General features: G+C 41.0%; 1 protein-coding gene across 4 annotated transcripts; it reads right to left on the bottom strand.

Moving 5' to 3' along the window:
- Nucleotides 1-18080: 18080 nt before the first annotated feature.
- RHOH (ras homolog family member H) lies at nt 18081-66292 on the bottom strand. 4 transcript variants are annotated; one of them, XM_010858824.1, is made up of 3 exons: nt 65909-66292; nt 19808-19934; nt 18081-19508 (listed from the first exon to the last, which is right to left on the bottom strand). In XM_010858824.1, exon 3 carries the CDS (start codon nt 19287-19289, stop codon nt 18714-18716), a length of 576 nt encoding a protein of 191 aa, XP_010857126.1. In that variant the 5' UTR covers nt 19290-19508; nt 19808-19934; nt 65909-66292; the 3' UTR covers nt 18081-18713. The 4 variants fall into 4 exon arrangements, with proteins under 4 accessions (XP_010857126.1, XP_010857125.1, XP_010857128.1 ...); XM_010858823.1 differs by lacking the exon at nt 65909-66292 and adding an exon at nt 59052-60225; XM_010858826.1 differs by lacking the exon at nt 65909-66292 and adding an exon at nt 48620-50418.
- Between the last annotated feature and the right edge of the window lie 5797 nt (nt 66293-72089).

The following is a 72089-nucleotide window of genomic DNA, read 5'->3' as shown; positions in this document are numbered from 1 at the left end:
TCAGTTAAAATTTTAAGAAAATTATCAAGTATACTCTAATTCTAAAGTATGGAAAATACAGATCATTATGCTATCCCATCATAAAAAGTGTAAGTATTTTAGGCTATTACTCAAAGTGAATAATCACAATATGTTATTTTATTGGTATTTATCATAAATGTAATTGAATATTGATATGTTTCATTGGGAGACATAAGAAAAAGCTATTACATAAGCAAAATTTTTATTCTCTTAAAACCAGCAATCTGAATGTTTACACTAGGACTCATTCTTTCATTCCTACTCCCAAACCACATTCGTTCCTTCTTGTTGTTAAAAACCAAACAGAACAAAGCAAAATGTCAACACTTCTAGCTCTCGATCAGACTGTAACAGGGAAATAAAAGGTTCATCCTCACCAGTGACAATATGCTATGTTCAGCCCACCAGGCGTGTTGCCCGGTGGACTGAACACAGCATAATCCTTGTTCTCTGGGTTCCAAGTTGTCTGATGAAACATTCACACCCAGGGTGTCACAGTCACAGTCAGCTTTCAGCAGGTCCTCCTCTGGTTGCACGTGGAAAGGAAGATCTCCCTCCCCCTGGATGCCACTGAGGAGTAGAAGCCACTCCATCCATCAGACATTCCTCTAAAGGAGGGTTTGGGTGCATGTGCAATGCGGGAGACCTGGATTCGATCCCTGGGTTGGGAAGATCCCCTGGAGAAGGGAAAGGCTCTCCGCTCCAGTATTCTGGCCTGGAGAATTTCATGGACTGCATAGTCCATGGGGTCGCAAAGAGTCGGACACTACTGAGCGACCTTCACTTTCACTTTCACAATGGAGGAAGGGAGCTACTGACTAAAGACAGCTTAATTGATGAGCTGGTGGAACTCAGTTTTCTTCCTGAATCTTGTAGTTTGAGTATGGACTCTGGTTTTCCATGGTGTAAAATGGATGATTCTCTCTGCCCTTTCTTATTTCATAGGTGATAATGATGGTGATGATGCTGGTAAGAGCAGCCAATGAGAGCCTGCTATGTGCCAGACCCTATGCTAAGCTTTTAATCTTCATTTATCTCACTTCATCCCTGCAAAAACCCATGAGAATGGTATTGGTATTATCCCCAATTTTATATTTGAGAAAACAGGAATTTGGAGAAGCTACATAATTTGCCTTTGTTCACACAGCTAACAAATGGCCATGAAAGAACTTAAACTCAGATCCATCTGATAATGCTAAAACCTGGCCTTTGACCTTCCTACCATATGCTCTTGATGTAAATTTATGAAGCATCCTAGGGAAGCATGTTAAATATCCAAAAAGGCTAGAAGAGACATATTAGAAGACTAGTGAAAGGACATTTTATGTTATTATTTTGGGGAGGTAGTATAGGTTCCAAAACAAACTTCATTTCTGAAACACTCTTTCCTACTTGTTGGGAAGAAAAACCAAAAAAAGTTTTGCTTTTTTAAAACATTACTCTTAACTCATAAAACTTACAGTCATGCTATATCAGCTCAGAGCACCAGAAGGGACTTTCAAGGTTACAGGAACCAGTCACCTCCTTTCATAATAGAAGACACTGCAGCTGGCACAACAGACGGTCATGACCACACAACGCTTTAGTCCAAGCTTAATTTTGCGAAGCCTTGGTTAATTCTCTCCTGGCCCCTTCCACAGAGCTTTAGTCTCTGTTCAGATGATTCTTGGAAGCACTGAAAAAGTCACCTGCCCTCTCCCCATCTCTGTCTCCCTCCCTCTGCTCCCCTGCTCCATCCCCCCTCCATCCACCACCAACCACATCCTCAGTCCCTCGGTCAGGTCATCTGCCAAGCTGTTTGTACTTGCTGGGCGGCCTGCTTTTAGTGCTCCACACACAGGTGCAGGAAGGGCTGCAGGTGAGAGCTTTGATTCGGTGGCGAGAGGCTCCCCCAGACCTCAGCTATTCTCAGCTCACCACATTCCAGGTAGTCTCATCACTCTGCCGCAGACAGCGGGTCTCCGCCACCCTCTGGCCACCAACAATTACAGCTGAGATGTCTGCAGACCTGCATCTCCAAACTTTGCAAGGATTCATGCAGCAGCAAAGGAATGAAATATAACCATACAAAATACAGAGATCTGTAGAAATACAGCTGATGAAGGCCCATTCTTTGACATTTCAGTGAGATCCAATCAAAAAATTCAGTTTGACCCAATTGAACACATTCTAATCAAGCTTTTGCCAGTGCTTTTCAGATGAAAGGGCTGTTGATAAGGTTACTATTATGTTAATAAATCCAACAGCCAGTTCTCAGTTCTCTTCCAGTTGAAACCCAGTAGCATCTGACACAGTTGAAGAATGGGTAAGTGACCAGGTAATATTGTCACTTGGCTGAGTGGTTACCAATGCCCCAGTGACAAAGTTTTAGTTAACATCAAAATGGGCCAGTATTCTTTGTAGTTGTTGAACATTTGTTTGTGCTGAAGTGGTGTGGACATGCCCCTCTGTGAAATAAGTTCAGTTCTTTTTATTAGTCTTTAGGAAGTACCACATCTTTCAAGTCACATAAATCTCTCAACAGAAATCTGTTAAAGTCTAAGAGGAGGTAATATTAAAACTACCACTCACACACCTGCCATTTGGTGAGAGTCCGCTATGCATCAGGGATTACATAGTCCAGTAGTTAAGATCACAGACTTCCTGGAACCTTCTGAACCCTCACCACCTAGGTTCAAATTCTGGCTCTGAGGCTAACCGGCTTAGGCAACAAGAGAAATATACAACATGTAAGACTACCTCGAGCAGTTGCCTAAGTTGTTCACTGCACAAAAGTACTCAGCCAACAAGTGAGTGGTAGCTACAGTTATACCCACAGTCCTTTCGCCAAGCCCTGTGTCCAGTGTGAGGTTATGTCCACCTGAAGGAGGGGGCTCTGCTTGCAGAAGTGGGGGCCTTTATATACACAAAGGTGTCAGATGGCCCAGCAGTTTGCAGCAACCCTGAAATTGGGTTCTCAAGGCGGCAATTCTGAAACTGGGGCCTCTGTGGTCAATTAATTTCACCGTGGGATAGGTTACATTTAGAGCCTCAGTGCTGAGAATACCACCTGCCGCACAGCACTCAACAACGTTTGCTGAGTGAATTAACAATTCAGTTAAACAATGAGAATCATCTTCATGAAAAAGCTGGAAAAGTAATGAACAATAATCACTGTAGAAACCTCAAAAAAAAGTCAAAATTATTTTATAATAACACTAAGGACTGACAGACCTATTTCTCTCATTCTCTGCAAGTGTTCAGAGTTCATCCATGTGGTTCAGATTTTACCTTGCAACTCACCTTTAAGAAATCATAACATCAATTTTTGGAGCACTTTCAAAGAAGAAACATCCACAATGATCTAAAAAGCCTATTAAAGTGCATCTCTTTGTTCATGTGAAGCTGAAGCTCTGAAGTTTCTTCATATATCGCATCCAAAACGACACATTGCAAATTGTGCCAGACTGAATGCAGAAGCAGACTGAGACCCAGTGTCATTTATGAAGCTAGACATTAAAGCAAACTGCAAAAATGCAAAACAATGGTATGCTTCTCATTAAAATTGGCGTTTAGGGAAATATTTTTGAATCAAGAACATGTCATTTATGTTAATGGTGAATGGATTTATCATTACTTTCAGTTCAGTTCAGTCGCTCAGTCATGTCCGACTCTTTGCGACCCCATGAATCGCAGCACGCCAGGCCTCCCTGTCCATCACCAACACCCAGAGTTCACTCAGACTCACATCCATCAAGTCAGTGATGCCATCCAGCCATCTCACCCTCTGTCGTCCCCTTCTCCTCCTGCCCCCAATCCCTCCCAGCATCAGAGTCTTTTCCAATGAGTCAACTCTTCGTATGAGGTGGCCAAAGTACTGGAGTTTCAGCTTTGGCATCATTCCTTCCAAAGAAATCCCAAAGAAATTTGAAGAAATTTCCAGAGAAATCTGAAGAAATTTCCAAAGAAATCTGAAGGGCTGATCTCCTTCAGAATGGACTGGTTGGATCTCCTTGCAGTCCAAGGGACTCTCAAGAGTCTTCTCCAACACCGCAGTTCAAAAGCATCAATTCTTCGGCACTCAGCTTTCTTCACAGTCCAACTCTCACATCCATACATGATTACTTTAAGTGAATATATAAATATTTTGTCATTTATCCATTGTAATTTTAGTTTGGTTAACAGTAATAACTACAATTTACATCAACAAAAACTCTTTAGATTTTTCAGTGATTTTTAAGAGTGTAAAGTGGTCCTGAGACTAAAAAAGAAAGTTTGAGAATTGCAGATTTAAAACAAACTAGGTTATCAGAATCATCTAGGGAACTTGGTAAAAATATAGAATCTGGGCCCCACCCATCTAGATTCTAATTCAGTAGGGCTAGAACAGAGCTCTGAGAATTTGTATTTTATAAGAACTCTCCTAGTAATTCTGATTATCAGTCACTGGTAAAAACAACAAACATATTGAAGGTTTGAGAAAATACAGCCCCAGTGGAGGCGTGCACTACAATTGTCAGAGAAGGCTTCAGTTATCCAACAAACGTTTACCAAGCACATCCTAACTTCCAGGCAATATTGAGATCGCTGGCCAGACACAAACCACGTCCTGAAGAAACTCACTGACCAATGGGAGAGGTGAAGAGGGAAGGCAAGAGTTCCTGTACACAGTCATGGGGTCTGTGATGGAGGAAATGGGGTGCTGTGGGAACGCAGAAGCAGGGCACGCCACATCAGAGGGCTGGCCTTAAATGATGGGAAGGTTCTGACAAGCTGAGGGGAAAGTGGTAACAAGGACTTAAGTTAAGATAAAAACCCAGAGGCTGATGGTCATGATATTCATGCAGCAGGCAGTACATTGGCCAATCCAGCTGAATTGGAGGACTAGTTAGAGAACAGAGCAAGATAAGGTCAGGGAGGTTGGGTGGGCCAGACAACGGAGGAATTTGACACCAATGAGCTGCTTGGAGTTATAATGAAATATACAGAGATATAATGAAAGATACAATTTAGGATTGTAACTCTGGTGACACATGGAGGATGAGGGGATGAAGAACGGGATTGCCTACTAGTTGGCAATTAGAATAATGTGGTTCTGGGGGCCATCCATGCCAGGTAAGACATTCAGCAGCAGTGTTCACGCTCAAGGTCTAAAAGAAATTAGATAATCTCCTGAAAATCAGACAGTGTGATAAAATAAATTTAATAAACCCTCCCTGAACTTTCTACATCCTTTTCATTTGGATTCTGTGAATCATTTGATAGCAGCAGCTCTTGAAATTTTAGGATCATAGACTCCTTTGAGAATCTGATGAAAGCTTTAGACACTCTCTCCACGGTGGGGGAGGTGGGGAATGAATTTAAGCAAAAAGTTATGTGTGACTAGACAGGATTTTCTCCAATCTCATGTTCCTTTACCCTCTTATCTTTTTCTTCTTCTCCTTTCTGAAAGAGGTGCTGTTTGGTAAGAAGGGAAAAAAAGATTCTTTCAGCAGAATAAGGCACCAGAGTTTTCCCGTAAGAGGTAGTATTAGTAGCAGAAATGTTGGGGGTAGAAAGTTCACTTTGAAGTCCAGGAAGCCTCTTCCTGGGGAGCCAAAAGAAGCAATATAAAGGGAAAACAGAGATGGAGCCCAGGTTTGGTGAAAGAGGAAGGGGAGAACTCAATTATACAGGGTTTGACTGATGCCTCATGGAGGAAGTAAAGACTGTACAGGATGAGTAGAGGGACTGCCTAGAAGTAAGGCTTTCTTTCGGGAAATGCGCTGTATCTTTACACCCAGCAAACATGGTAGCCGTAACCCAGGGCAGGTTTTACACCTTAAGTCAGTTTCTTGTAAGCCTCATCTTTCACAGCATTTGGGAACCGTTGTCCCCCAGTCAGAGCTGCTGGTCACAGTCGAGTAGGCTGTTCACCAAACAAAACTCTAGGCAGAGGGGACAATGGAGACTGAAGGCCCACACGTGCTGAGTTTGCCAAGCTCGGTGGGGCCGTGAGCACCCAGAGCAGGCGCCATTTTCTAATTCTCACACAGGTGCTCTGCAGGCTGGTTTCGCTGTACCGCCTGCATAACATTCTTTCTCTTCTGCTGCTTCCTCCTCTTCTATGGGGAGAGCGGACTATGGCAGAGAACGGTCTGGGAACACTGGCCAGACTCCTATCTCCCCTCCTCCCATTCCCTGACTCCACCCTTCCATCTCACCCTCATGCCTTTTCCAGAGCCTCTTACACACAGACTCTACTCTCTCAGAAAAAAATAAATCGAGGTTGAAGGAGAAAAATTATTCACTACATGACAAGTGTGCTTCTTCTACCAAGAGCACGAAGAACAAAACAGACCTCCCTCCTCCCCTCAACCCAAACCTCGAGGAGTGAACAGAAAAGCTGTGAAAAAGGACAGCCCATAAACGGTGCCTGAGTAACAGCCACAGAATTGAAACCACAGGAGACCGCTGCCTTCTCCCACAGCTGTGGGGTGAGTCGGCTTGGCTGGCTTCCAGCTCACACACCTGCTGTAAGTCTTTCAGCCAGAATTGGCCCCAAGCGGATTCAAGCTTAATGCCCTCCCCTTGACCTTAGGGGGAGATTTCAAGGTGTGGGAAATAGAGTGTTACCCCGTCAGTCAGCAAGCCTGGCTGACTTTCCCCACTTTGGGCTGTCCCCTCCTCCCATGAGGGACTGGGCTTTTGCTGCCCTGGGTAGTTCCTTTGCTGAGGCCCCTGGTGGAGTTTGTGCCTCCAGTCTCATTCCTACCAGAGCAAGCTAAAACCCAGAGCTTGACTTGGAGCAGAGGAGCAACTTGGCAGCCCAGGCCTTTTGACTTCAAGGAGACCCGGAGTCCACAGTCATCACCTTAACTCATCACTGACCAGGGGGATTTTTGCAGAAACTTATGCCTGTGGCCAGCAATTTGTTATGTAAGTGAATATTGAAACGTCTCCAGTTATCCAGTTAATAATGTTTGGGTAACAAAAGACGTATCGATACATATTAATACGTCTCTGGTCAATAATGTGATAACAATGGTGAACACTTATGGTGTACATGTTACTTACCAAACACTTTCCATCCAATGCCTCACCTAATTCCCACAACCTGAGGTATTATGCTCTCCATTTCATAGATGAAATGAAACTCAGAAATATTACAAAGCTTGCTCAAGGTCACAGGTTCTGGCCAACTCCACCAACCCATCAAAACTGTCTCCTCCTTCCTTAGATACGATCATGTGGCAGACTGCTGTGGGCTTTCTTCAAGGGAAGAAGTCTCTAGGAGTCCGTTTCGAAGATTCACACTTGATAGGAATGGCCAGATAATCAGACTAGAAAAGGGAAGAAAAGAATGTATGGCTAAATGTCAACTACACAGTTGTCTAACGGTCAACAGGGGATGGGGGAAGGAAGTGCGAGGGTGACTGGTTTCCCAGAACAAGTCTCAATCAATCCCATTACAGTCTATCAGAAAGTTGTGCAGGTGTTTTATCAGGGGCATTGATTTTCTCCCCAGTAAGAGGTTTTGAATGACATCACACACAGAAAGAATCTGTCCCAGACCAGGTCTAAGACAATTTTTATTTCCAATGATATTATGATGAACATCACGTTATCTTTATGTATTCCAGGACTATCGAAATTTAATTATGTAAAAATAACATATAATCATGGTGTTACAGTAAACCTGAGAAAGTCAGGATCAACCTGTATGCCCGGCCTGTAACAGGTGCTTATAAATGTTTATTGAGAGAATGAATGGGCAAATGAATGAACTTTTCCAAACAGAGAAGGGACAAGTGAACTAGATCAAAGTTACTCAAACTGTGATCCAAAGACCAAGCAGGGCAGGTCTGCAAACTGTTACTGGACCACAGCAAGATGAGCAGAGAAATCAAGAGTATGTATTTAGAAAGTTTTTTAGCAATTCGATAATGTCTATTGAATCTACAAATAAAAACAGGACTTGCATTTTGTCTTTTTTCACTTCATTTTTTCCTATTAAATCTTTGTCTTTTCTTCTTATTCCACAAATTCATTGCACTTTTAAGCAGTATTGGTCTGCAACAACGGGAAATAAAGAAAAAGAAAAGGCCTTTTACCATCGTGATTTAATCAGAAGATCACAGACCCACTGGAAAGGCCAGATGATTTTCTTACATGACAAGTTCCATTCTGAAAACCTGAAAGAGATGAGACTCTGAGTCTGTCCTACACAAACCTCCAGCCAGTCAGCTCTAACAGCAGACTTACCAAAGACTGTCGTTCTTTGGAGGGGAGGGAAATAGAGGTGTCCACTCAAGGGTCCTCATCAAACAGCTTCTCAAAGCTCAGAGGTTCAGCGGCTCTCGTGCTCTCCTCCCTACCTCACCCCCAAGCTTCAGAATGAACCAGGGAGAATCAGAGACGTTAGCATCAAAGCGGAGCAAAATCCGAAGCTCTGTGTTGTGGCAGGATGGGGGTTTTCTTCCCCCCTCACTCTCTTTCCTTCCTCCTCAAGATCCCCTCCCAGCCCTTCCTGGGAGGAAGTCTGGTAAAATGGAAGAAAGTGACTGTGAGAGGCTAACATCAAATACTTCTGACAGGTGTCAATAGTAACCAAGGAAAGTTGTGTTTGTTTCATAACTGTTTCACTCAGAAGGGCTTAAGCCTCCCCTGGAGACCTTCTACATGGAGCCCAAGCCTGCAGGAAGGGCAGAGAAAGTAGAAAAAGATGGGATGACAGGGAAGGGAAAGATGGTCGAGAAGACCAGAGAAAAAAGAGCTGGATGGATGGTCATTAAACTCTGTGATGAACTTACAGGTAGCTTGATAGGAAAGCAAGGACTCTCTGGACTTCATATCTGTCATACTAAGACTTTTCTTTCTAGGATTGGAGTTCCTACAGCACCCCCTCCCCAGTTATGTAACAGGAGCTAGAGTGTGAAACCGAACATGTGGAACCATTCTTGGAAGTGTAGTGTCAGGAGCATAAGCTTGCCCCACATAGCCTGGACTGAATCTTGACTCTTATGCAGGCTAGGTGTCTGACCTTGGGTAAGTTTCCTCATCTGTAAAATGGGGATAATAATATTAACTTCATCTTGGGTGCTTACAAGAAAATTAATTAACATGCATAAAGCACATAGTGCCAGATAAATCTGTGGTTTTTACTACAGCTTTAAGCAAGACCACACACACACACACACACACACACACACACATACACATGCTTCCCAAAGTTCAATAGACGCCCAGAGATGCAATTAACAAATATGTGGTTTCAGGTTCCTGGGAAAAATCTGAAGTAGTTACCATGCTGCTTTACATACAACAGCATAGGAGTATGTATATTCATTAATATGCTGGCATTGAAAGCTGTTCCCAATATAGTAATATTTAAAAGGTAGATTGGAAATCAGATTGTACCTTATGATCCCATTTTTGCAAAGATATACACATATATAAGAAAAATTCTGGAGGGGTAAATACAAAAAAAATCGTTTAACAGTGATTATCAGTGTTATCAATAATAATTAAAACAGTAATTTTAATTATTGTCTTTTGTTTTGCTTTTTTCTAATTTTTTTAAACAACAGGCATGCAATACTTGTATAATCTGGGAAGATAGGCATAGAAATACATATCTTGGCTTCCCTGGTGGCTCAGTGGTAAAGAATCTGCCTGCCAGTACAGGAGACACGGATTACATCCCCAATCCAGGAAGATGCCACATGCCGCGGAAGAGCAAAGTCCATGTGCCACAACTATTGAGCCTGTGCTCTAGAATCCAGGAGCTGAAACTACTGAGCCCACGTGCCACAAATACTGAAGCCCACTCGCCCGAGAGTCCGTGCTGCACAACGAGAGAAGCCACCGCAGTGAGAAGTTGGTGCACCACACCAGAGAGGAACCCCCACTCGCCACAGCTAGAGAAAAGCCCGCGCAGCAACGAAGACCCAGTGCAGTCAAAAATAAATAAAACTTGTATTAAAAAAAAAAAGAAATACATATCTATGTCAAGAATCTCTTTCCTTTATGACTCTTTTAACCTGTCCTGACCAGGCTGGTTTGCTGATTTCCCTTCTGAGCATTTGGGTGGAGGAAGGGAGAGTGTGTCTCTGGTTTCCCCTGAACCCATGAAAGCCCAGCTCTGAGTTGTTCAGGGCTCATAGCTCTGGTTGTTGAGCTTGTTAATAGCATGCAAGGCAGCGCTGCTGACTGGCTGCTGTGTCTTACACCTTCCTGCTCCTCTACTGTTTCTGGTTTCACGTGTTGGCCTTTCCCTCTGACATTTTCTTTTTTTTTTTTAATCACCTGCCAATGTCCCTGACATTTTAAGCAAAGAGTAAACCTTTAAAATTCCATCATTGAAACCTGAAACAAATAGACACAGAGCCCAAATCTCAAAGGCAGAGCTTGGGAGGTCTGAGGCCTGAGGGAAGATGGAAGAGCTCCTCAGGGCCAAGACCCGGCCTCTAAGTCTCAGCTTTGCCTGCAGCTCTGTGTCTTGGGCAACTACGAGAGTCAGTTTCTTCATCTGCAAAGTGATAAGCTTGGGCCAAATCCTCCCTGAGATTTCTTCCAACTCCAAAAATGTGAGTCTAGTAATAGCACATTAATAATAATATAATAATTATAATATAATATATAACAGTGACACTATACAGTAAAATAATTAAAATAGTAAGACAAAAATAATAGAGAACACAAGAAAATGTTCCAACCATGTTGCTTTAGATATTAGACCCTCAACAAAAGCATATACACTAACAGAAGGAGAGAATAAAAAAAGTTAGTGTGAGTTTGCATGCAGTGTACAGAGAATTAGTGCAAATATGGTGTGGACCTGGACAGATAATTTCCTTCTTTCAGACTTTTCAATTTGTTGCTCAGAGGCAAACACATAGAAGTGGGTTCAATTTTTTTAATGTGTTCTGATAATAAAGATGATACTATTAGCGAGCTGGGCTTAGAAGGGACCTCACTTCTGGACAGAAACTGTGCACGGCCTAGACACATCACATCACCTTCCTGGCTCTCATTTCTCTCTCACTTCTTCACAGGGTCATCTTGAGCCTCAGATGAAATCCTGATAGAGTGGAAAAAACAGGAGTTCAGAACCAAGAGATCTAAGCACAATCCTGATTTTGCCAAACATTGGCTAGATGCACATAGATGGGGTCATTTAACCTTCCCCTATAGTCAAAAACCACCACCACCATAGTCAAAGCTATGGTTTTTCTAGTATCATGTATGGATGACCGAGTTGGACCATAAAGACGGCTGAGTCCTGAAGAACTGATGCTTTTGAACTGTGATGCTGGAGAAGACTCCTGAAAGTCCCTTGGATTTCGAGGAGATCAAATCAGTCAGTCCTAAAGAAAATCAACCCTGAATATTTACTGGAAGGACTGACACTGAAGCTGAAGTTCCAATACTTTGGCCACCTGATGCGAAGAGTTGACTCATTGGAAAAGACTCTGATGCTGGGAAAGATTGAGGGCAAGAGAAGGGGGCAGCAGAGGATGAGATGGTTAGCTGGCATTACCAACTCAATGGGCATGACTTTGAGCAAACTCCAGGAGATAGTGGATGACAGAGGAGCCTGGTGTGCTGCAATCCATGAGGTTGCAGAGTCAGACACGACTTAGCAACTGAACAACAGCAGCAACCTTCCTGAGTCTTAGCTTCCTGGCCTGTAAAATGGGCCAAATAATAACACACAGCATTATTGTGAGGTCCTGGGAGAAAATGTACACAAAGTTAGAGATTGCTAAGCAAACACTGGCGATTAGTACCATAAGACATGGAAAGGCACTTTGGACACATTTAAAGTGCTCCATGAATGAATGTGTGGGATGGTGATCATGGAGACTGATTCACTCAGGAAATAGAGGTCAGGGTCTACTATTAGCATGGCCCCATTTCAGATGCTGGAGCAACCAGAGATGGGTGACAGGGGTACCTGGCTGCAGAGAGAAATGATGATGAGGAAGAGAAAATGGGGAGGGAGAGATATATTTGAGAAGTACATACGTGCAGTGATTTATTGAAGACTTTCTGAAACCTTAAAAAAAAAATAGCTTCAATCAAAATCCTCAGTAAGTCTTTAGTTCCCTGAAATGACGGCTTTACCATCCAACAACTGCCCTTCGGTTAATTCCAGTGACTCACTCGTAAATTACACCCCTGCCTGTTTCCCTCTGCATGAAAGTTCCACAGACAGAAGACAGATTGGGCATCTTGCTATGCTTTATTTAAACAACACGGCCATAAAGGGCAAAGTACTTCAACTGGATCAGTAGATGGGCTCTAGTGTGCTATAACCTTGCTCTTTCTCAAGCCTGTGCCACCATACACGCACCAACTCTTGAAATAGGTCCACAGAGTACAGCAGGCAAGCTCTTGGCACTCCTTTGCGGCCTATCTCTTCTATGAGTTCTAAGTCATTTCCTTCCTTGTTTTCAGAATCCGTTGGAAACCACTTGCCTGTGTAAGCTCCCAGCATCAACCTGCTTCTGTAAACCATGTCACTTTTCTGAGCCAGTCTGCTAATTCATCTCTTGGAACTGATTCCAACGGGGTTGGAACTGCCAGATGGGCTGGAATCCCCAGTTAAGTCTCACTTCTGGAGGGAACGGTGTTGAACACTGATTACTGTGAAAAGCATGAGTGTCCTTTTTTTGAGGCCAGCAAAGTTAAGTTTGCTCTCTTTTTCAGAGGGGTGGTTCATTTTTAAACAATGCAGTCTGTCTACGTCAGCCAGACTTCTCCTCACTTCAGAGAATAAACTACCAAATGTCCTCTCTCTCTTTTCCTAATTTGTTTCTTTATAGCATTGGTCATACATCCACATTTATCAGATTTGTTTACGTAGTTATTATCTGCACATACGTAGCTATCCCTACCTAACTAGATCCTAAACTCCACAGAAGCAGTAGCTTTGGCTATTTTCAGTCTTGGTGCTAAGAAGGTCTTGGTCCAATGGGGCATGGAAACATAAACACATAATTATGAAATAACATTATAAATCCAGTGATGGAGAAATGCTCAGATCTATATCTCTTTTAGTGATGGAGTTCTCTACTTTCTTTGACTCACCCCTTTTAAAGAACATCAAGGTTTAGTTGCTCAGTCATGTCCAATTATTTGTGACCCCACGGACTGTAGCCTGCCAGGCTCTTCTATCCATGGACTTCTCCAAGCAAGAATACTGGAGTGGGTAGCCATTCTCTTCTCCAGGGGATCTTCCCGACCCAGGAATCAAACTCAGGTCTCCTGCATTGCAGGCAGATTCTTAACTGTCTGAGCCATCAGGGAAGCATAAGGAGCCTAGTAAATGATGAATAAATGAATAAGGGATTGAAGGCTCTGTTGATACCTTCAGTAAGGCACTGAAAGTCATCTGTTTTGTGCTAAGAAAGAGTACTATAAATTACAAAGTACAGGAAACCTGGATTGAAAAGTGAGCTTATGAAAAGTGAACAAGTGAAACAAAACCCCTCTACTCATGAAGCTGAGAGAAAGAGAATCCAAAGGGTGGTAGCGAGAATGAGGTGGACCTTGTCTGCCACAAGCTCATAGAGCTTTGGTAAGGTCATTTAACAGTCCAGGATTATAATGTCTTTGTCCACTGAAGAGCAGATCCAGCTCTGAGATACACAATACGCCAACTGAATGATACAGCTGCCATTTGTTGGAAACTTACTATGTGCCAGTCATACTGCAGCCTTTACCTATATTCATTCTTTTCTTTAATCCTTGCCACCTTCTGATACTCTTTTTTCCATTTTACAGATGAGGAAATTGATGCACAGAGAGGGGAGTTAACTTGCATAAGGCTGCAAGGCTAGTGAGTGGCAGAGCTGAAACTCAAATTCTGGTAATTTGACTGTACAACCTGAACTTTAAAAAAAAAAAAATAATAATAATCTGTTTAAATTACGAAATACATCAGGCACACAAGAGTGCATAAAACACATAAGAAGAGTTTTGAGTGCTCACTGACTGCCAGCACATACAGATGACCTTGAATATTTGGTGAGTATACCAGCCAAAACCCCATAGGAAACCAAATTTATTCCAGATGGTTCAGATGAAGAGATGTGAATGAAAGCACTACTGGGAGAGGTCTGGATTAAGGCAACATCCCAAGACTAGCACCAGCAGGACCTCCTATAGGACTGAGACAGAGAGAGGAAATACAGTCCAGAGGCCCTGTGGAGACATGGAGAAGCTGCTCAGCAGCGGGGAGGGACTCTATGGACAAGCATCACCCAGGCAGGAAAAAAAAGGAAGAAACACCCAACTATTCTCTTATTCTACCCTCTGACTTCCAGACAGAGTCTCCCAGCAGCTGCATCCAAATGAAAGCCAGCCAGGAAGAGACCCTGGGTGATGCAGTCCAAGGGTTAGCCTCTCAGCCACAGGGGAGGGCAGTCAAGGGTGAAAAATGGAGACGGGGGAGTAGGGACAACCAGCAGAGACCACCACGAGCATGTGATAGGAACAATCTGAGACTTTCTCATAGGAAAAGTGACAAAAGGAAGCTCATGAAGGAAGACTGCCAAGCCCTAATCATCCGCATGTAACAAGAGTCATTTTCACCATCTTAGCTAAGGTAGCAAGTGTAATGAGCATTAAATATAATTCACTGTATAATTTTTAACTGGTGGAGTTTAATTACACCAAAATTACACTTTGAAAAGTAAAGATGCAAGGAAAATATCTCTATGTATTAGTCTGAGCCTCGGTTTCTCATCAAAAGAAAGAGAATAATATCTACCTTATGAGTAGTTCTGAGGATTTAATTAGATGGTGTATGTAAAGTTTGGCCTAGCACAAACTTGGAACCAGTAGGAATCAAATATAGTTTGTTGCTATTATCATTATGTGCCATTTTACTCATCTTATTCTATTTAGCCCTGCTACAAACAGCACCTGCTTCTGTGTAATTTCCCATTATGTGGCCCAGTATCAACAAGTCCTAGAATATTCTGATCAGACCTAGATCCTTCAGCCCATGTATCTGCACAGAGATCCACCCAAACCATGAAAACAGCCATGAACCGTAGTTCACAGACAGAAAACATTTCCACAGTCACTACTGTATGAATTCTTAGAGAAATCCAGGAATTAGTATCTGTTTTAATTTAGAGAAACTGAGGCTGAAAGACACATGACCCAGACTTTGTGACTCCAAAATCTGTCACAACCATCTGCCTCTTAACTCCCATGTTATGGTGGCCTATCTACCACTAAGGATTAAGTTCTATGTCAGGACATGGACACCTTTGTAAATGATGGTGCTCCATGCCTTAGATGGGTCCCTTTCTCATTGCCAGGAAGAAAAATAAAAAGGCAAGACAAAGATCAGACTTGGAATATTTTATTAAAAGTCAGCTTTAAAATACAGGCCACTTGACTGGTAGAGCTGGGGCCTACAAGGTTATATGAGATCACATGTGGCAAAGACATTCAGTCAGGCTGCTCTCGACACGGCGGTTTTGAGCACAGCTTTGAAGTTCAGCAAACACACTTGAGACTCCTGGTGCTGCTACTCACCTGCTGTGGGGCCTTGGACTCATTAGTCAGTGTGCTGGGCCTCGGTTTCCCCACATAAGATGGTACTCACACCACGTGGTGAGACAATAAACACTTGAGTGTTTAGCACAGGACCTAGCATTTCCAAAGCCCTCAACAAATTATAACTGTTGGAATGCTTTCTACTCTCTTGTCACTCAGCCTAATTTCATTGCACTAGCTTCTACCAGCCCATTTTGTCAGTATAAAGGAAGAGAAAATAGGATGAGTTATTCAACCACTCAAACCAACTCTTCAATGTAAACAAGAACATATTTAATGTTGCTACGTGGGATGGTTAAGAATCAACAATTTTAAGAATTAATTTAAGAAAAAAATAAAAGTCCTGCAAGTTTTGAAGTGTAAGAAACATATACTGGAGTCCAGGCAGGAGAAACAGATATACAGTCACACAGAACATTCACGCAGAATACACTGCATGAATTCTAACAAAATGACCTATTTCCACTCCTTTCCCTCCCCAACCTTCACCCCCACAGGGTGGGGTTCCTTCCCATAACCACTTTCAACACAAGAGCCCAATTCTTGTCCTTCTCTCCAGTTCAACACGACTGTGTTCAGCTGCAATTCTTTCCCTGAGCTGGGCGCTGGGAACCCTAAGGAAGTGGCTCTGACTTCAAGCACTATCATCTAGCAGGGGAGACAGACACCAGTTGGCCTCAGTTTCTGCCAGGTCCCATCACTGGCGAGGGTTTCCACATAGATTCCTATTCTCAGATAAGAGGGTTCCCAGAGGAAGTCCTTGAGTTTGGCCCCAGCCAACAGGCAGGGGACTCATCCATGTGCCCAGGCGAAGGCAAAGTCATTGGACTGTGTCTTTCTGGACTTCCCTTCCTCCACTGCTTCCACTGTGGAATCATTTCCTCTTCCCTCACTTAGAGTCAGTTGCCCTTCCTGTTTTCAGATCCCTACCTCCACCACCCGTCATCCCACAAATCTCCCTTCCATAAGAAAGAAAGAAAAGCTTGAAAACAGCCAATTTTGTCATTAGAAATTTATTCCTGCTATCACAGTAAATGGGGCTTCCCTGGTGGCTCAGAAGACAAAGAATCTGCTTGCAGTGTGGGAAACACAGCTTGGATCCCTGGGTTGGAAGATCCATGGAGAAGGGAACGGTACCCCACTCTAGTATTCTTGCTTGGAGAATTCCATGGACAGAGGAGCCTGGCAGACTACAGTCCATGGGGTTGGAGAGAGTCGGACATGACTGAGCAATACCTCCCACCCTAAAGACTGGCCCTGAAGGAAAACCTGCATGAGTTAAGACCATTTGCGATTGTTGGAGAAGAGGAGGGATGTCAACAAGCATATCAGGAGGAGATGTGCTCCCATCACTGCCCCTGCCTGGCCAGCTTTGAAGGCCTCCACTCCCTGGATGCCCAACATAGAAAGTTGGATAGAGTAGCTCTCATGTCAAGGGAAACAGGTAACACAGAGGCGACGACAAGCCATGGGACTGGAGAGCGAGAGCTGGCACTGCCGGGTACAGGCAGATGTGTCTGCCCCAGGGAACTGAGGGAACCTCGGACTCAAAGACTCAGACCCCAGGTCTGAGTCTCCTTACTGGAGGTGGATGAGAGAAGAGGAACAAGAGAGAAGGCAGTGTAAAGATGAGCATACTTTTGATTTTGACACTGACTAGTGCCATAAAGAATTGACCACATAAGGAAACTAGAAAATTGGTTTGGTCAGGTCAGTGTAAGTCTAATCACAGCCATTTATGCCAGCTGCCTTACCACTGGTGTGTGCTGCACCATAACAATGATGGACTTTAATAAACATGGTTCAGAGGAGTTCTAGGTTTTATTTGAATAAGTAAGTAAATGCAATATGAGGGTTCCAGGCTTTACAATTTCTTAAGTTACATAGTCCTCTGTTTTCAGCTTAATAGATGGTTAATACTGTTGCTTTTAAGCTATGAGATAGAATGGTGGGGGGATGTTCCTATTGATTCAGTATTTCCCCTGATAACTTTGTATTACAATTGCTATACAGTTTTCCTGTTACCTGTCCTTGGAATTTGTGCTTTTTTTTTTCCACTCAGATGTTTCATACTCAAGAAATAGTAAAAGCTATAAACTCCCTTTTTCCCTTTAAACACATATCATTCATGTAGACACTGCCCCAATTATTCTGATTAGACCCTAAAATTAATGAATTATGTTGCCATGCTAGCTCAGTTTAGAGCTCAAACAACAAATTTATTATGGATAACTTTGAGCCTGCTCTTTCATAAGACCTACAATAAGTTAGGAAGCAGGCAAAGTGCAGCAGATTCTGAAATGAAAGTAAGACTTCCTCACATCTGTTCCAAGTTCTGCTGCTATCACTTACGGCAGTCTGATTCTCTACCTGATAAGTTTTCCTTCAATCTGTTTCAGTGAATGACAGAATACTTAGTGCATAATTGAAATTCTTTGGGTGAAAGGCAATACCATAAGAAATAGTTTTTTTCAATAATTACAGACATAAAATGATAGTCATTTAAAAATCATTAGGCAGTATTATAGTAACCTTATGTCATTTAACTTTATTTTATATATATAACCTTGAATAACAAATGAGTGGAAAATTAATTGCAAGGATCAGTTTACAGTGATTTTAAAATTGGTTACCTAATAAAATCTAACAGGCAAGTGTGATTTCAACAAAATTAGTACTTCAGGTGAAAATGCTAACATTATGAACATATGTCAGAGCCCTGTAAGGTCATTTCACTCACACATCAGTTTGTGAGTACGGAGGAAAAGACTTTCCAAGTGTGAAAACTAATTATATACAAATGCTGTTCATTTGTTATTATTTAAATAAACTGTGTCTTTAAATATGGTATTCTTTGGAAAACTCACTTCATTGTCCAAAATTGTGGAGACCACTTTGGTTTTTGAATCAAAGATGAAATAGTCATTACAGTGTCCCAAATAATCTTCTAATTGTACTGGACAAAGAGTTCATTCGTAGAGTACATATTATAAAAAATATCCAGTGGCCAAGTCCCATCAACAACTGTATCCTGTCGTAAAAGCCAGTCAGGCCATGCCCAGAAAGAGCAACAGTCCTTTGCTGGCTTGCCTGCTCTCTCTGTCCCAGCTGGTCTTTGTGGTGAGTAAGTCAATGTGGGATGAAGTCTCTGGAGTTTAGAGGATCTTGCACTCGTTGATAGAGAAGAACCTCCTTCTGTTGCGTCTCCTGGCTTGGTTGACAGCAGTTCGGACGGCACATTCAAATACCTGCTGGACGCCCCGGTTGCTGAGGGCCGAGCACTCCAGGTAGCCTTTGGCTCTCACGTCCTGGGCCAGTCTCTTTCCTTCGATGGCATTGACGCAGGAGGCCCGATGGGGCCCCACCTCCCGCTGGTCCGTCTGGGTGGCCACCACCAGCACGGGGGTGCAGGGCAGGTTGCTCCTGACTTCACCGATCCACTTGTTCTTCAGGTTCAGGAAGGAGTTGTGGTTGGCCACGGAGTAGCACATCAGCACCACGTCTGCCTGCTGGTAGGACAGAGGGCGGATGCTCCTGAAGGCATCGTTGCCGGCCGTGTCCCAGAGGCCCAGGCTGATTTGGATCCCGTCCATGAAGACGTCTACACCTGTATTTTCATATACTGTAGGCTTATAAGCCTCAGGGAAGGTTTCCGAGGTGAAACGTACCAGCAGAGACGTTTTCCCCACAGCAGAGTCTCCCACCAACACACACTTGATGGAACTCAGCATCTTCGCGGCCCAGACTCCTAGTTACAAGTTCAGAATCCTGAGGAAGACAGCCCTCAGTGGGCTACTGAGACAGACGCCATTCGACACGAGGGGGAAGGACAACCAGACAGCTTTGTGTTCTCAGGACCTCTGACAGCCGCTTGCAGGATGTTACTTTTTCTGGGCCATCCAAGGGAGACACACAGTCTACTTTGAAAGTATCCAAAGGCTGGTGTTCAACTGGAACAAGGAAGAGAAGTGGAGAAATTGAGTCTTTTCCCCCTTTTTTGATGACAGGGATCTTCCTCATTGGCAAACAGATTAATGAGGGGTCCCATCTCTGTGGAGCCGCCCGACCCCGCTTGTCTAAGCCACTCTTACCCCAGCAGCGAAAGCCTGAATCTGTTATACCCCAGCATTGGAACCCACAACTCCACCCAGTCAAAAAGCAGAAGCTGATTTGATCTCTAAAATCAGCCCAGCGATAAAAATACAAGCAGCCGCTCTGGCAGCAACATGAAAAAGACCTCAGTAGCAACCTGGTGTGAATGAGACGTGTTCAAACAGCTCTCTCTCTCTCTGGCCTTCTGCTCCAAGAAGTGGGGACCACAGCTGACAGAGGTCTCCGCCGCTTCAGTTTCTAATGGATCCCAGCCTCTCTGGAAACTGCAAAAGAGAGCAATGTGATGAGCCTCAGATACCATGAGCACTTCCTTTCATTTATTGATTTATCAGCCCGTGTTTGATTTATGAGGGAATTTGTACCGAGGTCAGAGGGAAGAAATCACCAAAACTTTTAAAATTTGCTGTGGTTTTTCCCTTGAGGTGTTTCCAAAAACTGGCTACAAATGTAATGGAAAGGGCACAGTCCTTGGCATTTTCTGCATCTCAAGTCAGACTCCATTACCTGTGCAACGATACGGCTTTGCTTAATCGGTAGACCCAGTTTAGTCATCTGCAAGATTGTGATAAATTTAGGAACAACTTCTCAGAGATCTTGTGGGGATAAAATTGTTTCTCTCTTTTCTGGACAGCTACCTATATATCAGGAACTCTGCTAGGCTTCTGGTTAAACAAAATAACTTGCTTAAAAGCAGCTGTATTCAGTGCCTGTCACTTAAACAAGGCCGCATAAATATGGCGGCATCTAAATTTCATGAAAGGGTCAAATAAATTCTCATTCACTGCAGGTGAAAGAGCTCCAGACAATGAGATCAGCCTGGAGACGGTATCCTGTCTGCTGAAGGACATCATCACAAGGCAGCCCGGCTTCAGATGAGGGAAAGGTCTTTTGGGCCAAACTTCAAAGTAAAGGTTATTAATACAATCTGGGCTTATAACCTCCTCCACTGGCAATCTTCCTGACAGGTCACATGTAAAGTAATGTAAAACAGATCTATAGGATATGTCCGCTTCAAAACATAATTTTTAAAAATCACTCCTCTAAATTCAGACATTCCCCTCCAAGACATTTTTATCCTTGTCCACCTACAGTCTCTGTTTAATAAGACATAATAACCTTTACAGTTTTCCCTGGTAGCTTAACTGGTAAAGAATCTGCCAACAATGAAGGAGACCCCGGTTTGATTCCTGGGTTGGGAAGATCCCCTGAAGAAGGTATAGCTACCCACTCCAGTATTCTTGGGCTTCCCTGGTGGCTCAGACGGTAAAGAATCCACCTGCAGTGTGAGAGATCTGGGTTCAATCCCTGAGTTGGGAAGATGCCCTGCAGGAGGGCATGGCAACCCACTCCAGTATTCTTGCCTGGAGAATCCCCATAGACAAAGGAGCCTGGCGGGCTGCAGTCCATGGGGTCGCAAAGACTCAGACATGACTGAGTGACTAAGCACAGCACAGCAGCCTTTACAAACGAGTTGATCACATAAATAATTCACGTGATTTTCACATATTCACTTTTACCACACATAAGCTGGGTAACCTTGGGCAAGTTACTTAACCTCTCTGAGCCTTGCTTTCTTCATAAAGATGAAAATAATAAAGGCAATTTCTTGATGGAATTATTGTAACAATTCAGTATATGGAGAGTCTGGCTTAGCACAGAACATGGCACATGGAATCTATGGGCAGGCACCATATTTTTCAACTTCTACTACTGGTTATTTAAAATGCCAAATATTGACTGTCCAAGTGTAGGGGATGGGATGTCAGATATTCAGCCAGACTTTAAAGACTCCACATCGAATCATTCTCATACACCATGGTCCTGGACACCTCTTTGTCACCAGACCTTTGAGTAAGGTCCCCTTAGGAGCTCCCTGGGTCTCAGACTTTAGCTCCTTAAACCTATGGATGATTTAAATGAAGCAATTGTGACCTCCTCATTACTGAGTCCATTGTCAAGACTTAAGACATGTTTCAAGTTTGATGTCGACCCCAATGTAGTAGGATCAGGACCAAGAAAAATATGCATGTGTCAGGTATTTTGGTTATTAAATAATTTCTAAGAGATTGAATAAAGTCAAATTTCCTGAGTATATATCTACAAAAGGAAGTTGCTGAGGCAAAACTGTTAAGAATGCGGGCTCTAAAATCAGGTACATATGGAATTGAATCTGAACTGACCAACTGATTACCTGTGCTGTGAACTTAGAAGAGTTTTTTAACCTCCTTAAGCCTCAATTTCCCTCTTTGTAAAATGTGATGTGATAATACCTATTAACACTGAGCTGTTGAGAGTATTAAATGTGATTGAATATATAAAATCCTTAGCATAGTACATCACGTAGTACATCAATATGTACATAGTACATACTGCAAGTACATAGTCACCACATAGAAAACACAATAAACAGTCCTTATTACTAAAATTATTGTTGAACAGGAATTACTAAATATAATAATCAGTTCAGTTCAGCCGCTCAGTCATGTCCAACTCTGCGACCCCATGGACTGCAGCACGTCAGGCTTCCCTGTTCATCGCCAGCTCCTGGAGCTTGCTCAAACTCATATCTATCGAGTCAGTGATGCCATCCAATCATCTCATCAAATATAATAATAAGCAATTTTATATCATCAGTGGGGAATTCAAAGTAGCACTAAAAAGGTTTCTGTGGCAAAGGGTGCTCTAAGAGTCTTATACACAGCTGTGACTACAATACATATATATTCTACAAAATATATATTCTTCTTGTAGCGTATTGGAAAAGACCCTGATGCTGGGAAAGATTGAAGGCAGGAGGAGAAGGGGACAACAGAGGATTAAATGGTTGGATGGCATCACTGCCTCAATGGACATGAGTTTGAACAAGGTCCAGGAGTTGCTGATGAACAGGGAAGCCTCACACGCTGCGGTACACGGAATTGCAAAGAGTCGCACAGAGTCGGACACGACTGAAGCGACTTAGCAGCAGCAGCAGCAAACATGACTGACTGAACTGAACTGAGCATAAAAATAAAATACGATATGAACAAAGAAATTTGTGCCTCAGCTTTGCCACTCAGAGTCCGAAGACTCAGACTGGAGAAAAAAGCTCTGTTCAGTCAAGTGACCTTTATTCCCAGGCAGTTCTGGCACTAAGAGGCACATCAAACCAGCTCTCAGGGCCTCAGTTTCCCAAATCATAAAGTGATTGGACAAGATTAGCTCTCTGCAGGTCTATGGAAACTGAGGTCAAAGGAGAAAGCTTTATAGCCTGCAGCACATATACAATGCATAACTCCATATTATTCCAGAGCACCAGTGTAGCAGCAAAGACAGATGACAAAACTTGATGACATGTGTAGCCTTTGGCAGATGGCTAAATATGGATCTAGGAGAGGAGTAGTGGGAGGAGTTATGGTCTAAACTAGAGCAACATCCTATACAGATATGATAGATCACCTTCAGGTGATGCCCACAACAGAGCCACTACAGGTCACTACATAATGTGTGGAAGTTTGACTGGCTTTATTTCAGTGGAATTTCACCTGAAGAGAAAGATTCTCCTCAAAGGAGCTCTGGGTGAAAAATAGAAGCAGGTTTTCAACGATATTTCGCTAGTGGCTAATTGGCAGGGGTGCTCCAATTTTATGTCAGTCAGTACGGAGGAGTTACCAAAAGTGACTTCAGATAGCATCGTGAGTGACCCTTCTAGGACTTAAGTCAGATTGGAATTAATGAACCTTCAAGTCCAGAGCCTCTCAGGTCTCAGTAACCTCCCTCTCTCCTCTTTCCAAAGTTTCACAGAAAAGATGCTCTCCCCAGAGCCCCATGGTTCACACACAGAGATAGGAAAAAGGCAGGGAGGCTTCATCTTGCAAAGGCAATAGCATCTATCATAGCAAAGGCACAGAGACAGAAAAAACGGAGGGCTTAGAGATGACGCATCCTGGTCCATTCTATCTTCTGGAGGGCTGTCTAGTAGGAAAGCCTCATTTCACTTTAGCCTCAGTTCTCATCCCAACTACCGTATACTTTCCACTATCATTCTTTCTTCAGACACATTCTCCGGTACTCTGTTTTCCAGGGAAGACTCACTCCTCCAACCGCTACCTCTTCTTGAAAAATCTTTGATCACCTGACCAGCTGCTAGATCAGATATCCCCTCTGTGTTGCCATAATACCCCCCTGTGCCTCCATCATCACACTGCTCACATGGTTGGTCCTCCTGCACGTCTCCCTCACCTGAAAAACTGGAATGAGAGCTTTCTCACAGGGAGTTCATAAGGACCAGATGGAAATGATAACAACACAGCAATAATCGATGCTTGTACTTTTATAAGACTTTGTACATCCAAGAATACCTCTTGATTGTCTTATGAGAAAGTTCCTTCATAATGATAGAGCATAAAAAATAATAATCTAAAAAAGAAAAACAATAATAGACAATATAAACTATTGCTTAGAAAAACAAAATAAAACTAAGATGAAATCATGACTCGTTGACTAATAATTGTTACTGCACATTTTAGGTTATCTGGGCTTTGATTGAGGTGGCTTACTTCAAAATGCTGATGTACTCAGTCGCTCTGCTGCTGCTAAGTCACTTCAGTCGTGTCCAACTCTGTGCAACCCCATAGACAGAAGCCGACCAGGCTCCCCTGTCCCTGGGATTCTCCAGGCAAGAGCACTGGAGTGGGTTGCCATTTCCTTCTCCAATGCATGAAAGTGAAAAGTGTAAGTGAAGTCGCTCAGTCGTGTCCGACTCTTCGAGACCCCATGGACTGCAGCCTACCAGGCTCCTCCAACCACAGGACTTTCCAGGCAAGAGTACTGGCTGGAGTGGGGTGCCATTGCCTTCTCCCTCAGTCGCTCAGTCGTGTCCAAATCTTTGCGACCTAGTAGCCTGCCAGGCTCCTCAATCCATGGGAATTCTCCAGGCAGAAATACTGGAGTGGGTTGCCATGCCCTCCTGCAGGGGATCTTCCCAACCCAGGGATCAAACCCAGGTCTCCCACACTGCAGATGGATTCTTTACCATCTGAGCCACCAGGGAAGCCAAAATACTGATAAAAACTCTTTTATTTTTTTTTTTTTAAAGATGAATCCATGGCAGCCATCAGCTGAGGATGGCCTGTCAATTACAGAGAATACATCTGAATGTCATCCTTCTTAAAAGAGTTTTGGGCAAAGGACCTGCTCCGGCAGCAGCCAATTCATTCATTAAGGAAATTGCTTCTGCCGTGAATCTAGCACGTAGATGATTAGGAAATCATCATGCTTCTCAGTAACTCATCTCCTGCCAGTGCCTTCGCTCCATGTCCCCCCAACAGCCTGGCAGGGACAACACAGCAAGAGCAGGCCCTGCTGGGGATGGATGAACGAATCCAAGTATGGGGAGTTGGGCGTGGGGGCTGGTGCTTCATTTCATTTTGTTTTCTTCTGGGAAAAGAGAAGGCATTCAAAAATTTAAAGTAACTTCATAGAGGAAAAGTAGAGTCACTTCTAAACTTTCTCAATCCAAATTCTCACTCAGTTTCATTCACTAGTAAATATACACTTTATATATCTTCTAAACATTGTTTTCAACATAAAATTTTTTCTATGTTCAACAGTCTACATACTTGCCATGTTTTAACTAAATAGTTTTCCATTGTTTCAACAATTCATAAGTGCATAGCCATTTCCCACTATTAGCAGTCTTTGAATTAGTTTCAGTATTTCACAGTCATTAACAAGTGTTATTTTATATATTAAATATATATGCATTTATGGAAGTAATTATTATGTGGAACAATTTTCTTAGAGAATATATTTATAAATGCGGCATTAATGATCAATGAGTTCATTTTGTGACTTTTTATTTACATCATTAAACATCTTCTAGGGGCTGTATAGAAGAAGGCAGTGGCAACCCACTCCAGTACTCTTGCCTGGAAAATCCCATGGACGGAGGAGCCTAGTAGCCTGCAGTCCATGGGGTCACTAGGAGTCAGACACGACTGAGCGACTTCACTTTCACTTTTCACTTTTCACTTTCATGCATTGGAGAAGGAAATGGCAACCCACTCCAGTGTTCTTGCCTGGAGAATCCCAGGGATGGGGGAGCCTGGTGGGCTGCTGTCTATGGGGTCGCACAGAGTCCGACACGACTGAAGCGACTTAGCAGCAGCAGCAGGGGCTGTATATAGTATTCATCAGCTGTTTTATTCTTTTTTTTTTTAAAGGCAGTTTTCTGGGGCTTCTTGTGGCAGGCACTGTATCGATCCTAATAGCATGGTAGTGAGCAGGCTGGCTGCTGTCTTCGTGGAGATCTACATTTCAGAACTGCAGAGACTTCAGGGGGTTGAGAATCCTGCCTACAGTCACTCTTCAAAACAATGGCAGAGACAAAGTTAGACCTAAATAGAGGATGACCCCAAAGCTACAGCAGCTCCATGTGTCACCTACACCCCACAATTCCCATTGCCCAATCCAAGGCATCTCAAGTAAAACCAAGGTTCCTGAGCAATCCCAGTTTCGAGACAGTTTTACTGGCCATCCTTCAGTCAGGTCCCTACTCCAGTTCTACTCCTACAGATGAGTAGCTCTTGATATTTACAAAAAGTGTGTTGTGTCTTGATCTGGAAGCTAGTTCCACAAGTGTGTTCAGCTTGTGAAAATTTCTCAAGCTGCAGACCTACGATATGTTTACTTTTCCATACAAAGATTAAACTTCAGTAAAAAGGTATTTTTAAAAAAATAAGGTTACTGCTGAGTTCTCTGGTGGTCCAGTGGTTAAGAATCCACCTTGCAGTGATAGGTTCAACCCCTGACCCGGAAGGATCCTACATGCCTCGAGACAACTAAGCCAGTGTGCCACGATTACTGAGACTGTATGCTGTAACTACTGAAGCCTGGGCACTTAGAGCCTGTGCTCTGCAACCAGAGAAGCCACCACAATGAGAAGGCCAGGCACCGCCACTGGAGAGGAGCCCCTGCTCACCACAACTCAAGAAAGCCCGCACACAGCAGGAAAAACCCGGCACAGCCAAAAATAAATAAATAAATATTTTACAAAATAAATAAATAAAAATAAGGTTACGCCTTTACATGAGATTATCTTCTGAAGGAGTATTTTATCATAAATTTTTCGTCTTGCAAGATGTTCATTTCACTAAATCTCAACTGTCTTAGTAGTAGTAGTAGTTAGCTGCTCAGTTGTGTCCATGGGATTCTCTAGGCAAGAATACTGGAGTGGGCTGCCATTCCCTTCTCCAGAGGATCTTCCCAACCCAGAGATCCAACCCAGGTCTCCAGCATTGCAGGTAGATTCTTTACCATTTGAGCCACAGGGAAGTCGTAATTCTCAACTGTACTTCAGTAATTGCCCTTAGTGCATTTCTAATTGCCACAAATAATGATTAAATTCCTCCTCCAAATCACAAAAGGAAATCACTTTCAAATCAGTTTATTTTTATACACGATAATCTGTATTCCAAATGGATTTTGTTCTGAAACTTTGCTTGCAAGATGGTTTGTGGCTTTTATTATGTGTTCTCCAGAATGTATTTAAGCAATATTTACATTCGCAAACTTAAAGCCTATGTAATCCCATTACAGTTTAATTAAAATGGATTGTCACCAATCCCTGAGCCCTCTTCAAACCCAGAGCCCTGTCCCTCTGACCCCATACCAAGCAGGGACCATGGCACCCTTCCCCTCTTCTGTCCCAACCACCCTGCCCTGATTGGTCCATGCCACTCATAGGAACACAATAATTGGATTCTCACCACAGGTCTAGAGTTTTCAATTTAGTCCAAGTTTAGAGTCAAAAACAAGGCAAGCCAGCCAGGCAACTGTCCAGAGCACCCTTAAAAACACTAGAATCTCATCTCAAAATTTACATGATGGGAAAGTGTAGTTACTGCAACCTCTCTTAAAGCAGTTGGAAGGAATTTTCTGAAAAACTGCTTGGAGTTGAGGGTGGAACCCCTACAAGACATGCTCAAGGAAAGGTCACCTGGTCTCTGACTTGCTTTCTACTTGCTTTCCCATGGACAGAGGAGCCTGGTGAGCTACAGTCCATGGGGTCACAAAGAATCAGACACAACTGAGCAGCTGCTGCTAAGTCGCTTCAGTCGTGTCCAACTCTGTGAGACCCCATAGACGGCAGCCCACCAGGCTCCCCCATCCCTGGGATTCTCCAGGCAAGAATACTGGAGTGGGTTGCCATTTCCTTCTCCAATGCATGAAAGTGAAAAGTGAAAGTGAAGTCACTCAGTCGTGTCCGACTCTTAGCAACCTCATGGACTGCAGCCTACCAGGCTCCTCCGTCCATGGGATTTTCCAGGCAAGAGTACTGGAGTGGGGTGCCATTGCCTTCTCCGAACTGAGCAGCTAACTACTACTATTACTAAGACAGTTGAGATTTAGTGAAATGAACATCTTGCAAGATGAAAAATTCATGATAAAATACTCCTTCAGAAGATAATCTCTTGTAAAGGTGTAACCTTATTTTTATTTATTTATTTTGTAAAATATTTATTTATTTATTTTTGGCTGTGCCGGGTTTTTGTTGCTGTGTGTGGGCTTTCTTGAGTTGTGGTGAGCAGGGGCTCCTCTCCAGTGGCGGTGCCTGGCCTTCTCATTGTGGTGGCTTCTCTGGTTGCAGAGCACAGGCTCTAAGTGCCCAGGCTTCAGTAGTTAAAATAGCAGAGTATAAGCGCATTAACTGACACAGGAAAAGGGTCCCTAAGCTGAATGACATAAAGTTAGTGTTAGTCACTCAGTCTGACTCTATGTGACCCCATAGACTGTAGCCCACCAGGCTGCTCTGTCCATGGAATTCTCTAGGCAAGAATACTGGAGTGGGTAGCCATTCCTTTCTCCAGGGGATCTTCCTGATTCAGAGATCGAAACTTTGTCTCCTGTGTCTCCTGTATTGACAGGTGGGTTCTTTACCACTAGCACCACCTGGGAAGCCCCCACCCCCATAGAAGCAGCTTTCAAAATATGAACAGTATGATTCCAGAATATGCACAGTTACGAAAAACTGTATGAAAAGCAGTATATACCAACATGTTAAGATGAAATGTCTATATTCCTGGAATTATAGCTGATTCTCATTTTATTCTCCTTGCTTCTGTGCATTTTAAAATAAAATTAAAATTAAACATGAGTTATGTGTACAGTTTTGAAGTGCTTTGTATGTGTTCCTTTGTTTTTTAGGTTTTAGGCTTGAAAGGGCAGAAAAGAGTGATCTGAGGTCCCTTGAGGCAAGAGAATGTTTATGACTCCCATTAGTGTCTGAAGACAAAAATTCTCAATATCTGAACAGCCGAATTTGTTTAAAATTCTGAGAAGCAGTATCTCTGGCTTCTGGTTCTTTTTTCCAAGGCCTATCCTGGAAAGAAGACAAGCTAAGCTCTGTGTATTATGCCTATTCTCAAAAATGCCCTAAGCCACCCATCTCTCCTTTTTCTCCTTATGAGAGAATTTTTAAAATTATATGTGTGTGTGTGTGCTCAGTCACTCAGTCATGTCTGTCCCTTTGTGACTCCATGGAAGGTAACCCATGGAAGTCCATGGGATTCTCCAGGCAAGAATACTGGAGTGGGTTGCCATGCCCTCCTCCAGGGGATCTTCCTGACCCAAGGATCGAACCCAAGTCTCTTACATCTTTCACTTTGGCAGGCAGGTTCTTTACCACTAAACGTGAACTGGGAAGCCCTTATATATGTATAAAATATATGTGTGTTAGTTGCTCAGTCATATTATATGTGTGTGTGTGTGCCTGTGTTAGTTGCTCAGTCGTGTCTGACTCTTTGCGACCCCAGGGACTATAGCCTACCAGGCTACTCTATCCATGGAATTCTCCAGGCAAGAATACTGGAGTAGGGTACCATTCCCTTCTCCAGGGAACTTCTCGATCTAGGGATCAAACTCGGGTCTCCTGCACTGCAGGCAGATTCTTTACTGTCTGAATCACCAGGGAATCCCATGTATGTGTATTTTTGGTAGCACCATGTGGCTTGTGGGATGTTAGGATTTTAGGTCCCCAACCAGGAATTGAACATGGGCCCTCAGCAAGTTCTGAGAGCTCAAAGTCCTAACCACTGGACCACCAGGGAAATTTCATCCTTCCTGTATTTTCTAAATATTTAAAGAAGTTTGAATATGGCCAGGGTGTTTGATGACATTAAGGAACTCTTGCTAATTTTGTTAGGTGATAATCACATTGTGATCGTATACATTTTTAAAGTCCTTATCTGACAGGTGAAATGAATATGATGTCTGGGATTTATTTTAGATTATCCCAGAAAAGGGGGAAAAAGTAAGGATGATGCATGAAATAAGACTGGGACAATATTGAGAACTGTTAAAGTTGAATGATGGTATATGGTTTTAGTCTATCCTCACTATCTTTATATATGTTCAAAATTTTTCATGATAAAAGTTTTAAAGCGTAGGATCTTTTGTTTTCTATAGCATTTTGTCAAAGCTGTGGTTTCATTCTCATATTTAGCTTTAGAGAGAATACAGAAAAGCATCACTAAAAAATAAAAAGTATACTTTGTGCCACAATGACTTATTCAAGTATTTGAAGGAAAATTGATACATCAAATAACAGACGACATAAACATAGACAGTGCGGAGGCTTAGAACCTGCCTGCTGGTGGAAGGGAGACAGAGGAGGAAAAGCCATGCCCAGGTGAGGATTCCCAGCCAAGTCATAAAAAGAGAGCCTTCAACTTCAAGTACAAGTCTACCTGCATCTCAGTACGTCATCACCACCTGTCTCTGGGAAGCAAAGGCCACGTCTAGAAAATACTCCAGCCAAAGGATACTCTTGAAGTTCCTTTGAGGTTACCTGAACTTCCTAACTGGTATAACTATGTTCACTAACTTCCCTTGGCCCTCCTTGCTCCAGTTCTGCAGAATTAGCTCTTTGCAAAAGTGCAAACAGTAATAATGAAAATTACTTTTAAAAAGCAAGAAACTCAAGAGTGAAAATGGACTACCCACATAAAACCAGATGACAAATCAAAGTAACTCTGAATGTGAGGCAGACCCTCCCCGCTGGGGTCTTTTTTGTCTGAAAAGGTGAAGGGGCAGTGAGGAGTTTCTACTTTTAGATTTTATGTTTCCTCCTTAGACTTAAAGTAGTTCTGATCTTTACTTACTTGGAAAATAGGAAATCTACCTGATATCTAAGTAGACTCCACCAAGCCCAAAATACCTCCCAGCTCTAAAACATCATCTCTAACAAAGAAAACCATCACATCCCTGGGTTCCCCCATCCCCCACACCGGAACTACCACCACCACCACCATCACCATCACCACCATCATTCAACACACATATTCAAACCATTAGTGGTAACAACATTTCCTCCCTTATTTGCTGATTCAATCAGACTGAAGATGTCCTCCTCACTCTGACTTACTTTTCCCCTCATTTTCTCTGGATCATCTCTGCATTCTTTTTTTCCCCTGATTATAAAAGTAGTTCATCCACATTATGGAACATTTGAAAAGTACTAAACCATCTAAATGACCTAAAGGAGAAAAGCAACTACCACCTAAAACCAAAAGCTGCAAGAAATTAGTGTACCTTTTCCTCTTTCGTTTTTTCAGTGTGCCTTTTTTTTTTTTTCAAATCTAATATCATACTTTATATTCAGCTGGGCATTTTGCTTTTTATTTAACATTTACATTGTTAATATTTCTTATGTTATTAAGATTCTTCAAACATAATTTTAATGACTGTCATACTTCATTATACAAATGTAGCATTATTTATTTAAGCAATTGACTATTATTTAAATTGTTTCTAATTTTTACTGTAGTAACAGAGTGAACATTTAAAAAATAAATTTGTACAAATATACAATTATTTCTTTTAGTATAAATAGATATGAGCACAATTACTAGACTAAGAAAGATGAAAAACTTGGATCAATTTGTACCCCATAGCCATATATGAATATATTTATTTCATCACACAACCATCATTGGGGGTAATAGTTGCCAGTTAGATCTGTTTTCATTTGCATTTCATTTATGACTAGTGAAAATTAAAATTCATCTTTTATTGACCACATATTTCTCCTTTCATAAGTCACTTACTTTGCCTACTTTTCTAGTAAGGTGGCCATCATTTCTTAAATGATGATTTTTAAAAATCTTTTTGAGATTAAGGATATTAATCCTTTCTTGTTTAAATACATATGTAGCAATTTTTCCTTATATATTTTTGTGTCCATGAATTCTGAGAACTTCCCAAACTCCTGGTACTCCCCCATCATTGAGCAACCACTAAATAGCATGTGAAATAGTATGTCCCCTGATTGTGGAAAGAAACTTCGCACGATTAAATACCTGAAAGGTCATCTAGTTCAACCCACTCATTTTCCCATGAGGAAACCAAGGCCCTGAGACAAGTGGTTTAGTTTCTGGAAGCTGACTTGAAGCCCAGAAACTGAATCACTGAGTCAGCACTCTTTCCATCTACACTGTATTTTTTCAAATATGTATATCTACATTTTATATCCCATACTTCATTTCCTTAATTTTAAAATGTAAACCCATATAGATAGATCTATAATTCAAATAGGTGGCTTTTTACTCAAAAGATAACTGCCAGTTTTAACATTCAACTTGTTTTCAAACAGATGTTCTCTTACTCATTAACTTTCTTTGAGAGACTGATCATCTCTCTTCCGGGGCAATAATTAAGGCTTCCAACACCTTCTAGAATTAGGGTAAACCCTTAATTTACAGATTGTTCAAACTATAAAAGAAGGTATTTTGTCTTGGAAATTTATCCCAGAGCACGGCAGGGAATGAGGTGACTTAGTTTCAGTTTCAAAGTATAAAATGGGTAATGTTACATCATTTGCACAGAGCCTGGGTTGTGGAGTCCAGGCCTCGGTTAGATTCTCATCTTCATTGCCGACTAATAGTATAACCTCCAGCAGGTCACATAACCAGAACTGCAAGATGTGGATAATAGTTCAGAGTTTGAAGGATTTTTTAAGGCAATTAAAAAATTCTATCTCCCATGCCTAGCGGCACACCTATTAGGTAAATAAATGTGAAGTGAAAGTTACTCAGTTGTGTCTGACTCTTTGTGACCCCATGGATTATACAGTCCATGGAATTCTCCAGGCCAGAAAACTGGAGTGGGTGGCCATTCCCTTCTCCAGGGGATCTTCCCAACCCAGGGATCAAACTCAGGTCTCCCAAATTGCAAGTGGATTCTTTACCAGCTGAGCCACTAAGGAAGCCCAAGAACACTGGAGTGGGTAGCTTATCCCTTCTCCAGCAGACCTGGATCCAGGAATCGAACCAGGGTCTCCTGCATTGCCGGTGGATTCTTTACCAACTGAGCTACCAGGGAAGCCATTAGGTGAATAAGGATAACAATAATTACATGGTATTTAGCATTGGTCAGATACTGTTTGAAGTACTTTATGAAAATTAACTCTTTCATCATTACAATAATATTATGTGTTCAGTACCACTGTGGTTATTCTACAGCTGGGGAATGCACAGAGAAGTAAGGTAACTTGCCCAAGAGAACAAGCTCGCGAGGAGGCCTTGCCTCCAAGTCCATTCACAGAGCTGTCTCCCCTCTCCTCCTCTCTCTCTCATTTGGGGCAAGTCTGTCTGTCTTTGCCATCTTGATGAAACTAAGCAATCTGCTATGATCTGATGTTGGTGTGCCCCTAAAATTCAGAGTGAATTAAGTTGACACCTAACCCCCATGATGACAGTTATAGGAGGTGGGGACTTTGGGAGGTGACTAGGCCATGAGAGTGGAACCTCATCAATGTAATTACTGTCATTATTAAAGAGCCCCAGAGAGCTCATTTGTCCCTTCCACCATATGAGGACACACTGAGAAGGCACTGTCTAAAAAATCAGGAAGCAAGCCCTCATTAGACATCATATCCACGAGAGACATCATTTTGGACTGTTCAACCTGTGAAAAATAAATTTCTCTTGTTTACAAACCGCATAGTCTGTAGCATTTTGTTATGGCAGTTCAAATAGACTAAGAGACAATCCTAAAATTAAAGCAGGAGGTGAGGTGGTAGACTCAGACATTTTTCAGCTGGTGGGTGATTTCTTTCTTACTACAGCCCTGGTTTCTAAAACATATGAAAGATTTCTCCCTCAAGCAGTCACTCTCACACACCATTGGAAGATGTACAGAAGAACACCATCTTTGTAGAAGGCGATTTGACAGAATCCAGCAGCACACTTATTGTTTTTGACACTTGGAGCTGATCATTTTTTAAACTCTTTCATCTACATGGCAAAATTAGTTTCAAAATAATGTATCATTTTTTCCCTGATTTCCTGAACCCAACCCCTGATTCCCTGAACAATCATTTTTTCCCTGATTCATTCTTTAGCTTTAAAATAAACAAGTAATAGTTATACCAAAGATAAATTTCAATTTTTAAAGTATTATTCAAGTGCAGTAAAATATTTTGTGTATGAACTAAAACTTGTAATTATCAATCAAAAATATTATACTCTGCTATTTGTGTTCTACTCACTGTTTTAAATCTAAACACAAAACTCTAAATAGTCACAGAGAATAGCAGAATTAAAGTTAATCAAGTTCTGTTTCATAGTCTCTATAATCATTGTGTTATCATTCTTTAGTTCTCATCTACTGTTTAGGAGTCAGGAATATGCAGTGCTCCAGGCAATCACAATATATCCCTGAAGTCAGCTCTAATGGAATCCACACACTCCCCTAAGCACTAACTCTATCACTGCCAGTGCGTGGTGATAACAAAAAGCAGACCCACATTGATTTTATTATTGTCTTTAAATTCTTGACAGATGATTCACTCCCTTATTGCCTATACCTGGGGTGGACCCCTTCCACCCCTATGTCCTTGGTATGTCCCCGCCAGTAGCTATCAAAATTTTAAATGCATATACCTTTTAACCCAACAATTCCAACTCTTTAAATGCATTGTTTTGTTGTACCTATACAAGTAGTGAAGATATATGTGCAAGAATTTTATTGCAGCGTTATTCACAATAGCAAAAGAAAAAAAAAACCGAGAATAACTAAAAGTTCCATCATAAGTCAGTGGCTAAATTAATCCTGCCGTATCCATTTGATGAAATCCAGTACAGCATTAAAAAGAATTAGGATAGGAGTGGGGGTGAAACAGGTGAAGGGGATTAAGAGGTGAAAACCTCTAATTCTAAAATAAATCACAGGAATGTGATACTAAGTAGAACGATGGTCAACAATATTGTAATAACTTTATATGGGGACAGATGGTTACCAGACTTGACTCATGGTGGGGATCACTTCACAGTGTATGCAAATATCAAATCACTATGTAGTACACTTGAAATTAACATAATATTGTACTTCAACTATATTTTGATTTTAAAAAAGAATTAGGTTTTCCTTGTATGTATTGCACAAGAAGGGTACCCGTGACATATTGGTAACTTTAAAAGAAGCAGTTGAACAATTCATTAAAGAATCTCATTTATATAGGAAAAAAATCTACAAGTCTGGTCTGAAGCCCCTGAGTGCCCAGAATGGCCAGAGTGGCATTAGGATAGGCGTAGGGGTGAAACAGGTGAAGGCGGTTAGGAGGTACAACCTCTTACAAGGTACCATGGGTACAGTGGGTCTATGCAGAGTGAAAGTATCTGTGCAGTAGTGGACACAACGAGGCTTATTATGAATTCCAGTCATCCAATACATGTCCCTCTACAGATAAACTGTACTAAGGGCACGGCAGTTACTCTCTGCTGGTACTTTAGTTGCTAAGTCGTGTTCGACTCTTGCGACCCCATGGACAGAGGAGCCTGGCAGGCTACAGTCCTTGGGATTCTCCAGGCAAGAATACTGGAGTGGGTTTCCATTTCCTTCTCCAAGGGACCTTCCCAACCCAGTAATCGAACCTGGGTCTCCTGCATTGTAGGCAGATTCTTTACCAACTGAGCTACAAGGGAAGCCCAGTTACTCCCTAAGTTGTCTAAAGGAGAAGAGGAACAAAGAGGAATAACCTAAGAATACAGGTTTGTACAGCGTGTCTTAGGTTTTTTTAAATCCCCTTTTGGAATATCGATGTTTATACTTCCTATACTGATTATGTTGCAGCTATAATACACAACAGTGGGATTAGCTATCTCCTTGGATGCTCAACTTCTGATGGAGGTCTTACAGAAACTGAGAGAAACAACTTCCTAATGAACCTGAAACTATCAAGATACTCCAGAGCAAAATTATTCTTTTAACTGTTTAATTTATTGCTTATGCATACATAATGTTCTATTAAGTTCCAAATCCATAGAAGTCTGAAAATAGATGACAGGATATCTGACTTTAATTGCCTTTAAATTAGGAATTCTTTTAAAGAGCTTAATGGGGACAGAAGATAATGAAGAAAATGTTAATATAGTTTAGCTTAGGCCTAGAGGTTTTTTGGGAGAAGGCAATGGCACCCCACTCCAGTACTCTTGCCTGGAAAATCCCATGGACGGAGGAAGCTGGTGGGCTGCAGTCCATGGGGTCGCACAGAGTCAGACACGACTGAGGGATTTCACTTTCACTTTTCACTTTCATGCACTGGAGAAGGAAATGGCAACCCACTCCAGTGTTCTTGCCTGGAGAATCCTAGGGACGGGGGAGCCTGGTGGGCTGCCATCTATGGGGTCACACAGAGTCGGACACGACTAAAACGACTTAGCAGTAGCAGCAGCAGAGGTTTTTTTGTTTTTGAAAAAAGTTTTTTCCTATTTTGTTAATGACTCTGACCCTCACTTCTTTGTTGAGGTTGCTCTCTATAGAAGAAGTGAATTCTTAAGAAGAGGTAATGAGATGGCCATGGAAAGGTAGCTGGTATGGCTGTTCTTCATCATAATAAGGCCCCATATAGCTGAGATCTTAGAGAAAAAAATTCTAAATTAGAGAGAAAAGAAGCAACCTTCTACATACAAATGATCTCATGCACAGCTTCCTCCCAGGAAAAAAAACTAAAATTTAAATGGACAAATGCCATAATAAAGGTAAATGCAAAATGCCAAGAGAATGCTGAGGACAGAGTGCTTAAAACTTCCAGGATGGTGGGGGTGGAAGAAGCAGAAAGGAGTGACATTTGAGATAGGTCTTGCAGAGCGGGGGAGAAAATGGGATTGGTGGACAGCATCCAGAGAGAAGTGGCCAGTGTCCAGATGTGCGTAGGAGAAGGGTTTGTATAACGGGAGGGCAGAAAGTCAGCTTTTGAGACTGAAGCACAGGAGGGAGATCATTTTTAAAGGGACACTGAAGCCAATTTGTAAATGGCTCATTTCTGCATGGCAAGTATAAAATAACCTCCTTCCACCATCTCTCTCATTACCTTTCTCCTCTTCCCCAGCCCCACTTCACCAAGCCATCGCTGCCTCCAGATTGTGTAACATCCCCCAACTCTCCCTGCCTTTCCTGACTCAGTAATCTTAAGTGTAGGCTTCCCTTGTGGCTCAGCTGGCAAAGAATCCACCTGAAATGTGGGAGACCTGGGTTTGAATCCTAGGTTGGGAAGATCCCCTGGCGAAAGGAAAGGCTACCTACTCCAGTATTCTGGCCTAGAAAATTCCATGGACTGTAAAGTCCAAGTCGCAAAGAGTCAGACACAACTGAGCAACTTTTACTTTCACTTTCAATCTTAAGTGTGCTGCTCTCGTCTCCTGAAATACCTTCTTCTCTGCTCTGACTCTTCCTGGTAAAATTTCGCCTGGCCCAGAGCCCAGCTCAGATGCCATCTCCTCCAGGAGGCCTTCCTGAAACTCCTCATAGGCATTATTTTTCTCCCCTTATTTGAGCTCACATGTAATCTTTGAGTGTTTTTATGTTTACCTTTTGAATACTTAATACATGTCTATTGTAAAATTCAAAGAGGACAAAAGTGAAAAATACATCTCTCTCATCTGCCTGCCCTCCAGGGCCTCAGGCCATTTTCCCAGAGATAACTATTATATGAAGTTTTTTATGCATTTTCCCAAAGCTATTACATCATGACATGTATTCACAAACATATATGTATGAACAAATATGTGTAATTATGACACACATTTGCTCTTTTTTTTAATATACAAACTATAGCATACTATTCTTTACTCCCTGGTGCTTTTCTCAATTTATTTTTTCTTTATCAGCAGATTTTCAGGCAATATCTCAAAGATATTGTGGATTTGGATTCCAGACCACCACAATAAGCAAATATTGCAATAAAGTGAGTCACATGAATTTTTTGGTTTCCCATTGCATATTAAAGCTACACTTCAGTTCAGTTCAGTTCAGTTCAGTTCAGCCAGTCAGTATGTCCGACTCTTTGCGACCCCATGAATCGCAGCATGCCAGGCCTCCCTGTCCATCACCAACTCCCGGAGTTCACTCAAACTCACACTGTAAGTCTATTAAGTGTGCAATAGCATTATGTCTAAAAGTAATGCACATGTCTTAATCAAAAAGTAATTTATTGCTAAAAGATGCTAACCATCATCTGAGCCCTCATCAAGTCATAAACTTTCTATTGATGGAGAGTCTTCCCTCAGCGTTGATGGCTGCTGAGTGATTGGGGTGGTAGTTGCTGAAGGCCAGGGCAGCTGTGGCAGTTTCTTAAAATAAGACAAAAATGAAGTCTGCCACATGGATGGGCTTTTCCTTTCATGAACAATCTCTTTGTAGCATGCAATGCTGTTTTACCTACAGTAGAACTTCTCTCAAAGTTGGAGTCAATGCTTTTAAACCCTGCTATTGCTTTGAGAGCAAATGTTGGTAGAGAAGAGCATGGAGGGGCAGATGGTTCAGCCTTCCTGCCTCTGATACCCTTTTCCAACTTTCCTTTTCACCTGTCTTTGACTGTCTTTCCTTTTCTACCTCCTACCTTGACACAGAGGCTTGCATGATCAATTATATCCAACTCTTTTGTGACACCATGGACTATACATAGCCCACCAGGTTCCTCTGTCCAAGGAATTTTCCAGGCAAGAATACTGGAGTGGGTTGCTGTTTCCGTCTTCATGGGATCTTCCTGACTCAGTGATCGACCTTGTGTCTCCTGAGTCTCCTGCATTGGCAGGCAGATTCTTTGGGAAACCACCCGTGACGCAGAGGCACGGGCACTAAAAAGCCTTCAGCTCTGGCACATTTGCCAAACAAAGCATGAGGGGCCCTGGCAGGCGTCTGATTTCAAGACAGTGTTCAGTTGCACCCATCTTAGCAGTACACAAGATAGAAAGAGAATTTGCACCTCTTTTCCTGGGAACATGTACCAGTCCAATTTAGCATCCACTGGCCTAACTTGTGACAGAAAGAACCTGTTAACATTTTGCACTCTAGAGAGTTTTCAGAGACTGGAGAAAATCCCCAGCCCATTTACAGACCACGGCAGCAGAACAACTAGGCAGGCAAGGTGTCAGAAAGGCCCAAAGGGGAATGTCACTTAGACCCCACAAAATCCCTCAGTTCTCTAAGGCATCCTCACGGCTTTTCTTGGCACAAAAAGCAGCCATTGGCCACGTCACTCATTTGCCTCCCAAATCTCCACACAGAAGTTCCCAGGCCTGTAAAAGTGGTCCCCACGACAGTAAAATGACCAGGTCCTAGCAGGGAATGGGACTGGGTAACCATCCTCTCTTGGCGTGGTAACTCGTGGCTCTCTCTAGATTATCCAGAGATCCTACCTGGAGTTTGGTGTTCATCCTTTAGGCCAACTCTCCCACCTCCACACAGGTATTCTCAACATGCATGAGAGGAGGCCTCATCCTAAATCTGTTTCTAATAGCAAGGACTTCCAGAAAACACTCCTTGTAGAATGGACTTGCCATTTCTACTCATTTTCGCCCTCATTTGTCTTAACTTCTTAAAGACAAGACAACTTGCCACAAAGGATAACTTTTCAAAGGAATACACACATGTTTTTATTATTGAATTCCTTATAATTTTAGAAAAATATTTAATAATATGGAGAAAAGTATATGACAACACTGTTACATGAAAAAAAAAAAGTGAGTTCAAAACAGTGTATACAACATGATCCTGATTTTTCAGTAAAATTAGAGAAAGGAATAAGAAGCTAAATCCAGATGTTAGTGATGTGCTGATTGGTGCAATCACAGATTTTTGTGTGCTTATCTATGTTTTACAAATTTCCTTTTAAAACATATACTGCTTCCAAGGACTTTCCAGATAGTCTAGTGGTTAAAACTCTGAACTTCCATTGCAGGGGATGCGGGACTGATCCTTGGTCAGGGAACTAAGATCCCACATGCCACACGGCATAGTAAAAAAAAAAAAATATATATATATATATATACACTTCTTCTATAACAAGTGAAAGTGAAAGTGAAGTTGCACAGTCGTGTCTGACTCTTTGCAACCTCATGGACTGTAGCCCCCCAGGCTCCTCCATCCATGGGATTCTCCAGGCAAGAATACTGGAGTGGGTTGCCATTTCCTTCTCCAGGGGATCTTCCCGACCCAGGGATTGAACCCAGGTCTCGGGAGTTGTAAAAGTAACTCATGACTCTGTAAAAGAAAATATAAATGCATCTTGCAAACATAAACGCATCTTCCTGGATAGAAATAGCATTTGCTAGTATCACCAGATACTGTAGTCACTTTCAAGAAAGTATCACACAGGAGACCCAGATCCTGGGTCAGACTCAGACTAATGAAATGATCCGGGACCAGTCCAGGACCTCCCCTCCCCCACCACAGTCACTTCATCTGTCAGATGAGCAGGTCTCACTGAGTCTGTAAGTTCCTTTCTTACTCAGTCTGGAACTCCTCATTCCTCTTTCAGATACCACTCACGTAAAAACAAAGCAAGCAAACAAACACACACTTTGGAATATTCCAGTGAAGTGTGGATTGTGCAGACTGCCCTGCTCAACATCGAAGAAAAATCTCTTGGGGGGGAACTCAGATTCTAGGGAAAGAGGCTTTTTGTGTAATAGAGATGACTACCACTGTTAGGATTTATGGGAATGTATTTCCTTTTGTTACTGAGTATCAGAAAGGTCAAGGGCATGCTTTAGCCTAAGGCTCACTTCATCTCTATGGTCTTGTGAAAGTGTAAGTCAAGTCTCTCAGTAGTGTCTGACTCTTTGTGACCCTATGGACTGTAGCCTACCAGGCTCTTCCATCCGTGGGATTTTCTAGGCAAGATTACTGGAGTGGGTTGCCATTTCCTTCTCCAGGGTATCTTCCCGATCCAGGGATCAAACCCCGGTCTTCTGGATTGCAGGCAGATGCTTTACTGTCTGAGCCACCAGGGAAGAACATAGTCTTGTGAATAGATCCTAATACAGGAAGTCTGTTAGCTGCGATTCTCTGTTCTTTGGCAATGCATGGAAGGTCACTGCCAGAGTACAATTCTCAGACTTGCTTGTTTTGTACATTTCCATGGGTCACCACTCTCTTTTTTCTGGTCGATATCTCTTCGTATGAATGCATCTTCTCAGGAGATGACTGTCTAGTCATCTTCTTGTACTGGGCTACCCAAGTCTTGACTTAATGATACAAGCCTACTTGAAATTACTTACAAGAGACAATAGTAAGTTTCCAAAAGAAACCCCAGGATATCAGCATTAGCCAATGTCTCAAATTCATAATTCCAAAGTGAACTGAAATGCAACAGAAGGTAATCCCCTAAATTCATTCCATCTTCCTCTAACCACCTCTTCACTTGTACATTATGTCTGTATCTTACAACACTCACGTATCTCATGCAGACATCCATCAGAACACTTCTTTGGGGTTTATCATGCCCAAAGTGCTTACCTTGCAAGATTAAATTCACAAACCTCCTCATGAACTCTTCAGTATTCCATTTCCTATGAAGCTGGACTAGCCCAGTGCACATGTGCGTGTATGTGTACAATCAGGAACTAGAAGAGTGAAGTTCATGCTTGCTAATTTTTTTTAACTTTTTGTTGCACCAATCAGCTTGTGGGATTTTAGTTCCCCAACCAGGGACTGAACCCCAGCCCTTGGCAGTGAGAGCACGAGTCCTAATCACTGGTCTTCAAGGGAATTCCCCACACTTGTTATTTTTCTAAAGTCCCAGGAAACTTGACTACCACAGAGTTAACTATCAGTAGGTAATTTCTTTTTTCTTTTTGCATCATGGGGCACAGAAAGAGACAGAGGACTTCCTTTCTGTGCCACATGTAAGATCTGTTATCCCATCTTCTCCTTTTAATGATATTCTCCAGGCTGTATTCCAGCGTCTTTTCAACTAGGAGTCATCACTGCTTCTCGTGCGTAGAACTGACAGTTCTGGGCTCCTCCTTTTTAAGGAGGACAGTAATTCAGAAGCATGTTGTAAGATCTCCCCAGCACAATTCTCCATCTGGGATCATCCAGAGGCCCAGCTCAGTGAGCCACAAGGAGATGGCAAAGGAAGCAGCTTCCCAGTCTATCAGTAGTAGCTGCCATCCTGATGATAAGGATCCCCTGAAAGAAAGTCTGACACGTGGGCTTCCCAATCAGCTGGTATAGCAGGCCCAGTCCGTGCCCTTCAGAGGACAGCCTTACCAGAAGGTACCGCCTCCACAGGGGACATCTGGGTGATGGGAATTCCCCTCCCACCATTCATCCTCCCACCATTGAAACAGCCCTTTCTCCAGAGGTTCAGTGCTTTGTTGGAACGCAAATATCCTTAGAAGGTAAAGCCCTTTTTACAGTTTTCATATTTATAAGAATGTGTTCAAGTCTTATTCTATCGTCAAAGCCACTTTTGGTTGGAGGAGGAGAAATTTTCACAAAAAAAGCAAAAACTGTATACAAAGAGAGGTAAGACACTGGACGATATCTTTTATTGGTCATTAATCCCATTCTGTGGGTCATTCCCTTCTATATCCAGGTTCTTCCTAAACTGGAATAGCACTGGTAGCCTACCAGTCTCCTGTACTGCCTGCAGACTGATAATCTGAAGTGTCATTGATCTCAATTCTCAATAACACCATTCATGTGCTCATTCCTCCAATATGTACTGCACTCTAAATATGTGCTGGGCATTGTACTAAATGCTGCAAGTATTTAGTATTATCAGTTCAGTCGCTCAGTCATGCCCGACTCTTTGAGACCCCATGAATCGCAGCACGCCAGGCCTCCCTGTCCTTCACCAACTCACAGAGTTTACTTAAACTCATGTCCATCAAGTCAGTGATGCCATCCAGCCATCTCATCCTCTGTTGTCCCCTTCTCCTCCTGCCCCCAATCCCTCCCAGCATCAGGGTCTTTTCCAATGAGTCAACTCTTCGCATGAGGTGGCCAAAGAATTGGTGTCTCAGTATAATATAATACTGACTACAGTATTAAAGAAACACTTGGTATTTATTCACTGCACTTGCCCCACAGTGATGTGATATACCATTAGCCCTGGGAAGTATCGTTATTCTCAATTTACAGATTAAAAAAATTTTTTCCTTTGGTCATGCCACGTAGGATCTTAACTCCCCAACCAGGGATTGAACCCAGAGCCATAGCAGTGAAGCACCTAGTCCTAACCACTGTACCACCAGAGAATTCCCTCAGTTTACAGATAAACTGATCAATGTCCAGGAGGTGAAGTCAGAGATCCCCAAATGTGAACATTCTCAAAATTAGAGTTTGTTTAAAATGTTTTCCTGGGCACCTCACGGGGACATTCACATTCAATAGGTCTGGGAAGAACCAGGGAGGCAATTTTCAAAGTACAAGTCATCAGAAGCAGTCAAATTGGAAAAACAGTGTTACACAGCTAAGTACAGCATTCCCATACAGCTTTTCATTTTACCTTCACAATCTGGAAAATATAATTATTATATTAATATCCCCAGTTTACATGTGAAGCAGCTTTGGCTCACACACACACACACACACACACACAAAATTGTCCCCCCAAAACAAAACCCTAGTCTAGAGGCGAAAGCCCTAATCAGGAGTCAGGATATTTGGGTTCAATTTCATCTCTGTCATTGGCCTTGTAACCAGAAGTAACCACTCACCTCTAGGTGCTTCTTTCATTGAGTAAAAGATAGGAGGGTTTCATTCCAGCTTGAAATGTTATGAAATGTAGATACTACTCCTATTCCAACTCCTTAAGTAGAAATACCTTTTAAATAAGTATACCTAAGTGACTATTTCTCTTCAGGGGAATGCTAAGAGGGAAACTCAGTAAAACAAAGATACATTGCCCCTGAAGCATCGGGTGGATAAACTAAGCCATCCACAGCTCCATTTATTGAGTGCCATGGTGCCTGAGGCAAGCACCTTCATATCTGACCTCGTTTTATCCTCACGACAGTCCCACAAGGAAAATAGTACTATCCCCATTTTACAAATGTGATGACTGAGAGCCAGAGAAATTAAATAACTTGACCCTGCTTAACTCCAAAACCCTGAGCTTTACACCCTGCCTCCACACCTCCAATTCTCTCATGCAGAGAAGATCAGGAAATGGAAGGCAGAATCAAGCTAGTGAACCGTTTCCAGCTCCTAAATCTGGCCTTTAGGCTTGTCTCTTATAAGTGAATTCCCACGATGTTGGTTATTTATGTTAAAACACAAATAGTGTACAGTGGGTTTTAGCACTGCAAAGAAAACCACGTCCAGCTACTTACTGGCTCTCATCTATTGATGTTTGTCACTTTTAGCTAGTATAATCAGCTTTTACCAATTGCTTTCTAGAAGCACAGCACTACAGTGGACATTGTGAGAGATTCCCTGCTCTCCTGGAATTTAGCCCATTGTGAAGACAAGATATAGATGCTCAAGTCAGGTAACTAACATTAAAGACATTATGTGCGTGTGTGCTAGGCTACTTCAGTTGTGTCTGACTCTCTGCGACCTCATGGACTGTAGCCCACCAGGCGCCTCTCTCCATGGGATTCTCCAGGAAAATGTTGCCATTTCCTTCTCCAGGGGATCTTCCCGATCCAGGGTCAGAACCTGAGTCTCTTATGTCTCCTGCATTGGCAGGTGAGTTCTTTACCACTACACTTAATTACTTAATTGGGGTTTCCCAAGTGGCACAGTGGTAAAGAATTCTCCTGCCAGTGTAGGAGATGTAAGACACAGTTTTGATCCCTGGATCAGGAAGACCTATTGCATTAGGAAATGGCAACCTGCTTCAGTATTCTTGCCTGGAAAATTCCATGGACAGCGGAACCTAGCAGGCTACAGTCCATGGGGCCGCAAGAGTTGGACAGGACTGAGCATACATGTGCACGCATGCGCGCACGTGTGTGCACACACACACACACAATTAATTAAGTACACCAAAGAGTGAAACAGATCATAAACACTATAGGATTTTAAAAGAATTGGAATTACTTTTTAAAAAAGAAAAAGAAGGAAGGAAGGGGGAAAAAAAAGAAAAAAGGATGGAAATGTGCCTGGGCTGGGGGCACTGTAAACAACTTGCAAAGGGAAGGGATATATATATATATATATGGTGGTGGTGGTTGGTGGTTTAGTTGCTAAGTCATGTTGGACTCTTGTGATTCCGAGGACTGTAGCCTGCCAGGCTCCCCTGTCCATGGGGTTCTCCAGGCAAGAATACTTGAGTGGGTTGCCATTTCCTTCTCCAGGAGATCTTCTCAACCCAGGAACTGAACCTGGGCCTCCTGCATTGCAGGCAGATGACTTACCAACTGAGCCATGAGGGAAGCCCATATATATATATGAGGCTTGCGACCTCATGGACTGTAGCCCACCAGGCTCCTCTCTTCATGGGATTCTCTAGGCAAGTGTTGCCATTTCCTTCTCATTATGGCTGATTCACGTTGTTGTATGGCAAAAACCAACACGACATTGTAAAGCAATTACCCTCCAATTTTTTAATTTTTTTAATTAAAAAAAAAAGAACTTGCTAGAAAGCAGGGCTTAAACTAGGTTTTGAGGAGAAGGATTAAAAAGGTTGGAGATGAAGGAAAAGGTCTTTTAGGCAAGTGGAACTGCCTAAGGATTCCCAGGGGAAGTGACCTAGACTAGAGTCCCAAGGGGAGAGGATTTGGAAGGGTAACAAGAAACGGATTGGCCTGTGCAAAAGCACAGAGGACTGAGAGCAAAGATGTGCTTAAGAACAAAGTGGATCAGCATGCCTGGACCCTAGACCAGAGCTGAGGAAATGATAGGAAAAGAGAATGAGAAGGTAGACCTTGCGCCCGTAAGAAACTGAAAGCTACTGAAGGCTTTTGGGTGGGGAAATAAGTTCAAATTACTGCCTAGGGTGATTGGTCCAGCTTTAAAATAAGTAAAATGGTTTTTCCACTCAACATACAAAATATATATATTGGGGGGTCTATATACTAATATACAAAGATGAATAGAACACAGTTCCCATTCTTAGGAAATTGCCAATCCAGTGAGAAAAGATCACCAATTACAAGATAATGTAAGTTGTTCCTTAATTTAATTTATGACATTATCTGTGGCAGGCATTGTTAGTTTTCTACTTAATATCTGAGCCTCTCTTTGTCATTAATAATAGAATCTGGGACTTCCCTGGTGGCCCAGTGGCTAAGACTCCACACTCCCAATGCAAGGGGCCTGGGTTCAATCTCTAGTTAGGAAATTAAACTCCATATGCTACAACTAAAGACTCCATATGCCGCGAGGAAGATCAAAGAACCTGCGTGTCAGAACTAAGACCTGGTGTGGCCAAATATATCAATAATATTTTCCTAAAAATAGAATTCAATTTTGTTGCAGGACAATGTGCAAGACCTTAGGCAATGGACCATGCTTGGCCTAAGCCACCATTTCTCAACCTTTTTTTCATTATCATTTGCCTCAAAGCATTTTTAGACACTTTTTTCCTAATCATTAAAATTTAATATCATAAATGTACTCTATGTATTGCAAGCATACCTGTGCTTTATACATAAAAAGAGTAATATCTTTTTTCTGCCCCTCCTCCTCACCAATAAACAATTCTCCCCCATAGGAGTTATCATCATCATCATCCCATCTACCCTCACCCCATCCCTACCCATACCTCATCCTACTACACTCCCCACTTGCCTCCCTGTTGGGAATGCATAGCCTAAGACAATTATGTAACAATTCTACTTCCTGTTTCCTCACCCTCCTCACAACTGGGCTGGGCATGTAACCCAATCCTAGCAATGACAAGATAGTTGATACCTATTTAGGAGATCTCTGGGAAAACTATTGTTTTCCTAGAAAATGCAGCAGCCACTGCCAGATCAGCCTCCTTTTTCCCGTCACCCAACTCTACGACTTGATGGAGGCACAAGATCTCTCATCTTGCAGCTATGATGACACACAGGAAAACTGCAGAGGCACTATCATTGAGCCCTGAACCAGGGGCAGGAACACAGACCTCCAGACTTCTGGCTATGAGGGAGAAATGAATCCATTTTTTTTGTAAGCTATTGTTAGGTATCGTGCAATTTGCAGCTGAAAGCTCTGCTAACTGATATGTTGTGTGTCTCATGAACCATAACTTGTCTAACATAACCATGAATTACTGTTAAACCAAAGCCAGAGAGAAGCACAAACAAAAGCAAACAAAAATGTGATCAGAAATATTATGCAGCCAAACGGGAGATTTTGTTCATGTTTTAAAGGAAAATGCTTTCCTTCACTTATCAACTTTTCAAATAAATGTTAAAGCATTTGAAATAATATTTAGCATTTGAAACTAATAAACTTTAAGATATCTGTTACTGTGCAGAAAAATGGTCATGAAAGGCTACAAGTTAATTTTGCTACTTTGTAACAAATGATTTGCCTAGTAGGTATCTTTCAAAATATTTGAAAGTCAATTATTTCTAAATTAAATATTTAAGAAACATAAGGAATATCTGCTTCTTAAAGGATCCCTCTGGGAATCTTTTCCCGTGTTAAAAAATTTTTAGATAAACATCTATATTCATCATTTGAATATCATGTATTTTACTTAAATTCTGATACTAGTTAAAGCTAATTCTCTTATTTTAAAAACATAAATCAAACCTATTTAATAACTCCAAAATCTCTCATAAAAGTGATTTTCAAGGTTCAAGATAAAAGAAACTTGAAATCCCTTTAAAGCTAAAGATCATTTAAATCTTAAAAGATAAAATTTAATTATAGGCTTAGGACTATCAAGCACTAGGTTTTCTTCAAGATGTCAAAATAATTCTCACATCAAAATCATTTTACTAGTTTCACTATTAACCTCACACCATAAATTGACTTTCTTTTAAAAAGTTTTTTTCCTTTTTATTATAAAAATAATATATGCAAATCACAGAAAATACAGGAAACATAAAAACCATATATAATTTTATCATACACTAGATGATAACTTTTAACATACTGGTTTATCTACTTCATATTCTGAATTCATGTAAGAATATATAAGCCTTTTTAAATAAAAATATATGATTTTAAACTCTGATTTTTTTCTCACCTATTAAACATTCTTCAAAAAATTATTGTGTTGAAAAGCTTTGCTTTTATAGTAAAACACTTGCTGTTTTCTTAGGATCAATTCTTAGAAGCAGTCACAGGATAGAAACATTTTAAGGCTATTCCTTCAGACTGCCCAGTTACTTGCAATTTTTCTTAGAAGAATGGCCTTTCCATAGCCACCTAAAGTAATTTAAAATAATAATTTAGAACAGAGCATATTACATGGTAAATAGAAGGATTCACCATGTGAATCCTTTTTCCCTGACTGGAGATATTATTTATAAATTGTACTTTGGCCTTTATTTTATAGGAAAAGGAAAAACTTGATAATAATTTAAAAGTTCATCAAACTTTTAAACAAACTCCGATGAACTCAAAGAGTTCATCAAACTCTTTGAAGGCAAGTGAATTTGCTTTGTTATTTACCCTACATTTTTGTAATTACTTTGTTAAAGATCTAGTATATAAGAATCATTAAGTACTTGCAAAATTGGCAAAAGAAACAAGCAATTATAATCGGTAGGTAAAATAATGAAATACATACCTGTTGAGAAATAAAACCAGTCATGACCAAATATATAAAGGAGCACTGATACTGAAAACTCCAAACAGGGTAAATGTAGGAAAAATTTTAAATATGATCACTTCAGCCCTCTAAAGAAAAGAACAATAAATCCGAGGGAGCTTCAAGATAATATAACTTCATAAGATTGACTGGTCACAGGTCGGAAGAAAAAGTTGAACATGAGCTTAAGCTGAAAAGGCTGGTGACTTTTCTTCTTGAGTGCAGTTGCACAATTTAGTTTCTAAACTGAAAACCACAAGAGTCTAGCCCCTGTTGGAAGACAAAACTTTTGTTTTTCCTTCCATATTTGTGTGTGTTGGGTCTTTCCTGGATGACATATCAAACGGGTAGCCCTTGGGGAAATCCAAAACTATTGGTTTGGGTTTTCAACGTTTGGTCCAAGTTTTACGTAGAACTTCCCTGTCACGATGCCAAAACTGCCTGTGTGTTTTCATGGCTCTAGAATTTAATAGAAACATTGCCATAATCTACATCTTGAAATCTCTTTTCCTGAGATGTAGAGAACAAAAAGGAAGAAAAGATACCTATGGGAGTCAGCAAAGTTGCTTGCCCATCATTAATTCAAGTGATCCATTTAATCATCAGCTATATTTCTCTTATGTTAAGAAGCAACGTTCAAGCGCCTTTCTATAGTTTCTGCACATTTTGGAGGGAAAGCATGACGGTGTTTTTAATACGTGAAAACCTAAGTACTCATAAATAAAATATATACATGTATATTTAGATTAAAAGCATATGCTACATTTTTTACAAATATGTGTTACTATTTTCCTTCTCCAAGGGACCTTCCCAACCCAGGGATGGAACCCATGTCTCCTGCAATGGCAGGTAGATTCTTTACCTCTGAGCCACCAGGGAAGCCCATTATAAAGTCAACATCATTACAGATATTTCTAATATTACCAGATAGTTTGTGTCTAGGAATAGAGTGACAGTATCATTTGTCATATCAACAAATGTAGGAAATTATGGTACTGTCAACATGTAAGGTTTTTCTGCCTTTCCCCTCCTATTTCCTGTATATACGTCCAACACCCTCGTCTACTTCCTTATTATAGCCAGAGGAAGAGAGAGAGTGAGTGAATGACTATCGATATAAATTACAGCAAGTTATAGTCCAAAGTTATGGGAGCTTAAGGAAAGTCAGGTTTTATCCCCCCAAAAAATATACCAAAGGGATTTCTGAACTCTTTAAGGGTATTTGCAGCAGATGACAATGGACTTACATTATTTAAATTTGAATCCCAATACATGGCCCTCCTTTGTTAGAAGGATTAATCACAGGCATTCTTATACTTCTTAATCATGGTTGAGATCATTTTCAGCTCAAGATTGGAACAAAGACAGGTAGAATTTTTTGTGGCAACTGAGAAAACGCTTCATGATAAGATACGTGTATTTATTTATTTATTTATTTTTTTAGTGCTTAAGAAGGAGGCACCTTAAGGAGCACTAGGGAAAACAAAGGAAAAGTGGGGATTCTACTTTTCAAAGGAGCCTCTGAAAAGAAAGGAAAAGTATGGAGAAAAAGACAAATGTCAGTCAGTTTCCCACATCAGCAATTAGGTTGCTAGGCAGAATGCTGAAGCAGGGGAAGCAATCTGCAGGAGAAAAGGGGAAGAAGAGTTTGCCAGTGGCCTTTGGAGCACATGGGATATTTCTGTTTTCTGAGCTGTAACTGAGAATTCTATGATGCAATATTATTATTTAAATGCATTAAATGTATTAGGGCCTTCCCAGGTAGCTCAGTAGGTAAAAAAAATCCACCTGCAATGCAGAAGATGCAGGAGACTTGGGTTCAGTCCCTGGGTCGGGAAGATTCCCTGGAGGAGGGCATGGAAACCTACTCCAGTATTCTTGCCTAGAGAATCCTTTGGACAGGGGAGTCTGGCAGGCTACAGTCCACTGAGTCACAAAGAGTCACACACAACTGAAGCGACTGACCAGGCACACATGCAAAAGTATTAAATTAAAATACACTTAATGAGGACTTCCCTGGCAGTACAGTGGCTAACATTCTATGCTCCCAATGCAGAGGGCACAGTTTCAATACCTAGTCAGGGAACTTGTATCCTGCACACTGTGGTCATGGCCAAAAAAAAAAAAATAATAAAATACACAGAATACATCAAAAAACACATTGAATACACTGAGTTGAAATTGGCAGGAGCTGTAGTCATGCGTTTATAATAATTAAAATGGTTGTAGAAGGTGAAGTACACGAATTACCTAAATATATATTGGTATTTGTTACAGATTTTTCTATTCTACCTCAAAGAAAGATGTATAATCCTTACATTATGCCAAACCAAGAGAAGCCTGATTCAATATCACAATTTCACTAATTTCACAATTTGTTAAGCCAGTTGTATATACTTTATCTCTGGAGGGTTGAAGATGGTGCAATTCCCCTCCCCATACTGTATCTCCCCCACTCTCAAGTCTCCTGCATCTCATTATCACTTTCAACAGAGTTGACCAGTTTAAACAGATGAATTTGGGGTAAATCTCCATACCCTGCCTAAGTCCCTATCACCGTCCAAGTGGACAGTACATTAACAAAGGCATGAACTTTCAACCAAAAACACCTACTTCCCCAAATTGCAAGTCAGATACCCATTAATGGAAGATGGCCAACTGGGCTTCTGTGGTCTAGAGGCTACACAGGAAAAGTACTATCTCCAAAATCAGGGCCCTAACAGATGTTCAGCTTCAGATAGGAAAACCAACATTTCACACTCCGAAGTGATCACATTACACACAAGCTAATAATGCCTTTTGCCTCTAAAAGTAGCCTGGCTGGGTATCCAGTACTCACTGAGCACCACTCGCTACACTCTGGAGTTGGCTAGATCGGTATTCAAAACCTGCCTGCATTTCTTGTGCCAAGTAGGTACCACACGACAGTCAGTAAGACATTAAAGTAGAATCTTAGAGACTATTTTCATGAATGGCTACTGATCTTGGCCTCACATAAGAGAATTTAGAATTAAGGACTTAGAACATTGGTCATATATACTCTGACAAGAACCAGCTCTAGCCCCACATGTTTACCCAGCTTAAGGATCCAGTGCTATAAAACTACATGTGTACCTGCCCTCTTGTCCTCTTTTTACTATCAATTTTTCTCTCTAGCAGCTAAGTCCAACATCAGCAATGACCAGGATTTTTGCAACTTCTGCAAGGCCTCCTCTGTTGCATTGACAGTCTCTGAGCAGGATTTCTTAATATGAGGCATCTGGACTACTGATCTTCCATGGATGCACTCTGAATGTTAGTTGCTCAGTCATGTCCGACTCTTTGCAACCCCATGGACTGTAGCCCGCCAGGCTCCTCTGTCCAATGGAATTCTCCAGACAAAAATACTAGGGTGGGTTGCCATTCCCTTCTACAGGAGATCTTCCTGACCCAGGGATCAAACCCGGCTCTCCTGCATTGCAGGCAGATTCTTTACCATCTGAGCCACCAGGGATGCACTCTAAAGGATATCCCTAAATCTCCTAAAAGTGTATGACAAATATGCAGTTTCTATACATGGGCTTTTTTCTCAGGGATATGGTCTTTGGTTCTCATCAGATTCTCAGAGGAATTTATGAACATCCTGAGAGACTAGTGCCCCGATGATAGGGAATGTGAAATATTTTTTTTAATTGAAGAATTTTCAGCATAAAGTAGAAAAAACCCAAAATATTAAAGATGATTTGAGAGCTTATTACTGTCACTAAAGTTTTAAAGCCAGGTGAAATCAATAATCTCAGTACCAATGGCTTCTGCTACTGCGATGCATTTACTTCAATATGTTTATTTTGTGATACATACGTTGTTATTATGGCGCATGTCTGATGTTATTACTTTGAGGGCTATAGTTCTCTATATAAAATACTACATTTCATCAAACATCAGGCTTTCTTTACCTCTTTAATGTGATATTATTATACACTACAGCTCAAACATTTTCTAAACACGGCAATGTGTATTCTCCTCCAGGTTTATGCTTGATGATCACTTCCCAATGATTTGAAATAGAATATTCATGGGTCTTCAATTCTCCATTTGACCATTTTTCTATGTGCTTCCTTCTTGTAGATCCCCTGCTCATAGCTGCTTTCAGTTGGTCCAAATGCCTGTAGAAGGGAATTTTACGGCATAATCTACATTCCCCTTTAAGGGGTATCACGAGTGTGGCCTTCTGGTTTTAGTTTGTTTCTATAGATTCAACACAATAGTTTGTCCCTTTGGGGCTTTCTCTGTTGTCATTCCTCTTTTTGATCCTAAGCCTCAAGGTATTAGTAGGCTTGCTCCCACACACACACACACACACACACACACACACGCACACACACACACACACACACACACACACGCGTGCGCGCGCGCACATTCTCTAAGCCAACCCAAACTATCACCTTTAATCCATTAGCATTTCTCAAAGTATGATCTGCAGACCATTTGTTTCAGAATCTTTATGAGGCCAGAGGACTAGTTAAAAATATTCCTGCCAACCTCCAGACCAATTGGATCAGAATCCATGGTGGTAAAAACTGCTTTTGTTAATACATCCCCCATCCATCCAGCTGAGATTAGAGAACCCATGATTTACAAGAATCATTTTCTTCCTGATTTGAGCCCTATTGTTTTGAGATCTAAATGGAACTACTTTCATACTCATCTGACTTGCCTCTGAGATCAGCATCTCTTTGTCTTTTCCTAAGAAATCTTCTTCCCTCTCTCTTGCCTTTGACAGTAACTTTTCTCTGGGCTCTTCCTCAATCTCCATAGGCAGCCAGTGGCTTCTTTCTTCCAGAGCTGCCCTAAGGAAACCTCCTTAGCATCCACCACTTCAGACTGCCTGGATCCTAATACCATTTACTCTACCTGGGGTTCACAGCACATATTTGCATGTCAAAAGCAAGCCCCATCTGGCCCACAAAACTCCTCTTAGCCTTGCCCTTAAATATTAAGACTACTTAAAACCGCTTATTTACAGTCTTTCTCCACATTTTTAAGGCACACACCACTCCTACAATACATGAACTAAAAACAAAATTCTAGTATCTCACCATTCTAACATAAATGCTTTATTTTTTGGTGTTCACATTTCATCCTTATTCATAACAAAACCAGAATGTGACATGAAAACTGTAATCCTGATTTTCTAATTTAACACCATATCAAATATATTTTCATAGCTACTGTTAATGATGACCTTTAAGACTATAAAATATTGCACAGGTATTAGTGCTGCCAGATCACTTTTGGTTATTATTTAGGCTATTTTTGGATCATTCTGTCCTAATAACAATACAGTTTCATAATAACAATACATAATGAACAATACAGTTCATGCATGTTACTTTTTTCCTTCTTTGAATTATTTATTTAGAATAAATTCCCAGAGGTAGAATTAATGGATCAAAGTGTATGAGCATTTGGATAGCTCTTGACACATATTGCCAAGTTGCCATGGTTGTATTTTATACATTTCCTAAGCAATATGCTGGTAAATGTTTACTTAATAGATTTTTCTCAAAGGAAAAGAAAAAAGGGTGGAGTTTGATTTATAGCATTTGCCAATTTTGTGGTATAAATACCCCTATCGGGTCCAATTTCAAGTGATGAACATGATATCACTGAATACAGATGTTTCATAGCATCATTATATGATATATTGATATAATATATATATCACATCATTATAATATTTCTATCACACAGATAAATTGGAGATGATAACTTCAAAAGCACAGATGACAGAAAAATATTGTAAATAATCAGGAGTAATAAGATTTTTGAATATTACATTTATTTTTAATATAAATTATTGAACTGGGATTTATAGAATTTAATTTTTAATAGTGACTGTTTAACAACTGGTTTGGAAATTTTCTGGAATAACACAATCAGTTCTTGCAAGCAAGTACAGGCTCCCACATATATCTCACTAGATATTGCCTATATCTCACTAGATATTTTGCAAAAGCACACCTTTTTTTTTCATGGAAGCCATTGAAAATTCACCTGATTCCATCTGTGCCACAAGCAACAGCCATGCTTTTAAGTTAGCAAATTATGATAATGCATAGTGAATAAAACATAATCCAAAAAAAAAAAAGAGAGAGAGAGAAAAGAACAGGAGGTCTATGTGAGTAAATTCATTCTGCCCACTCTCCCCCAATTTGGGTAATACACTCTTCATCCATTCATTTTACTGGTGTTTTTTCCATGGGTCACCTATTAAAAAGCACTCAATCATTTATTTACTTGAACGATGACTGGATAACTATATGTAGTTCTCATGGCACATATTATGAGAACCATATTGATGTTACCTAACCACTGTCTTCATTGGTTTTCTTTTCTACGAAATGGGGAAGAGGTCACTGCTGACTTCAGTTTTACAGGAAACTAATGTAGTGATTAGAAGACTTCAATTTATGCTCAAAGAAGCAATCGAGTATTCGGTAATGCTTTGAAATTTTCTTCCAAAAGTAATTCATTAGTATTGTGTTTTACTGGAAGAGAGACGTGGGAGAGTGATTTGGCACTATCTCATGTGAAAGCCGTACTGGAGAAAGAAATGGCAACCCACTCCAGTGTTCTTGCCTGGAGAATCCCAGGGACGGGGGAGCCTGGTGGGCTGCTGTCTATGGGGTCACACAGAGTCGGACATGACTAAAGTAACTTAGCAGCAGCAGCAGCAGCATGTGAAAGCAAATTCCTGTCTTTGCGCTTTCCGTGACACTGAATAGCCTCTACATGTCTATAACACTTCAGGATTTTTCAAGTAGCACCCTACATTTGCAAGTTAACATGTAAATATGGTTAACAAAAACTCTAAACATACATACTTGACCAAATCATCCCACTTCCAGAAATTCTCCTAAGAAATAAATTCAAAACAAAGGAAAATGCTTTTGTGTGATATTAACAAGGGCTTCCCTGGTGGCTTGGATGGTAAAGAATCTGCCTGCAATGCAGGAGACCTGGTTTCAATCCCTGGGTCAGGAAGATCCTCTGGAGCAGAGAATGGTTACCCACTCTAGTATTTTTGCCTGGAGAATTCCATGGGCAGAAGAGCATGGCAGGCTATATAGTCCATGGGGTCACAAAGAGTTGGACGTGACTAACCAACTAATACACACGCACGTTAGTAGCAATAGAGGGAAGATGGTTTTACCTCTTTTCAGCACTTACTCAACTTACCATCTTGGTGCTGGGGCCCTGGTAGGAGAGTTTGGATCAATGGCTCCCAAATGCTCACCTACAGAACAATTGTCTCTAAATCACTTGAGTGGGAAAAAATTGTATCACACACCCCAGGACTGGGGTGTGATACAAGAGAATTGCTAATTTTGAAAATCTTCTCAAAGGGTTTTGATGTCCAGCCAACTTGAGGAACTATGATTCCAGGCCAGAACCAGACAAATCAAACCAAATGATCCAAACTGAACAATGATCCAAATCTGGGAACAGTATGATGACTTTCTACATGAGGCATCAAGAAGTTGCTTAGGGCATTCAAGCAGCAGTTGGAGTTAAATGACTGAAAAGCCTCAGAGGAGAAGCCTTAATTCTGGCACCTTCCACGTCCCTCTGTTCATCCTTTCCATCTCTGATCCCCACCCCTCACTGCCCAGCCCAGCATTCGATACTGTGAGGCTGCTTTGTAGCATGTTCCACTTTGGTATCCATCCGAACTTGTGTCCTCCCTTTACATACACAAAGCCCCCAAATTTCCACCCTGAGAATATAGTGGAGCTCTATTTAAAAAAAAATACTATGATAAAACCAAAGTAATCTACATGTGCAGTTGAGAATCTCCTGCATAATGAGTATACTGGCCGTATACCCATTTTTAAAGGGCGTTTTCTAAAGCCAAAAGAATCTCTGATCTGAAGAGCAGAATGGGAAAGCAAGATGCTTTTTAATCTTGGCTTTTGTCCAGATCCAAGCATCCAGAATTTAAATAAGCACTACGGGCATTCATTGTCAAAATGGTCCAGATTTCTAAATAGAAATGGATTTTTAGCAGTGCCTTCTCAGCACTAAAATTAAAATATATCATAAAATACATAATTTCACTTAAACAGCCCAAGCAAGTTACTCATTTATCTCTAATTCCAAGTACTCTATAATTCCACCCAAAGCATTCAGTGAGCATCAACCATAGATGTCCACAAATAGTATAGCAGTCACTCAGAGAGTTGTCTTATAAGTCTGAGAATTTGCTAAGGAAAGGCTTAAAAAATCTATTTCTAATCTTGTTTCCCTTTTCTCATGTACATTACCACTATAATACATCTAACCCTGTGCCTTGTCTATTCTTGGTGCTAAAAAAAAATGTTAAATCTCAGCCTCTACCTATCACTCCCACTTTCCTTTGAAAGGAATACTGGCATTAAAAAAGTAACTTTACAGATATGTTGTTCCTAAGCCAGGGACCATGCCGTCTTCATTCTAGTGTTCCCATTCTTGATAAGAATTGTAATAGCTACACTTACTGAGAGTTTATTTTATCCCAGGCACTAGGCTAAATACTTTACATGTTTTTATCTCTTTTATCCCTACAACCAACCTCTGAAGTAGATATTTTAATTTATTGTTAGAGCTACTTTACATATTTTTTTTAATGAGGATTAAAGAAGTTAAGTAATGAGTCTGAGGTTCTCATAGGTGAGAAGTAACAGCACCAGGATTCGACACAATCTAGCTCCAAAGTCTGGGTTTGTATTCTGGGAGGCACTTTTGTTATTATGTGGATGCAGATATTTCATAGTCCAGGGGGAAAAAGTATTCGGAATCACTAGGGAAAGAACAGCAGCATATCCACAACTTATCATTCAGACACACCAAGGAAGTAACAGATGAGATTTGGGGTCTGACTGTTGAAGAATGGAGACTTGCTTATAATTAGTCAATCAGCTTGTCCTCTCAAGAGGAAGTCTACTTCAATTACCAAATGATTGAAGGGCCTCCTTAGCAGGTAGTAACCAAAAATGGAGCTCTTATAGGTACCGTAAGCCACACAAATCTTTCTCTGCATTAACAGTGTACAAGGGGAAGACAGTAGAAGGAGGGCAAGTGGAGAATCACAGATGTGGGAGATACATGAGGAAGCCCGGAGCACGAAGAAGCAAGGATCCTTAGGCAACCTCGCACATGGAATTGTTAGAGCTGTAAGTGCTGAGAAAGAAGTGCCCAAAGGCCTAAGAATCCTAGACAGCCACTGAATGGAGTAGACTCTTCTCCTCAGCAGCCTTGCCTTTCTAGGTCTTCCATAACCCATCTACACCTTAATTTTTCAACCTTATTTCCTACCAAAGTGTAAAACAAGCTTTCATCTTTTCTCAGGTCAATTTCCTTAAGTGGGATGGTCATCTTCTAGTCAGTCTCACCTTTGTGCCTTTGCCCACACAATTTTTCCAGTGTGAATTAACCCCCTTTCCATCTACTCAAATCTCTCATCTTTCCAAGTCCTGTGTCTTTCAGACTACTCAAGCTTTCCCTCAAATCTCATTCTCAGAACTCCTATAACTCTTACAGCCTATGGTCATTCCATCTATTCCTTAATTCCCATCTTGCACTGCTTCCTGGATTTTAGTTCTTATCACATCTACTAGATCCTTCAAAATAGAGAATCTTTACATTTATCTTACATCCTTCATAACACCAGTTTAGAATCAACAAGTGATAATCAACTACTTGCAGCTTTCTTGAATATTTCAATATTAGCTTTAATTTAGTAAAGAAACCCAAACCAGTGATTTCTCTAACTTTATTTAGTTACAACCCAGGCTACCAAGTGATACCTCACAGCCTATCTCCAAATCAGACCACTTCAAAAAACTAAATTTGATTTCATTTAAAAATATGTACTTATACATCAAATATCACTTTTAGAAAAAGGGACTTTAGCATTGAGAATAGGTGAAACTACAAGCTAGGAATTTCAGATATGAATCTACATCATTTGGATTTTGGTTCTGTTTCTTTTCTGAATTAGAAAATTTTTAAACTCATATTTGCACAGTTTAGAGGATCTTTGGATTTACTTCATCAAACAGGATGATATTTAAACTACCAAAATATTTGAGCTCAATCATAGCCAATTATAAGCGTATGAATTCTCTAGGAGACTATCTGGAAAACCAAAAAGCCAACTATATAATGTTTAATGTTTCAGAAACTAAATGCATCCTGTTAGACTTGGGCAGGCATGGGGAGTAGCTGGATATCAAACTAACTCCCTTTGCCTGAGTAACACTGTTCTATACTTCATAACAAGTTGAACAGAGTAATCACTATGTTGAATCTATAGTAAAAGCTAAATAAAATCAGAAAGATTTCTTTTGACAGTGAATAAATATTTTTAAAGAAGTCAAAGTCTTACCTGTTGTAGAATGCTGAAGAAATTTCTTGACACCAAAATGACTGACTCCGGAAGTCAAATTTGTTCAGTGCAGGTAAGTAAAAACAAAAGCAGCCCAAGTCATTTCACTGCTATGATTTCCTTCTAGGATCTATCTTTTCTCGCATTGGAAGACCTAAAATTTTGAGAGCTGGACTGGTAGAGAATCAAACCCAAGATGCTTGGGTTTGGTGTGAGTGGTGACTGAGGCAGCAGGAACAATCCGAATGTGACAAAAGAGATTAGCAAGTTCCTGTGCATAAGTCAATTTCCTGTAGCTGGCTTCTCCGAAGAGAGGGTTTCATTTGTGTGGGTTTAGTGATGTGTGTATGTGTGTGTGCACGTGTGTTTTCCTCCATGACAATATGAAAACTTCCCCAGAATGAGAGACAGAATAAGACCTTTGCTGCATGGCAGATTTGTGTTGAATTTATCACTTCTCGGGGGACCATTTCCCTCTCCCCTTCCCCCAATTTCCCACCAGCAAACCACCTACTTAAAATTGTGGAAAGGAAAAGTAAAAAACCAAGATGATTCCTTAAGGAAGTGAAACAAACCAAGAAAAAAAAAAAAAAAAGGCCACAGGGCCACTCCACAGACTGGTCTTGGTTCACTGAAGCTTAGGAAAAAGCACCTTATATCTTCATGTCAACTTGGTGAACATACTGACTGTGGAGGGAAAGCCGTATGTGGGTGATTCACTTTGTTTTATTAATAACTACCAAACAGCAATCTGGAAAGGACAGACTCAGCCTTAGTGAGAGCTCAGACAGCCCCGCCACACATTTACCCTTGGATGGACCCACACCTGTGTTATGAGATACGTGACTAAGAGTTGTTTTCAGACTCCTCGGAGTTTCAATACTTGCCTCCAAACCCAAATTTACACGTCTGTCCTCCAGTGCAATCCAGGTGTAGAGACCATCTGCACACACTTAGATTATGACTGTGTTGCCTGTACCAATACATTTAACTTTTATGATATGGTCACAGTCTCCCCCCTACACCCGCCTCAAATCCCTAACTAATCAACGCTACCTCCCAGGGTGAAGTCTTTGTCAAAATGCCTACACACCAAAAGGATAAAATCAACTCCACTCAAGTTAACAAGCATTTATAGAACCCCTACTGTGTGCAAAGTCCAGTGCTAGGGTAGGGGAGGGTGTTGCTGCTGCTGCTGTGCTGCTAAGTCGCTTCAGTCGTGTCCGACTCTGTGCGACCCCATAGATGGCAGCCCACCAGGCTCCCCCATCCCTGGGATTCTCTAGGCAAGAATACTGGAGTGGGTTGCCATTTCCTTCTCCAATGCATGAAAGTGAAAAGTCAAAGTGAAGTCGCTCAGTTGTGTCCGACTCTTAGCAACCCCATGGACTGCAGCCTACCAGGCTCCTCCGTCCATGGGATTTTCCAAGATGGAATCTCTCACTCATAATGGTCAAAGTCAAGTGAAGGGGAAAGATGGGGACATAAAGGAAATGCTGTGAGTCAGGATCTATTTATAAATCTCACTCCAGGGACTTCCTGGGCAGTCCAGTGGTTAGGACTCTGCATTTCCACTGCAGGGACACAGGTTCAATCACTGGTTAGGGAACTAAGATCCCACATGCCTCAAGGCATAGCCAAAAGAAAAAAAAAAAAAAATCTCACGCGAAAAATCCTGGGACACCGGAGTCAGTTGAAAGGAAAGTGTGTACAACCTTTTAGCCAGTTAGGATAGCTACTGAATGTTAACATGGATTCTTTTGTAATATCCCAGGGAGACTCGACTGACTTTCAGAGAGCCACTCAGATGTGTATGCATCATCTGATGGCCACCCTCATGCCCTCAGTGTTGCAGATGCGGAATTCTGTTATGTGCCTGATACCGTGAACTGAAGAGAAACACAAAGGCTGAGACAGACGTATTCCCTGTGCTCTCAGCACCTGCATCCTAGTCAGAGGAGACAGAAACATTCATACAAATGCATCATTACAGATTGTAATAACTATTGCAAAGGAATCAGAAAAGAAGTTGAATTACAGAGCAAGACAAGATGTACATCCCAGGGGTGGTGGTCAAGGAGGGCCTCTTTGTGTATCTGACAATCAAAGTGAGACTTGAAGTTGTGAATCTCAACCCTGACTGAGAAGCTTTTGAAAAATACCAGTACCTAGGGAATTCCCTGGCAGCTCAGTGGTTAGGCCTTGGCACTCCCACTGCAAGGGGGCATGGTTTCAATCCCTGGTCGGGGAACTAAGAACTCTAATGCAATACCAACAGGCAAAAAATTACATAGGTATATCAGTACCTAGGCCCCATCCCCAGAGACTCCAGTTTGATTTGTCTGACTTGGGGCTTGGGCATCAGTATAAATTCCCCCCATTATTATAATGTAAAGTTACCTCTCTATTGCTGAAAAAGAGGAGTAGAAGGAAAGTAGGGAGTAGTACTACTTTCTAGTACTTAGTACTCTACTAAAGGGAGTAGAAGGAAAGACATTTCAATCAGAGGCAATAATAATGTGTAAAGGCCCTGAGGTGGGAAAATGCTTGGCATGTTCAAGGAAGTAAAAGAGGATTGATGTGTCTGGTGTGTAATGATGACAGGCGTAAGTGGTGAAAAATGAGCATTCTCAGAGATGCTCATACAACTACTAAGTCCATAGGAGACTCATTAACCCCTGAACCCAGGCATCAATTTTTAAGGTGCAATAAGAACTCAGTCTGGGAGGTGAGATCTTTGAGCCCTCTGATAAGCACATATTTCCTTTTAGAAAAATTTCCCAGAAAAGTCAGATCACCATCATAATGTCACTAGGTAAGCAGAACATATGGCTGGTGGATACTTTATTTACCTCTAGTTGGGTCATCAAAAGATTTAGGGCGGCATATAAAAATACATATACCTTAGCAAAATAAAGCAAATTAAAACAAGAAAGATGAAGCCAAAAGAAATGAAGATGAAAATTAAGCTAAAGCCAGGGGTAAGGTTGAATGAGAAAATGAAAATACCATGTAGTTCTAAGCATTTAAGCAACTGGTGTGAAGCAGTAAACACTACCACGCAGAAAACTGAGCACATTGCTCAGGATAAGGAGGGCTTCCTGGCTCTTTGGTGCTGAGAGGGTGCTAAGAGAAATTTGGCACCTGCATTCTCATAGAAGGACATCACAACCGAAGTGAAACACCACCCTTAGACTAAATCCAGCCCGCCACAAGCTCGAGAGATGGCTCCTCACATTTTTCCTCAGTGTAAAATAGGGTGATTTCATCTCATGAAAAACTTCACTAAAAGCAATCCCAGGGGCACATCAGAGAGGGTCCTGATTCGGTATGCCAATTTAATGCAGAGATGGAAATAGATTTCAGAAATGCTTCTGCAAATTCAGGATAAAATTGTTTTCTCATCTGAGCTTCTAAAAAATTGAAGGCAGCAAAGAGCTGAAAATTGGTAGTGCTTCCAGGAAGAGATCCAGTGGTTTTCTCAGTGACCCAGCGCCCCTTGAAAAAGCAGAGGAGTGTCCTTGAGCAAGGACAGCTGCCTCCAGGGGTAGCCCCGCTTCACCTCCATAAGAAGGCAAGACTTTGCCCTTTGGGAAACAGAGCAAAAGGCACCACAGTCTGGTTTGTAATTTCAGGGCGTTGGGCCTTGTGCATTTTCTTCACAGAAGAACATATATACTCCAGGGCAGGGTAATCAGGGTGTGTCTGAAGGCCTAAGAGCTCCCACCCGCTCTGGCTGGTGCTGGGAAGAGTACTGCCAGTTGGCTGTAAGATGTTCCTTTCCTGCTTGGCTCCCCGGCTCCCCACCCCAGCACCCCCACCCCCACTGCCTCTTCTGATGGCCTTGCTCTCTCTGTGTAGGTAACTGTAGTTTTAGATGTTCTCATAGAGTCAGGCTTTGTGCAGCCTCTCGCTCCTGACAGCGAGAAACGGTTTTTCCTCTTGCCTCTTATATATCTTTAGTCTTCACTAAACATATTTTTAATATATAAGACTCTTCACATATATTTTAATGTCAGAGGAGGTTTTCTGAAGGGGAGTAGGAGAAGGTTGGGAGACAGCTATCTAACTTTTCCCTTTTCTGGAAATCTTTCTCTCTCTCACTCTAGCTCACTCTCTCTCTCGTTCTTTTAACAGACAGGGGTAGTGGTGAGGGGAGGAAGCAAATAACCTAAAATACATGTACATGCTACATGCTTACACACACACACACCCCTGTGGGTATGTAAGTCCTGAGGCTGTATAGGGCCTCGGAACAGAGATGAGGCCCAGCCTTGGGACTGAGATGAGGGGGAAACCCTGGGGAATTCAAAGTGGTGGGAAGGAAGGAAATCCTGGGTGTGGAGTTCCCAGTAGGATCTGGCCTCTCATAAGCCATATTTGGGAAGCTTCCATGACAAGCACTCACCACACTGTGAGTTGGACTAGTGTTCTCCCATAAGCTCCCACAGCACCTTCTGTTAACTGCCAAGCACTCACCAAACAGCCCTGTCTCATCCAGCACAGAGCCCTTGAGGCCCAGGGCCTGGCCTTGCTCATTGGTGCATCTCAGGCACCTCATAGTCAGCCACTGACGAACCATTTGCTGATCCATGGACTGATTCTCTCATCTAATCCTCACCACAGTCTTACATGGTAATCATTTTTTAATATATTTTTACAGCTAAGAAGACCTCAGCGGGCTAAGTAATTTGCATGAAAGTACATGACCACAAAAGCAGAACAAAGACCCCCGCCCAACCCATCCATCTGTTGTGGCTCTTCACCCTGCTGGCTCCCAAGGGGGAGAGTGGGGCTGTGGGGACAGGGAAGCAGCCTAAACCCTAAGCCACAGGTCCATTTTCTGTTTTCTGAGCACCCTTCCTCTGAGATTCTCTGCCAAACACAGTTGGCTAAAGGTCAAGACTTGCTTTCTCAAAAAGATCTTCATTTGAAACGTCCTAGACTTTCTTGGCGGAGAAGGCAATGGCACCCCACTCCAGTACTCTTGCCTGGAAAATCCCATGGATGGAGGGGCCTGGTGGGCCGCAATCCATGGGGTCGCTAGGAGTCGGACACGACTGAGCGGCTTCACTTTATTTTTTCACTTTCATGCATTGGAGAAGGAAATGGCAACCCACTCCAGTGTTCTTGCCTGGAGAATCCCAGGGACGGGGGAGCCTTGTGGGCTGCCGTCTATGGGGTCGCACAGAGTCGGACACGACTGAGGTGACTTAGCAGCAGCAGCAGCAGACTTTCTTGGTGGTCCAGTGGTTAAGAGTCCGCCTGCCAATGCAGGGGATATGGGTTCAATTCCTTGTTCAAGAAGACTCCACATGCCGTGAGGCAACAAAGCCACTGAGCCACAACTAATGAGCCTGTGCTCTAGAGCCCGGGAACTGCAAACTACTGAAGCCTGAGCACTCTACAGAGCCTGTATTCAGCAACAAAAGAAACCACTGCAATGAGGAGCCCGTGCACCACAACTGGAGAGTAGCCCTACTCTCTGCAACTAGAGAAAGCCCGCACACAGCAATGAAGACCAAGTGCAGCCAAAAATTAATTATTTTAAAAAAGAGATGTCTTCTTATATGGCAGACCAATAGCTTGTTTTCTCTTTAATAGTCTCCTAGAATGAGCACGTCTTTTATTGAGGGTTTTAAAATAATGTAACAACTGAGTACTCTGAACTCACACATAAGTAATATTTTTGTCCATTGCAAAGGTCTCTGCCTTTTATACCAGAGAGAACTCTTAATGACAGTGTTAATTGTAATGAATAGTAAACCTTGGAAACTGTGATATCAATCATTTACCAAATTATTTTTCACCCTGAGTCAGTAAGATGCCTCCCCCTTCTTCTGTTAATGAAATGATTTAGATTTAGTGAGTAGCTTTTAATGTTTACACAGACGTTCATTCACAATATGCCACCCAACAAAATAAAATATTTCAGTGGATTCTGAAGATGTACGAAAACTTTGACTGTTGTGAGTTTCAAACCTAGGGCATTAGACAGACTATTTATTTTTACCCAGTTCCCCACTACGTGATAAGCAACTGTATTAAACCAAAACATGCATTCCTTCTGACTGAGAAATTTTATGATGGGGATTATAAAATGTTAGCTCTATAGAAGAGAAAAAGGTTAACTAGTATGTGTCACTTTCAGTGTAAAGATACATTCATATAAAATACCCATTAAATTCTAAATATTAAAATATGCTAGAAATGCTTCAGGCTAGAAATTACATGAATGATTACCTCCTTATGCACTTTGAATCATTATAAACATCAGCCTTCCTAACCAGATAAGAATATCATTTCAAACATCTTTTAGCTTCCCTCTTTTAGCCATAGCTATAAAAAAACCATTTCCCTTGCTGTGATTCTCATCATCTATTTTCTCTTTAACTGTTTTACTGTAACATAATGTATTGCTTTTTGTTTCAGTGAATGTCAGGTTCTCAGGATCCTCAACTGCCATTTTAATCCTGGTTTGTTTGCTGTGTATAACTGTGTTTATTGAGCAAACATTTACATCCTGGTTCTTTTTATTGCAGAGCCATAATTCATAACAATGCAGGGTATTGTTGTAAAAGATGATAGCATTCAACATAATCATTCGAGCTGTGGTGTAACTTCTTTTTTTAAGTGTCAGAATAGAGTTATTATCGTCTAATGCCCGTTACCCTTCAAAGCCATCCCTGGTTAGTTAATGCACTTTTGCAACCCTGCTGACATCAGGCAAAGCATTTTTAGGACCTTTTTAGAACTTTTAGAGACAGCTTACTAAACTATAAGAGAAAAACCAGTAGTGTTACATTCTATTCACAACTTGCCTTTGACTCAAAGTATAATCTGGTTTGTTCACCTACCTTATTCACTGGATACAGGTCCAAAGCAAAATCAAATCCACCCAAAAAGGACAAAGATGGGCTATCATTGAAGAAATTTGAAAGAATGTGCCTCGGGCTTTGACAGCAAATCCTGGAGAGGAGTTTGCAAAGTAGTATGAGTAAAAGGAGTGTCTTTGGGTCAAGTGCATGATCTCCCAGGGGAGTTCCTCTCTAATGTAGAATATCTGATTCATTTAAGAAAAGAAAAAGGCCATCACTGCTTCTTCTCGCATTCATATTTTACTCGTTGTCTTGATAGGGATCTTCAGTTTGGGCACACACATCACAGGGTAACTGCATCTTCGCACACCTGCTCAGAGTGGGGGTTGCAGACGTTTCAGTTAAAAGGCAGGGCCATGACTACTAACTTGCCATCTTTTCAAAATAACAGATCTCCTGCACAGTTCTAGAGGGATTAGGTTAAAACTTGTACCCAAAACAATCTGAAATTCTGGAGAGCTATAAATTTGGATTCAGATAACGTAAGATTCAAATCTCAGTCCCACTTATGAGCAAGGAGGAGGCCCTGATCTTCCCAGCTGAGAAATAGGTATAATTACACCTCCCTGGGAAAGATTTTGGAAAATGGCTATAGAGTCTTTGGAATGTAGTAGACACTCAGTACATGGTGTCTATTCATAATCTATCCTGTTTTGGACTTTCACCTTCTGAAGTTTTTTCCCTCAATTCCTACTCCCTCTTTAAATGATAACTGTTGACTTTCAGAATTTGAGAAGCTTTGCCAATGCCAGATTCTGGTTGAATACAGTTGTACAAGCTTATACACCATGCACAGGATTCTAAGTCCTATGTTGATTGTCTCAACAGTTTTACATGGTCTAGAAAATTTTTAAACAAATTGTTACTGGTAATTTATTCTTTTTGCACAATTTGAACAATCACGGAATCTCCAGAAACGTCTTCTGAACTCATCTGCTCACCACCCTACAAACATCTTAAGATAAATGAGAATTTATTCTTTCCTTTCTCATTCAACAAATATTTATTGAACCCTTGCTGTAATATTTATTGAGCTCTGTGTTAGGCACCAGGGAGACAGCCGTGAACAATAACAACCACAAAGTAAAACAGCCTGCTCTTGTATATCCACTGGAGAGAAAAGTGATGAGCGAGATAATTCAGTAATATAAAATGTTACAGAGTGCTAATTACTAAAAAGGAAAATAAGGCAGGGAAAGACAGGAAGCTTGGGTGGGATGCATATTTAAACAGGATGGCTCAGGAAAATCCTGGGTGTGAAGATGAGAGAAATAAAGTCTTTCAAGGTCCAATAACCACTTTAATGAGCAGTGGTCCTTAACATCAGCATACATCCCTAGATTTGATGATCAGTTGGCCTTCTCAGTGATGCAAGATCTGCTTCCTCTTCTACTCAAACTTGGGAGAGAGGAGCCAAGAACCCAGCTCAGTGGGGCAGCTCCCCTTCCTCCCCTGATTGAAAGGGAAACTTGTACATGCTCACCTGTCAGCCCCAGGCCTTCACTTAACTGCTCACTTCTCCTCCTTTCCTGGTCCTTTCTGACTCTCTCTTCTCTGAATCTTTGTAAGTCATTTTCATGAGGGACTGCTGATAACTCCAAAGATACATGACCAAAACTAAGTACCTAGTGGAAGATTCCAGAGTAGTAAGTTTTTTCAGATACAGTGGCTCAATGCTGCCTTGTCCTTCAACTTGCTATTATTCTGTCTTCCCTTGATCTTTTTAACCAAGTCATAACAAGTCACACTGGCTTGCCATTTATTGCACATTTAACATATGCCAATCAAGTACTTTATATGCATTTTCCTAATCATCCCAATAATTATGAGGTAGGTAGCATTATTATCTTCATTTGCAGAGGGGGAAACTGAGGCAGAGAGAGGTCATGAATCTTGTTCAAGATCTCAAAGCAGTAAATAGCACACGTGGATTCCATATTCCATCTGCATTTCTTTATGATGGTTGCCTGTTGAATTTTGCCAATATCTTTGGTAACCTAACTACCGGATACAGTTATATCATTTAAATGTTATTTATTGGGTCTCTCACACCAGATGGGTACATCAACATCCCAAACCTGTTTGCCTGATCCTGAATTACCACATGGCTTGTTAATGAAGATTGATTTTAAATTTCAAAAGCTGTCATTATGCTCATTCAAAAAATATATTGTTTTTGTCTACTTTTAAAGAATAGTTCTTTGCCTCTTTTTTGTCTTTGTCTTTTTTCCTAAGATAACTCAATGTATAGGCGTGAATGTTAGACATTTTTGTTTTTAGGTTCTATTTTTGTTAGTTATTGCACTATACCAATAAGTAAGAGGAATTTCACCCACTACTGAAAGTTGTGCTGACAACATGAAGGACATGTGTAAAAATGGCTCTCACATGACCTCCTGAATAAAGTTCTGGAAGCTGTTACAGATAAATGCTGATTTATAGAAGAGGCAATTCACTAGTCTTAAAAGCACATAAAACTACAGTTTATGTGGATTGTCAGGGTATATTGAGTCAAAAAAAAGATGACCATTGATGCTTTAATTACATATAGCAGTCTAAACTTTTTTTTGCACAAATACCAGGAATGTATGTAGATTTTTGGCCTTGGATGAATGTTGTTTTTTGTTTGTTTTTTAAGATGCTGTTTACAATATCACAAATGGTTAAGAAAACCAGCTCATGATCTCTTTAAGCTCACCAGAAAGTAGCAATACTTCTTAAACCAATGTTTATTTCAACAGAAAATTTATATTTGACTGGTTTGGTAAACCTGGAATAATACGGCCTGAGCTTTGGGAAGCCAGATTCAAATGAGCTTAGCTCTTCTTCCTTAACAGTTAACTTCCTGTGTTGGAAACACCCACTTGCTTAAATGATAAATGTTGACTCAATGAAGTAAAATTAAGAATTCCATTCACTTTATTACTGACACAGCCTTCATGGAGAGAACTAGCTTGAAACATATGTGCAAAAGTTTTTATTTAAAATATTTATCAGGCCGATAAGATCAAACAAAGCATCATGTCATTCAGCTGAGACTTGACAACAGTTGGCATTGCTTATTAGAAACACTGGTTATGGGTGCAATGAAAGAGAGGCTGGTGTAGGCAGTAGAGGCAACTACTTGCTTCTGCAAGACACTGATTTCATCTCTTGACTGATGGTGACTCAGTCCTAAGAAGCAAGCAATTTCAGCTCACTATGAATCAAAAAGTGCTTAATAACATGGAAATGTACATGTAATATATTGTTAATGCAAAGAAAAACTGGACAAAACTTGAATTTGAATTCAATAAGTCACTTCAGTTGTGTCTGACTCTGTGCAACCCCATAGACGGCAGCCTACCAGGCTCCCCCGTCCCTGGGATTCTCCAGGCAATAACACTGGAGTGGGTTGCCATTTCCTTCTCCAATGCATGAAACTGAAAAGTGAAAGTGAAGTAGCTCAGTCATGTCCGACTCTGTGTGATCCCATAGACAGCAGCCCACCAGGCTCCTCCGTCCGTGGGATTTTCCAGGCAAGAGTACTGGAGTGGGGTGCCACTGTCTGCTCCAAACACATATATACACATATGCAAATATTAGTAGAGTAACCCTCTAGGTGACAGGACATTACTAATTTTTATGTTTTCCTTTTCTGTATTTCTCAAATTTTCTATATTATGAAAAACAACTATATGACCCATATAGAAAAGTATTGGTTTTTTTAATTGCATTGAGAAAGTCCACCTAACTTTTCCCCATAAACCCTGTTACTGCTTCCGTCACAGTATGTTTTGCATAATAACCAGTGATTTTATAGCAGTTGATTTTCAGAGGAGAATCACTGAACCAAAGCTGAACCTTGCAAAGTCATCTTCCTCATTGCTCAGCCTATACAGGGTCACATTTAAATGATTCCAACCAAATGCAAATTCTACTTCCACATAGACTCAAAAATAAGGGATTCTAAAGGCTTTCACATTAAACCTCTTAGAAATCCTATCTTAAATTTCCCTTAAAATAGGAATCAAAGCTGGGAAAGAGCCTAGGCTATTTAGTAACTTTATCTTCTGATGGGAAAGATAAAGGAGTACTCAGAAATAAAAGTGAGGTTTCCGGGAAATTTATTCAGTGTCTGAGCTCAAAAAGAAAGAGGTAGTGGGAAATGCTTGGTGCTTATGAAAGGTAAACATGTTTGTGACAAGGGCAGTCAACGATTACAAGATTTGGTTTCAAACTAAACCTGCTGTTTTCTTATGACTATTATTACCTAAATTATTATAGCTGCATTTTTTAACCATTTTGGAGAAAAGAGAGTATTTTTGTAAATTCTCCTTAATGAGTGCTTTCTGTTTAAATGACACCTAAAATTATACATAAAATTTCAAGATTAGTCCTAAACAAATGTCTATTTCCTTTACTTTTTTTTTTTTACCACATAAACCTTTAAAAAGGCAAAATTCCTATTAAAATATTTTTTCCAAATAAAAATTTTAAGTTCTCAAAGATTTATCGGAAACAGAATGGTTTTTATAATTCCCAACAAAGCTATTTCTAGGGTATGCTTATTGTTCAAAACATAAAATAAGATTGTTTTGCTCTCTATAATTCTTATCCTTTAAAATAATCTTCAAAATGAAAATAATGAGTTTTTTTAATGCTTTGGAAGAAAAATGCTAAGTTTTCTTATAACTTTGAATCTTTGTCTTTCAGATTCAATTTACAAACTATTTTTATGTACATTACTGTATTTGGTCCTCACAGGATCACTGTAAAATAGCAAAACCAGTATTAATATTATTCTCAGGAATCTCATTTTATAAATGAAAAGACTGAAACTTAAAAAAGATTAAACAATTTGTATAAGACCACGCAGCAAGTCAGTAAGAGAACTCTCTAGATCAACTTACTTCTATATTATTTTCCCTGCCAAAAAGCAAATTACTCTTACTGATTTATTAAAATATAATACAAAATAAACACTGAAGTTATTGTTCAGTCATATCTAACTCTTTGCAACCCTATGGGCTGCAGCATGTCAGGCTTCCCTGTCCTTCACATTGAATAGAGACATGTAAAAAAAATCCAGAAAATCTGTTATAGATTTACTAGTATAAAGAAGAAGATACAAAAATAAAGTATCTATGCAAAGAAATTCTAATTTTATATGAAAAAATTATTCATGTCTAAAAGACTGAAAATAATTATATCAAAAATTAATAGTGATTATCTCTGGTGAAATTGGAGAGAATTTTTTCACTTATTTTTCTCTAATTTTTTGTATTCTTCAAATTTTTAGCTATAAGTAAGGATTAACTCTATAATCTGTCAAACAAACATTACCAGCTTTCTTTAATAAAGTGATCTAAACATACTGTTTATTCTCGTCAGTGATTCTCTATGTGGTTTCACTTCAGTTTTTTGATTTGCTAGGAATTTTTAATTAAAAAAAAAAGGCATATGTGGTTTTTTTTTTTTTAAAGTAATGTGAAATCACAGTGCCATATTCTGAAGAGTTGGTTCTCTCTTCTAGCCCATGTAGCAATATAGGGCAAGTTTTTGAGATCGTAACCTGAAAAAACAATTCTGCAATTTTCTTCATGTCTGCAATAAGTCCCAAAGTTTACTGTTAACTTGGATGAGTAGCTTCCCAATAGCCATTTCTTCTTCCTTGGTAGAAGAATCTCCATTTGGTGATAGGCAAAGTGTCCCAAATCAGGGGATGAATCATGATGTCCCGTCTAAGGTAGTGTGAGAGATTCCTCTGGTTTCTAGCTTCCCAACCTCCCTTGCAGCTACGGGTAGCCATGTGACCCAGTTCTGCTCAATGAAATACTCAGGAAAGTTTTTTTGGCTGTTCCAGTAAAAAGTATTCTTTACTGGTTAGAACAGTGAGAGACATCCAAAAAATACCTGTGCTCCTTTCATGCTTTGACTGTTGTCGTATGAGAATTCGATGTTCTGAGGGCTACAGCAGTCATCTCAGGACAAGAGGGAAAGCCCAAAACACTGAAGAGACACAGAGCCAGAACATTGTTGACCCACTTGCTACCTTTTAATTTTTATTATGTGAGATAATTAAATGCATGTATTATCTAAGCCACAGTTTGTTATTCTAATACTTGCAACTGAATGGCTTCTAATGATGTAGTAACATACAAAAATTTTCCAACTGAAG

Source organism: Bison bison, unplaced genomic scaffold (genome assembly GCF_000754665.1).
Source record: "Bison bison bison isolate TAMUID 2011002044 unplaced genomic scaffold, Bison_UMD1.0 scf7180017864451, whole genome shotgun sequence".
NCBI lineage: Eukaryota > Metazoa > Chordata > Mammalia > Artiodactyla > Bovidae > Bison > Bison bison.
This window is presented reverse-complemented; position numbering and strand designations above follow the sequence as displayed.

What these genes read in the sequence shown, in the direction of transcription:
- RHOH (XM_010858824.1), bottom strand. Translation starts at nt 19,289, where the DNA reads ATGCTGAGTTCCATCAAGTGTGTGTTGGTGGGAGACTCTGCTGTGGGG.